Source organism: Clavelina lepadiformis, chromosome 9 (assembly GCF_947623445.1).
Source record: "Clavelina lepadiformis chromosome 9, kaClaLepa1.1, whole genome shotgun sequence".
Classification (NCBI taxonomy): Eukaryota; Metazoa; Chordata; class Ascidiacea; order Aplousobranchia; family Clavelinidae; genus Clavelina; species Clavelina lepadiformis.
Window position 1 is genome coordinate 9,940,091 of NC_135248.1, and position 63,182 is coordinate 10,003,272.

General features: G+C 36.1%; 7 protein-coding genes, 1 long non-coding RNA gene and 1 pseudogene across 12 annotated transcripts; 5 read left to right on the plus strand and 4 right to left on the minus strand.

Annotated features, from left to right (window-relative positions):
- Nucleotides 1-5,480: 5,480 nt before the first annotated feature.
- On the plus strand, nucleotides 5,481-8,770 carry LOC143470990 (reticulophagy regulator 3-like). The gene has a single exon (XM_076969299.1). The coding sequence runs from the start codon at nucleotides 6,740-6,742 to the stop codon at nucleotides 7,967-7,969; it is 1,230 nt and encodes a 409-aa protein (XP_076825414.1). The 5' UTR covers nucleotides 5,481-6,739; the 3' UTR covers nucleotides 7,970-8,770.
- An 8,544-nt stretch (nucleotides 8,771-17,314) lies between these two features.
- On the plus strand, nucleotides 17,315-21,080 carry LOC143470995 (E3 ubiquitin-protein ligase TRIM32-like). 2 transcript variants are annotated; one of them, XM_076969303.1, is made up of 4 exons: nucleotides 17,315-17,600; nucleotides 18,768-18,910; nucleotides 19,340-19,564; nucleotides 19,650-21,080. In XM_076969303.1, the coding sequence occupies exons 1-4, from the start codon at nucleotides 17,349-17,351 to the stop codon at nucleotides 20,098-20,100; spliced, it is 1,071 nt and encodes a 356-aa protein (XP_076825418.1). In that variant the 5' UTR covers nucleotides 17,315-17,348; the 3' UTR covers nucleotides 20,101-21,080. The 2 variants fall into 2 exon arrangements, with proteins under 2 accessions (XP_076825418.1, XP_076825419.1); XM_076969304.1 differs by having other exon boundaries at nucleotides 17,315-17,477.
- Nucleotides 20,764-25,268, minus strand: LOC143470996 (zinc finger matrin-type protein 4-like). Of its 2 annotated transcripts, XM_076969305.1 has the most exons (8): nucleotides 24,993-25,261; nucleotides 24,755-24,905; nucleotides 23,077-23,184; nucleotides 22,840-22,964; nucleotides 22,629-22,727; nucleotides 22,157-22,292; nucleotides 21,853-22,012; nucleotides 20,764-21,311 (listed from the first exon to the last, which is right to left on the minus strand). In XM_076969305.1, exons 2-8 carry the CDS (start codon nucleotides 24,879-24,881, stop codon nucleotides 21,200-21,202), a joined length of 867 nt encoding a protein of 288 aa, XP_076825420.1. In that variant the 5' UTR covers nucleotides 24,882-24,905; nucleotides 24,993-25,261; the 3' UTR covers nucleotides 20,764-21,199. The 2 variants fall into 2 exon arrangements, with proteins under 2 accessions (XP_076825420.1, XP_076825421.1); XM_076969306.1 differs by lacking the exon at nucleotides 23,077-23,184 and having other exon boundaries at nucleotides 24,993-25,268.
- Nucleotides 25,269-27,506: 2,238 nt separating this feature from the next.
- LOC143470301 (zinc finger TRAF-type-containing protein 1-A-like) lies at nucleotides 27,507-37,702 on the plus strand. Of its 2 annotated transcripts, XM_076968346.1 has the most exons (8): nucleotides 27,511-27,580; nucleotides 28,935-29,096; nucleotides 34,035-34,145; nucleotides 34,662-34,840; nucleotides 34,936-35,074; nucleotides 35,729-35,884; nucleotides 36,281-36,370; nucleotides 36,455-37,702. In XM_076968346.1, exons 2-8 carry the CDS (start codon nucleotides 28,959-28,961, stop codon nucleotides 36,656-36,658), a joined length of 1,017 nt encoding a protein of 338 aa, XP_076824461.1. In that variant the 5' UTR covers nucleotides 27,511-27,580; nucleotides 28,935-28,958; the 3' UTR covers nucleotides 36,659-37,702. The 2 variants fall into 2 exon arrangements, with proteins under 2 accessions (XP_076824462.1, XP_076824461.1); XM_076968347.1 differs by lacking the exon at nucleotides 35,729-35,884 and having other exon boundaries at nucleotides 27,507-27,580.
- Nucleotides 37,703-37,948: 246 nt separating this feature from the next.
- LOC143470788 (uncharacterized) lies at nucleotides 37,949-39,917 on the plus strand. The gene is made up of 3 exons (XM_076969059.1): nucleotides 37,949-38,327; nucleotides 39,024-39,194; nucleotides 39,372-39,917. Exons 1-3 carry the CDS (start codon nucleotides 38,162-38,164, stop codon nucleotides 39,587-39,589), a joined length of 555 nt encoding a protein of 184 aa, XP_076825174.1. The 5' UTR covers nucleotides 37,949-38,161; the 3' UTR covers nucleotides 39,590-39,917.
- A 345-nt stretch (nucleotides 39,918-40,262) lies between these two features.
- LOC143470840 (uncharacterized) lies at nucleotides 40,263-41,397 on the minus strand. The gene is made up of 2 exons (XR_013119410.1): nucleotides 40,779-41,397; nucleotides 40,263-40,626 (listed from the first exon to the last, which is right to left on the minus strand). It is a non-coding gene; the product is annotated as an uncharacterized LOC143470840 (long non-coding RNA).
- A 7-nt stretch (nucleotides 41,398-41,404) lies between these two features.
- Nucleotides 41,405-43,773, minus strand: LOC143471376 (uncharacterized). Its single transcript, XM_076969839.1, has 5 exons — nucleotides 43,585-43,773; nucleotides 42,844-43,221; nucleotides 42,215-42,361; nucleotides 41,976-42,173; nucleotides 41,405-41,446 (listed from the first exon to the last, which is right to left on the minus strand). Exons 1-5 carry the CDS (start codon nucleotides 43,636-43,638, stop codon nucleotides 41,405-41,407), a joined length of 819 nt encoding a protein of 272 aa, XP_076825954.1. The 5' UTR covers nucleotides 43,639-43,773.
- Nucleotides 41,610-41,719, plus strand: LOC143471462 (U5 spliceosomal RNA; annotated as a pseudogene).
- Nucleotides 43,774-45,662: 1,889 nt separating the features above from the next.
- On the minus strand, nucleotides 45,663-59,980 carry LOC143470932 (dynein regulatory complex protein 11-like). Of its 2 annotated transcripts, none has more exons than XM_076969230.1 (22): nucleotides 59,646-59,980; nucleotides 58,304-58,394; nucleotides 52,304-52,390; nucleotides 52,082-52,231; nucleotides 51,753-51,872; nucleotides 51,478-51,669; nucleotides 51,318-51,389; nucleotides 51,123-51,185; nucleotides 50,776-50,921; nucleotides 50,550-50,634; nucleotides 50,147-50,296; nucleotides 49,884-49,959; nucleotides 49,615-49,763; nucleotides 49,379-49,435; nucleotides 49,152-49,286; nucleotides 48,130-48,259; nucleotides 47,652-47,851; nucleotides 47,359-47,507; nucleotides 47,127-47,239; nucleotides 46,839-46,987; nucleotides 46,606-46,695; nucleotides 45,663-45,905 (listed from the first exon to the last, which is right to left on the minus strand). In XM_076969230.1, exons 1-22 carry the CDS (start codon nucleotides 59,654-59,656, stop codon nucleotides 45,795-45,797), a joined length of 2,526 nt encoding a protein of 841 aa, XP_076825345.1. In that variant the 5' UTR covers nucleotides 59,657-59,980; the 3' UTR covers nucleotides 45,663-45,794. The 2 variants fall into 2 exon arrangements, with proteins under 2 accessions (XP_076825345.1, XP_076825344.1); XM_076969229.1 differs by lacking the exon at nucleotides 45,663-45,905 and adding an exon at nucleotides 46,031-46,437 and having other exon boundaries at nucleotides 59,646-59,979.
- Between the last annotated feature and the right edge of the window lie 3,202 nt (nucleotides 59,981-63,182).

The window sequence follows — 63,182 nt, forward strand, 5'->3', positions numbered from 1 at the left end:
TCGTCAATCCTCTTTAGAATTTGGTATCTTCCGATGTTATCTGAGAGAATTTCAATGCACGTGTATGAAAGATCCTAAGAAAACATTACACAAACTCCTTAAATTGGAGTTAGTGCGTTAATTAGTTAGCCCATGCGCCCAAAAAATTTCGCCGTTCCATTCTTATAGTTTCCAGAACTTTTCATTGTCAATTGAGCTATGTGTTTCTTGTAATAATATGATGCTATACTTTTTGCATTTCAAAAAATGAAAAATAGAATTTCTTGTGAATTGACATTGCAGTCCGCAAACATTAAAAGAGGCAATTTCAGGGAAGCCATTTGTGATCTATATAGGCCTAATGATTAGAATATATCTATAACTTAATTTCAATTCAAATGCCTATGTTACACTCAAATTCCATTCCACAAGGAAATGAGTACTTGTCGCTTCTAGCAAAGAACTGGACACACATAGTTTCACAGTCGCAGCTAATGATTTTACTTTTACAATTAATGTTGCTGCAGCGTGTGCTCGTAGGAGCACCATCGATAATGTTAATAGTGTTACATTTACACTAAACTAAAATCTTTTTACAACTCACACAATGGAAGCAGTGGCGTAGGAGCATATGCTGCCGCCCCTGGCTTTCGATGAAAATGCCGTCCTATGTAGACTGCAGCAAATTTTGAAGTATTATTTCATGTTCAATAAAAATAATTACAGATAATGTGCCGCGTCTCAGAAGTTCTATATTGCTTGAGAAAGAAGCCTTACTGTCTCAGCGTTAAGGCCTAAATTAAAAGACAAAAAATGGAGAGCAAATGTATTAGGCAAATAAAAGATCAATAGCCGCCTCAAAATTGAACTTTTCGAGCTTTCACCGAAGCAAAATCAGCGATAATATCTTCAAAATCAAGTTTTTGAACGTACAATGTCTTTCCTGGTAGAACGTAAATAGGACTTTATCATTTTGAGCTTTGAGAAACTCCACTCGCCACTCGCAATTGAAACACCAATGGTAAGATAAAGTTTCAGACAAAAGCATAAAAATGGTAGGCCTACGTACGTGTCGAATCAAGTAAGTGTGATTTAGCTAACCACTGTAAAACATCAAACGCTGTTGCATTACGATCAAACGTGGTTTCACTGCTTCGCACCAGCCTCTTAAATCTGTCAATTTCCACAGCTAGCTCCAAAAAGTCCACCTCGTCGTCATAAGTGCTTCTAAAAGCGTTGGTGAATCCATTGTGACTTTCGCTTTGCAGTAGTGCGTGAGGATTAAAAAATCCAAACATATCATTCAAGTGGTGTATGCAGGTAAACCTAGTTTCAGCTTCAAGTTTAAATCTGTCCAATGCTTGAAACATGCATCGTCTTACTCCAACACCACTAAGGCCAGCATCTTCTGCGTGTTCGCCAGGCATTCTCTTTTTTCTGCAAACTCTCCGATCTTCAACTGGAATCTCTAGCTCTGTGCATTTTTTGATCGCTGCATCCACAGAACCTTTAACCAGATTATCTCGTTCTTCCACTAAAAAGTTGACAAACGCTTTCATCTTGTTAGAGCATTGCGCTAACAGCAATCCTTTTTGCTGCAAGTAAGTTTGAGTATCATGAGATTCTCGCAGGATTACTTTCCAAAAACATAAGAAGGAAAAGAAATAAAAATTCTGAATCGCTTCTAGAATACTATGAGCGTCGCCTCGTGTATTAAGATTTTCGTTTGGATTACATAGTTCCTCTAATTAGACTCTAGAGCAGGGGTTCCCAACCGGTGGTATACGCGTACCACTAGTGGTACGCGGGAGCTTTTCAGGTGGTACGCGAGCCGCTCTCCGTTGCATGCGATATACAGTATAGTAGTATAACAATTTAATTTTGAGTTGCTAAAATATGCGAACAACACTTTTATTTCTTTCCGTACTAAATTCTCTGCACTCAGTAAGCTACTTTTGTCGATCTTGCTCCCTGCTGTCATTGTTATTAATACAATGCTGCTGTGCGAATATTGGATCAAATTAGTTGTTTTGAAAATAGTGGTACGTGTTGACAATCCGTGGTGGCTAAGTGGTACGAGAACATAAAAAGGTTGGGAACCCCTGCTCTAGAGCATCCATAAACTAATCAAAATCTGCGTGAAGGGCCTTTACAGCAGCGTGATTTGCGCTCCATCGCGTATCAATCACTCGCTTCAGCGCGATTGGCGCATGCTTTAGATTTTAGAAGGACATCCCATCTGTGAGTAGAGGCAGCAAAAAAACATACTTTGTAAAACAGCGAAAATCTGTCGCTTAAATGCGACGATCCGACGGCATGAACAAGAGTGAACATGCATGAACATGCAAGATTCAGTGTGTGATTTCGACACGGTACGAGTAGTGCTTTTGGATTTATGTTTTTGATTTTTTGCTGAACTCCAGTATGAATTCCCGACCTAGTAGATGCGTTGTCGTAGCCTTTTCCCCTACAAATCATCACATCTAAGTTGTTTAGTTCAAGTTCATCTAGAATAGATTGAGAAATTTCAGCTGCCGTTTTTCCGCTCAACGGAAAGAAATTCAAAAACAATTCCTTCAGTTGAGCAATACTGTTTTTGATTGTTACATATCTGACTATAAGAGTCATTTGATCAGTATGTGATACGTCCGGAGTACTGTCGCACATAATCGCAAAATATTTAGCTTCGCGCACCTCTTCAAGAACGATGTTTTTGACTTTTTTACTGAGAAGCAAAATAAGCTCGTTTTGAATAGTGGGAGAAAGATAAGTAGTTATCATCTTCGTAGAAATACGAATATCAGAAAGGTATTTGATGATTACGGGACTATATTTTTCCAGAAGCTTCACGGTCTCAAAAAATTCCCTTGGTTGTTGGATTCAAAAGCTTCACAATGTCCTCGAAAAGGAAGGTTTTGCTTACTTAGAAATAATATGACATCAACAACGCTTTCTCAAAATTGCTTTCCACTTTTTTCGCTCTTCATCCATACAAATGGTGATCTATAGGCCTAGCTTCAGGCCAAAAGGCCACATCATTGGGCAAATTGTTGACTACTGCAACTGCTTCGTCGTTATTTTCACCTTCGTCTCCATATATAACTGCCAATGCATAATTGATTTCATTGGTATTACTTTTGATAGACCCTGTTTCTTGCATTTCTGCTGATAAGCTGATATTTTAAGTATCTCTCTGGAGCTCAGCGTTATTGTCTGGGTTTTCATTTGAATCGTTCTCTGGTAATGTTAAAGAAACATTTGAACCAGAAGAGGTTATAAATTTTAGCATAGCTCCCTTGTGCTTTTTTAATATTCTGCTTCTCTTGCTCTCTCTTCTTTTTAAAAAAAGCTCCACTCTCTTTGACACGTTTCATTTTCGAGTCTAAATTAACACTTGTATAAATTTAACCACAACCTGTCATTTAAACGTTTACAATCAATAACAACTTAAAAGTTTACAATTAAACGTTTAAATGCCCAGGACTGGTTCACCTTCCACAGTTTTCTTGGACAGCGGGACCAAATTGTAACAAATTAGCTTGTTTACCGCTCCATTCTTTAAAAATTCTCGTGCTGTGTGCACTGTGCAGCCTCATTTTGCCGCCCCCTTGCAGCCTGCCGTCCCTGGCGCAGAGCCAGAATCACCAGGTGGCTGCTACGCCACTGAATGGAAGAGACCTTCGGTAGTTCTGAATTCTGGTTGAAAATTCCTGCAACACGGAAGTTTTCTTATCAAATCTTAACAAAGAGGGTATAAGACGGTATTTTTTCCGAGCAGTACAAGAAGTCGCTGCTGATCGTCACAATAAGGGGTTATGATCTCATATAATTGATTTCGCACGCCCAACAATGAAATGAAAGACAGTCTTCATAAATCCAGCCAACAATTGGAAAACAGAAAATCTCCAGTCTTCCGTTGTTGTCCTCAACTTAAGGCTAGTAGATTACTCCGTATGTGGCACTGCGCTAGGTGTTTACTGTTTACCAAAATGTTTACCAAATGGTGACCCCCCTTTATGATAAATTCATTGTCTGACAAAGGATTTGACTAAGCAGAAAACGTGCGGCTATTCAGTGGCTGAATAGTATGGTACCATAACTTATGCGAATGCATATAGCCTATGCCATGGTGGGATTCAAACATTTTAACATCCGGTTTTCCCACTAGCAGCATGCCATATTGACCAGGGGTCGGATATGTATAGGCTTATACAAACGTTTGTTAACAACCGGTTTGCGTAGGTCATTAGAATTCCAAGGACCTGTTCGCACGAACCGGTGCGAACCGGCTGAATCCCACCACTTTATGTACGGCGTATACAGGTATAACAAATTGCAAATCAACAGTGAAGTAAAATTGTGTGACTTTGGTAACTATGTTTGTATTACTCACAAGATATAATTTTTCTCAGAACAAATCGTAATATCTCGTTTCTCTAAAACTAACTACAAACAATTTCCTGTCGAACGTTTTCTAACAGCTGTACGTACTTCGTGTCGCTTATACGTTTATTTTTTTGTGACGTGTTTTCCTGTACTAAATTGTACTAAAACTAACTAGAAAAGCTGTGTATGTTATTATGGGTTGACACCCAAAATAATCCATTATTATTATTATTAGTCTTCTACTATAACCCAGTCTGATTTGGACCTTCATCAATCCAGTATACTAGTTGCTGTTTCGTGATGTTGTTCTAGTCTTTAGTGGAATTGTAATATATTGCGATGTCAATAAAATGAACATTTATATGGATAAACTTTATCGAATTGAATGCAAGTTTAATAATATCACAATTCTGACTGCGGAACATTTCACGACCGATAGATACGAGACTCATTGAATATACACAGACCAACTCAAGCTATAATCATGTAACCATGAACTATAAGTGTCACTCAAGACCAACCGAAGTACTACAAAAGATTACAATATATAGTCACAATAAACAAAAACAATTGGTTATAAGTTATTGATTAATTAGTAATCTTTCTTAAATAGCTTTATCAACCTGTAAGCTTAAGCTACAATATATTAAATTATGACCGGTCATCTAACCGAAGTTTTTTTACACTGTTCTCCTTTGCTCATTATATTCCCCTACTATGTTTAAGAATAAAGGAATTGAAAAATTATTCCGTAATTACTCGTGTAAGGTGCTAAGGTACTCAAGTACTTATGCTGAATACTTGGTACTTGCCAAGTTACCTATACTGGTCATACTAGACTGGCCATACTGGTCTGGTACTCAAATGTTTTCTAAACTAAATACTTTTACTCGAGTAATAATATTAATACTGCTCTACTATATACCTTTGTAGGTCTTAGTTAAACGGAAGTATACAGGCCTATTATGAACATCAAATAAACTCGTGTATACTGTATTTTATATTTATCGCTTTAATGCAAGCAGAATACCATAGACATCTTAGATTGCAATAGTTCTCTTAATCTTAGTCTTTCTCTTAGTCCTATAGGCCTAGTGGTTTTTAGAGAGGTCCTGTGTATGGTATGTAAGTTTTTTTTCCTGCACCGGAAAGCTTAATTTTCAAAGACTTGTAGGCACCGGTATGCGCGATTATGCACCGACTGACTTTGTTTAGTAATTATTTAGCTTACAAAGTAGCTTTTTGACCCATTTTGTGCACCAGATAGCTGATTCTGTAAGCCTACAAAAGTGAATACAGCATTTCAAAAGTTCGGCATAAGGCCCACTATGAATTTACACATTGTTTGAGTATGATTATAATCTTATCAAATTGGTTCAAAATCACGTTTCAAACTGCTGTACTGGTTTCTTAAAATCAAAACTACAAGTTTGAGAACTTAGTCGTATAACTACTTTCATGTAAACTTTGTTTGCAACCAAGTAGTTTGATGCAATGCATCCCCATTTGGATGTTTTCCCTAAACTAAAGTGCTTTGCTTACCGTATGTGGTAATACATGGTCCAATAGGGTTTTGTGACTGGTAAACTTTTTTGTTTGAATTGGGTTTTTTTAATTTTAATTTTTGAATATGTCAAGTGTATTCATATTGTATGTATTATTATGTATTGTATGTACTAACTTGAATGTTCACCAAACCCAAATTGATTTTCCAAGTCCAAATGACCAATTATAATCAAGAGTTCATTTTCGTTCATAGAGAATCAATGTATTCAAAATTTGTAAATTATCTGGAATTAGGGAACTGCAGCTTAATCACACTGCAGTTATTAGACGAATTATGCCTTGACCTTTTTTGATTTTTCATGTTCTTTTATCACCATGTTACTTTCCTGTATAGTCGCAATAAACTCCAAGTTTGTCCACAAATTTGAAAAATGCCCATAACTGCGTAAGATAACTATGTGTCTTACCTTTTCATATATATAAGTACTCTTCTTCAGCATACAGTATTCATTTTCAACTTATCACTGTTTTTGCGAACTGTTTAGTGATGGCTTGGGAATTGATATTAAAAACACTTAAATGCATTTGCATCATGATGCCAAGGTTTGAAGTTGAGCAAACCATACTGTTGATGTTGTTGTAGAGGTAGGGTGCTGGATTTGGATAAAACCACAAAAAATGCATCCATTAGAATAAGCATACAGGCAAGCTCAATAACTGAACTCTAAGGGTGAGAAATTATCATTTATCACTGAGGTTTGGAAATCAATGAATTGTTTTATATAAGTATATTTAATTTCTATTACTTTTTTCCGAAAAACTAGAAATTACAGTGTAATGCAAAGTTAAAAAGTTGTACTCTGCAAGCATGGCATCCCCTTCTGGAGCTGGGGATGCTTCATTATCGTCATCCAGTTTTACGTTTTCTCAGGCACTGTTTAATCAACTGAAGCACTATGAATCCCTTATTCTTTCCCTACAAAGACTTTTGGTCTGGGAGAAACCTGCACAGTCTGCGTTTTTTGTGTTTGTGGTCCATGTAGTATTTTGGTACATTTTTATAAATAGTCATCATGCTTTTGGATTTGTATTTTCTCTGGTACTTTTTCTCTTGTTGATCGACCTATGGAAGCATAAGATTTGGCCAGAAATTCGAGCAGAATCTCCTGACGCTGAAGCAGAGTGGGGTGAGCTCAATCCCAATCTCCTTTGTTTACGTGAAATGTGTGAAGTAGCAGCCAAAGTCGTCATTAGTATTAGTAGCACAATAAACGATATACTTGCTGTTCGCTCAATGTATCCTGGAAAATTTTGTTTATGTTTCAACGGAGCATGTTTAGTGTTAATTGTGCTTGGGAACAAAATACCTGGTGTTATTTTGGCATACTTCACAATGTTATGCATGTTGTTGTGGCCGGTACTTTGGTATCATAGATTGCTAGAAAGGACTTATCTGCTCGTGGAACCTTTTCTCATGCAGTTGCAATACACTTTAAAACAGCGACCCAGCGAAGCTTACCTGTTGACTAAATACGTCGCTGACCAAAAAGATACCGAAATCCAAAATGGTGTTGATGATGACTTATCAGACTTTGTGCCAACGTTAGATGAAAAAACAACTGCTGTTCTTGCCAGAGCTATCACTGACGATTCTGAACTTTCAGAAACAGATGAGGAAATTTTGGCTAATGAGCTTCCGTCATTTTCTCGATCAAGCACACCGGATGGTTTGCTTTCGAAAGAGTTTTGCCCAGCCTCATTACAGCATCAACAATTGCAAAATATTGATAACCACAGTGACGATGATGATGACCATTTTGGCCTGCTTTCAACAGTCCTGAATCTGAAAAAACCAGAAGATACCAGTGAAAACATCATGGTTTCAACCAACCAACCTGAGGCCTCACAGTGTGTGGATAATCCTTTAAATAATTTGATAAAAGGTGCAATAGAAGGTGTTGTCCGTGATACATTTACTTCCCTTGCCCAATCTGTGAAGCCTCCTTTTAGAGATTTAGGCGAACAGAGTTCTTCATCCACCCCAACAAGTGATTATGAATTTGTGATACTTTCCAGTGAAGACGAAGATAACATTTGATAGAACTTTGAAATGGAAAAATATCAGAAATTGATTGATTGAGTGTTTTTCTGCTTTTGACTGTGATGTCCTGATATGTGGATAAATTGCTCAATGTGTCTGTCATTGTGTATGCACACCTGAGTTAATGTTTTTTCTCAATTTTGCAACAACATCCACTATTTGATTTAATAGTATAGTATTTCAAATCCTGGTGCACTTGATTACTGTGACAGATACATATATGTTATGTTTTATTTCAATGAATTATTTTAAAACTGTAATCACAACACTGCTATTGATTCATATGCCGAAGTATGTATACAGCTTGTCTATACGATTGAAATCAGAAATCAACCTGTGTTCAAAGTTAGGCGTTCAAGCTAGCATTCAAAGTACTGTTTTGGAATAACGTACCACTTCAAAATTTGCTTACATCCTTTTAGTCGAGTACTCCAATTGAATTGGTTATATGTTCTACTTTCAAGTAATATTTGATGCCATTCAATGATAATATAATTAATTAATGTCTTGTATACCAGAGAATGTCACCTTGTCAAACTGGTCACATTTCGTGAATGTGTTGACTTTAAAAGATTGCCTCTTTTCGTCATTTATCGTTTATGTGTATGATGCAAATGTACCATGATGTTTTCCTTGTATTAACTTTATCTATTTATGTAGTTCGTCATGTGAACAATGGTATGGTAGGTCGACTTTTTGTACAACTTGCAACAAACTTCGACGCTTAAAACTTTGTGCGTTTCAGCGTGCTAGCGTCAATGATTACACCGTACCTAAAAATAAATACATGATCAAATACGTAAGTTTTTCAAATATTGACGATCGGCAGTGAAAAGAAAAATATTTTTCCCCATGAGCTGACAAATTTACTGTTCGGATTATGGTCTGATCAACAGCGGTGGGCAGCCGGTACTTTGAAAGTACCGTCGGTACCGGTTCTTGGCAAAATATGTACTGGCGGCTCCGGTATTCGGTGTTATTTAAAAAAAAAGTAGTTCAGTTCTTGTTACCGGTACTTTTTGTGTAAAAGATGCTGCTACAAATGCAATGTTTCCCGCAGTTATGCCCCCGGTAAAGGTTACTCCAGGTCAAAACACATGTGATGTTGATCGCTTGCAATTTTACTTGACATTTCTAGATTAAAAAACATAACAGTTGCTAAAATTAGTATAAAAGATTAATTAACATGTATTTTTGAAAACATACTTGTTCAAATTTTGAAATTATCACATGAAAAGTAAGATTACCGGGACCGACAGAAATTTCGTGAAAAAAGTAATTCGGTATAAGATTCGGTACTTTTTTTCAAAAGTACCGACGGTATCGGTACTATAAGGTACCGTGGTATAGTAATTCGGTACTGCCCACCTATGTTAATAATAATGCAATTAGTACTGTAATAAGTACAAACGATGACTGTTTTTCTTCAGTGTTCATAATGAAAAGTATCGAGTTCGAATAAGATCACAAAACTTGCAAATCCATATAAAAAACATTGCTTGAAGAACGCACACCAACAAATTTTTTGTTGTGGATTTGAAAAGTATGAGCAATACGTCTATGTTTGACAAAACGTTTGAAAAACTTCTTTTGACTTATAAGGGTATCTTAACCTAATTTGCTTGTTGAATTTTCTGATTCCATTGTTGCGTGCTGTTATACTCTGATCTTTTGTCGGCAGAAAAGTTTTAATATTACAACAGAATTAGTTTAACAGAAAAGGTTTTTATTATAGGGGGAGTACACTTTCTCAATATTACAAATAACCAATAACATAAGTAACGCTACCGCTTATAAGAGGTCTATTGAGTTGTAATCACCACAACTAGCTCCGACAACTCATCTGTTGATTTCGATGATTCACTCAGTTAAGGCTCTCTATCTCCCTCTGCTAGCTAGTAGACGTGCGAGCTTATAAAGCGTGAAAGCGATGGAAGTTAAAATGTTCAACAAGAAAAACGCTGCAAGTCGTAGCAGGTGCAGCAGCGAAACTATATTTTGACAATGGGAGATACATATAGTTAAAGCTGACACATTGAGACATAGATAAATATAATCAGTGTTAAGAATAAGAAGCGGGCATTTCCAGTAAAGATTTGTTATCAGCATAAATGCTGGAAAACACTCTGGGAACGTACTAAAAGGAGTGTTTACACGAAGTTATTCAGAGCACGTTTCCAAATAACAAACGACAGTTGAAGTGTCAAAGTCAAGTGTCAAAAAACAATTACATAAACTTCAATCAATAACTAGAAAACACTTTTGCAACAAATGATGTAATGGTAAAAGAATACCACCCAGGTCGCTACACGTTAATGTCTGGAGTGACCATAAACCACTTTAAATAATATTTCGAAATCTTAAACGTGTCCTCCAAAAGATTGAAACGTAGCAACTTGTTGCGGCTGAAAAAGTAATCATTTAGTGTAAAATATAAGCAAGGTATATAAATGTATGTAGCCTATAGCCTTATTTTTGTCTCGATGTCCTCTCAATACTCCCGAAAAGCATTAGCAACCGAAGGAGTTGATGAGAAAAGCTTTTCAATATTTTCCCTAAAGAAAGAAAAAAGTAGTTTAAGAGTTTCGAAAGCATTATTTTGAAAGGTGTCGGAAAATCAACTGAAAGAAATCCAGTCCTTCACAGAAGGATGTATTCTTAAGGGTACTGAAACATATTGTTCTTGCGCGATGGCCTGGAGCCAGAGAGGAAACTCCAGTACACATTCGTGAATATTGGTCATCCCGTGAAGAAATATCTATTTCTAATGAAACTTTATTCAAAAGGCAGAAGGTAATAATTCGGAAACTAATGCGTCGGTCCATCTTTGGTCGAATTCATTTCATTATTTGAGATCGGGCGTGTGTTGAAGAAAAGCACGAGATATCTTGATTTGGCCGAGAAGGTCGGATGAAACAAAGGAGTTCATCTCCCAATGCAGCATAAACAACGAGTTCCTGTCCAAACAACAAAAGCAGCCCTTGCTGAGCTACGAAGTTCCTGACCTACCATGGAGTAGGCTAGACATCGATTTACTCACACTCAATGATAAACACTATTTGATTTTAGTAGATTTTCATTCGAATTTTTGGTAGCTGTTCACGCTCGATGAAACCATTGCCAATAGTAACATCCAAGTTTGCAAAGAAATGCTTAGTCGCCACAACATTCCAAACCTTGTACTGAATGAAAATGGACCACAATTCGCTTGTTGGAGCTTTAAGCAGATTTTTCTCGCAGCTGGGAACTTAAGCAAGTGACGTCTTCACCTCATCATCATTAATCCAATGGAAAGACCGAATCGGCAATGAAAATAGTCAGGAGTCTCATAAAAAAGTGTTCCAGAAGACAAAGAGACATTTGGATGACTATACTCGATTGGAGAAACACACCGACAGGAGTTGACAGCAGTTCTGCTCAAAGACTCATGTCATGAAGAAGTCGCACTACACTTCTGACTTCAAAACAACTGCTACAACCTCAGCTAGTCCATGGTGTTAAAGACGCTTTAATACAGAAACGGTTGCAAGTAAATCGCCATTACGACAACGGAAGCAAAGATTTGGCTGAATTGCATCGCGGAATGGCCGTACGAATGCAACCATTGAAGGAAAATAGTTTGTGGACATTAAGAACTTGTGCCAAGAAAGTCGGCCCAAAATCATATATCTATTTGATGTGAATGGACGCTTACACTGTCGCAACCAGAAACACAAACGAACGCCACAAGGTAACATATGAGGACACCATACCAAATAGTGACACACTACCGGTATGTTATAAAACGGATAATAAGGTTCTTCATATTCAGGTCATCCTTAAACAGTTAAAGTTAAGAAGTTTAATTCCATTCAATCAACCAAAACTAAATTTGTAAAAAACATTTTTAAACATTTTAACTTTCTGGCCCTGCTCATGAGCTCCAAAACTTTCACTTAAAAATCGTTAAATTTGGGAATTCTCCCAAACCAAAAATGTTGCAAAAACAGACTTATAGCGCTGTGAGAAATCTACAACATTTTTTATTTAAAATTTTTGTAAATGTAACATCAGTAAACATCTTTAAATGCATTTTTTGTCGTATTTAGATCAGTATACAAGTATTTGGATTTTGTTTATCACAAGTATTAAGTGTATAATTCTGAAACTCAATTTGCTGCTTTCATAATACAGAAAAGAATTCTTTATGCAGCACACAACGAACGCAAAAAAAACAGGGTGATAAGAAAATGATTACAGAGCTTTCGTTACAAACGCAACCTGACAACACAAAATACTATAACAACACATTTTTAGGGAATAGTGATTTCAATTCTACTTTCGAAAACTGTGCAACCTCTACCGCTCCTCTATTGTTTGAAGAAAATTCTCCTTTTGTCGAAGATTTTTAGTTAACTTGATAACACAACTAGTGCCTAGGAGGAAAATATGCAAGTTTTTTTAAATCTCTCAGTGACTTTTTTATTGATGGCAAGGAACTGTTGCGGCCTGGGTGGTATTTTTTAATACCATGACATCATTTCTTGCAAAAGTGTTTTCTAGTTTTTCATTGAAGTTTATGAAATTTTTTTTGGCAAACACTTCAACTTCAACTGTCGTTTGATATTTGGAAATGTGCTGTGAATAACTTCGTGTGAACACTCCTTTTAGAAACGTTCTCAGGTCGTATTCCAGCATCTGTGTTGATAAGAAGTTTTTATTAGAAATGCCCACTTCTCAACTTAACACTGATTAATTATTTATCTATGTTTCAATGTGTCAGCTTTAACTATATGTATCTCCCATTGTCAAAACATTGTTTTGCTCCCGTTGCAGCTGCAGCAACTCATAGCGTTTTTCATGTCGAACATTTTAACTCCCATCGCTTTCACGTTATTTTAGCTCGCACCTACCAGCAAGCGAAGATAGTCGAGTGAGTCACCGAGATAGAGAGGGTTAACTGCGTGAATCAAACAGACGAGCTGTCTGAGATAGTCATGACTCATGGTGATTGCAACTCATGTATTAGACATCTTATAAGCAGTAGCATTACTTATGTTCTTAGTTATTTGTAATATTGAGAAAGTGTACGGCACCTATAATAAAAACCTTTTCCTGTAAACTCTTTCTTTTGTAGAATAAAAACTTTTCCGCTGACAAAAGGTTAAAGTGTTATAACCGCACGCAACAACATAGTCAGAAAATTCAACAGGTAAATTAATTTAAGATAAGTCAAAGCTCTTTAGAACAAAAGATAGCTAAAGATCTTTTTATGCAAGCACTGAATGAGTTAAAAGGACGAATATCTATCACAACAAAAAGAATAAGGGATACCGCAACATGTGCAGAATTTATTGGGCCAGATTCACGGTTTATTTTTATTGCAGAATGGCTCGGCAAAGTAATAACAGAATGAGGCTCTTCCCTAACAGTCCGTCTAGCAGACCCTATCTTAGGTAATCAACTGTTTGCTTACTAAAAGTTGTGATTGATGCTGCGGAAAGAGAAGTGAAACTAATGACTGGCGAAACCACCCAAATATATTAACTTAAAATCCTCCATAAAGAGAGAATTTTCTACAAGCAATAGAGGAAGAGACGCGGAAGTTGCAAAGTGTTCCTAAACAGAGTTGAGGTCTCCATTCTTACTCTAAAATACTACAGGATTTGGTCAACATGAACCCAAACCCGAAAAGATTCACCGAGTATCGTCTTTGTGGAAAATTTGGGCGAACACAAATACTAACATGGCAAATTTAAATACAAAAAAACTTAAAAATTTCTTGATTTGTAAAAAAATAAAAGAGTCCACATTTGTTAATGAAGGTCATTTACTTAAAGATTTTTCTTTTCAAATCAGTTTCTGATCATTAATTTTTAAGAATTATGTCACGTTACAAGCAACTTTTTGATGAAGTTTTATCATTTGGTGCTGATACGAATAAATTCCGGATTTACTCGTGTCGAGATTAATGATATTTGGATTCGCATGAGCCCTAATGTTCGTCCATGCGGCACATTCCTATAAAATATGCTATACTGTGTTGTCAGGATGAGTTCGTGGTAAAGTTTTGTATCCATTTTCCGATCACTCTGTATTCTTGCGTTCATCGTGTGCTGCAGCCTATATATACAATTCTTCAGTATTATGAAATTAACAAATTTGGCTTCATAATCGAACATTTATGATGAACAAAATCCAAAAGCTGCAGATTATACCATGGTATACTGGCTGCAAAATGTGTAATTATTTGTGAAGCATAATCAGTGGTGAGATTCAAATATTTTAACATCCGGTTCTCTCACTAACACCTGCCATATTGACCCGGAGCCGATATAACATAAGCCTATACATACGCATGTTAACAACCGGTTCGCGTAGGTCTCTTAAATCCCAAGAACCAGTTCGCACGATCCGGTGCGAACCGGCTGAATCCCACCACTGAGTTTAATTCTTCTTTTATAACTAGGTACAACAGAAAAATGCTTTTAAAGATGTTTACTATATCATCTTTAGAATAGTATTCAACAAAAAATGTTTTAAATTTCTCACAGAGCTATAAATGAACGTTTTCCAATTGAGAGAATTCCCAATTTTGCGATTTTTAAATGAAAACTTTGGGGCTCATGACCGGGGTCAAAAAGTTAAAATTTCCGAAAATTCCAAAAATTCCGAACGACCCGAAGCAAAGTGCGAATCCAGACAAAAGACATAAGCAATTCGTACTCAAACGAGGGTAAGAATTGTTACCGGTCTTTTTCTAGTGCTGGTTCGAAGGGACCTGCAGTTAACTGTAGGATTATATTTCATAAATGGTAAAAAGTGGGCACGTCTACACAGCAGTACAGGCATCGGTAGAATGTCACTCGTTCGATAACGGGCAAGGCGTAATCACATTTATCAGTGCTTCTGGCCGAAGGCAGAAAATACAAAGGCACGTCAAACCAAGCAGAAAACAACGTGCATAACAGAAGCATGGTTTAACCCAGAGCTTCTCAAACGTTTTGGTTCTGCGACCCCATTTTAGAAAAGAAATTTCTATGCGACCTATAGCCTACAACGTTAATGATGTTAAAAAATAAACGTCCAATTACATTTCAAGTGGTATTTTTGTCTCTGGCAAAATGATATAAGTGCACAAAATCCACCGAAGTACAGTGAATGTAGCCTATATTAATAAAAAATCTCGTAATGGAAACAGTAAAGCGAACAAAAAATTAACAAAAACAATCCAAATTATAAAAATTAAATTTGTTTCACGACCCTAAACGGGGTCGCGACCCACAGTTTGAAAAGCCCTGGTTTAACCGACGGGGACTATAATAAAACAAGTTTATTCTTATTTCTAAAACTTGATCATTACTTGTTAGCTCTAAGATGAGCTATTGTTTCCTTAATATTTTTTGTGCAATCGCGGTCGGCGTTCAAATGTTGTCAAAACAAGGTCATAAAATCATTTAAGTCTGACGACATTTTAGGGTAGCTTAGGACAAAGCTATAAAACAAGTTAAAAGCTTGCGCAAGAAAATCATTCGTTTAAGTCTGACGTCACATTTATGGCAGGAAGAAACAGAGCTTATCAACCCAATCAATTGTGTTCCAGGCACTCCGTGGAATCCTAAGCAACCGTTTCCATATGTAGGCCTACATCTCAAAGGTGTCTCTATTTGCGGCAGTAGATGGCGCCACACCCTACCGTAGATGGACTAAACTTCGGCAAGCAATACAGCTTCTTATGAGGTTGTCGCAGCAGCTAATGCGTCTTCATAACCTGTCAGAAATGATTCTGCCTTCACCTGTTTGCAACAAAACGACCATGGTGTGAAACTCAATTGAAGCTTTTTACATAACGTCACTTGGTATAGAATCTATACTATAGATGAACAGATTTGGTAAAGATAGACCAAAGGCTAAGCTGTCTTTTTACTAGTGTGATCACAGATGCAAGTTCACATGATTAATGAAATATAGTCTGCCCAGAATATTTAATATCGCAGTATGAAAGTAGAAGTGGTAGTATAATAGCAGAAACGCTAGTAAAAAATGAACATACTTTCAAACCCTCGTGCACTTGCAATAGGCCTACATAGATCATGTAAACTTAGTTCTAGACTGAACTTACAAAAAGAACAATTGACGCAGATCTTAATATGAAAACATTCACGACGATTTATAAATTGGGGGCTGGTGGGGCCTACTGCTGATGAAAAGGGTTTTAAACGTTAGTTCACAGAAGGCACAAAGCGACGTTTTATCTATTCTACAACAATGGCATTTCATATGCTTTTGTATTAATCATAAATTTGTTTTTCGATGATAGTCGTAACATTACCTGGCATCATTCTACTACTTGTTGGTGTTGCTTTGAAAACAATAGCTTACTTTTTAACAGAAAATTGAGTGTCCGTTAGTGTCAAAGCTGTGTCAATGATAAATTGAAACAAATGATATTAACTACCAAAAGTCTTTACAGAGCGGCTGAAGACGGAGTACATAGACAGTTAATCACTAAATGCAGCTTGCATAGGCTATACCTATACGTTTCCTCATGTGAGTAATTATGATGAAATGATCATTGCTTCCTGCCTCTAACGCCGTGGCGCAACCCAGCTTAGTTAAAACAATACGGAAATAGAAATATGGCAACACCTGTACCAAGATGTTCAACACGCAATCTTAGAAATGTTTCAAAGACGAGGTGCCTTTGTTGACGCTGTGTCAGTTATCAAAGAGGTGTCTTAAGTAGCAGCATCAAATTACAATAATTCGGCCATGTCTGATGTAACTTACTTCAAAGTAATGAAGAATGGAAATAGAAATGCCACCAATATGCGTTGTATATCTGTAAAAGAAATGTCAACACAGAAGCAATCATTGTCAAGAAAATATTAAATTTGGCTTTGACAGTACAACTTACTCACTAACATTTCGAATTTTCGGAAGTTTTTTTAGTTTATCATTAACGTACAAGATTGGCGACATAGAAAGTCAGTTGATCCCCTTCCTCAAAATTTTTAACTAACCTCCTGTAGCTTGTGGTTTTGATTTGTTGGAGGTTACGTCAATTTTGTAACTAGAAAATACGTAGCAGCAACAGGCAGTATAGAGTTTCAATCAATTTTATTTGAATGCGCAGCAGGAAATAATTTTGAACTTGAACTATCGGAGTGCTAAAGTGGTAACACAGACATTTCGCCAGGCAAGTGACTATTCAGCTGTCGGTATTTTAGCTCTAATTTTTTGACCCTCACGGATGTTTCAGCTGGTTGTTGGTAGTGTAGCATTTCTGATCTAGCGTCAGCTCTGCCCTTAAAAAATATTTTTGCTGAAGACCGGCACAAAACCTTTATTTTACCTTTCAGATAAAGTGTAAACTGAATAATTATATTACATAACAATGGAAGACGAAGTAGCGTACTACTCTGCAGTTTCTAGCGATCATGAAGAAGACCCTTACAGCGAAATAGGCTTGAATTCTGTAGCATCCGGTATGCCTATTGACGGATACGTGGAGTACAACTACGAGGTGGCGTATTGCCTATATGTCAAATTTGCAACTAGAGCAGAAATATTAGGGAAGCTGACATTCTGCATGTATTTTTATCACTGCGGTAGACAAGTGTCCACGAGTCACTGCCTGCTTATTCACGTAAATATGGCTTAAGTTAAAGTAATGTCCTAAAATAAGTTAACCTTAAAGCAAAGAAAAGTTTTTACCGTAAGTATACCGGTCAAAAATATTTTTTAATTATATTTTATAGTTAAGCAATAGTGCAGAACGTAGATGATTAGGTGCAGGCAACGTTTATTTTAGACATAGAAAACTCATAAGCGACAGAACATGTAGCCTACTGGTGAAGTTTACGATTCCTTACCGCAAATATCGGTACCCAGATCTGGTTTTCACCAATAGCAAAGCTTAAGCGAGATATTCTTTTCATACTTGATCCAAACGTCAACCATCACTTCTGTTTATTTCATATCGTGACGTCATAACTAGCGCCTGGCAGCGTATTCGCGACACATTTTTGACAATAATTATATATTAACCACATAATATTTTTCATTTTTTTGTTCGAATTCTATCGAATAATACTTGTTTGATTTAAGGTTAACTTAAGTGTTTTACCATTCAGTGTTTTACCTTTCACTTGTGTCCTGCCGTAGGTTTCTTAAAAACGTTCTTGCTGGAAAACGCACCCCTGAAATAATGTCAACTACAGGAGAAATACTAGTAAACTCTCCAGGACCATGACACTGCAATAAAATCACTACCATATCTTTAACTATAATCTTATAATCTTATCTTACCATACCATAATCATGTATCTTAAACTCTTAGCTAAAATCGCGCAAGGGATGCGAAAATGCTTTTTCCTCCTGCAAGGTGTGTGGGCTACTAAATGAATTGAGAACCGCTGAACTAGGCAACAAAATCCGAAGCGGGCCTCTTGGATATTTTTGTAACATATTTGTTTTGAATTATTATCTGTTTCCTTTTAGACTAAAAACGTAATGGACATAGATAGAACTTAAAGAAGCGTTTTCAAAAGGCAAGACAATTCGTTTGTTACGCCATTAAACTTGCTATAATTAAGCGGCTTCCATCGTTAAATCGTGTTTAGCCTAGTAAAACTACGTTTTTCAGCAGAGGCTTTTACCTACATAAGGTGGGCAAACTTTGATCCAGTTCATTTTATATATTCAAACGACAAGGGGAGTAGCGCTCTATAGAAGAAAGTAATCGTAATTGCACTATATAAAATAACATTTCTTTATTCATGCTCTTTGTTAATAGAAAAATATTTGTTTGCAGGTTGGCCGAAAAGGCAGAGGACCTGGACAATTCGGGGGTTGGATCCAACACTTCACTGTAAGCCACGATGGAAAGACTTTATACGCTTGCGACGTGTTTAACAAACGGATTCAATTAATCGATTTGGCGAATAGAAAACCCATGTAAGTTATTCTTTACACATTTCCTTCCAACGATGTCAGTTAGACTAAAATATAAAAACTGAAATGGTGAAAGAAGTTTAAAGCTTTGCACTAAGATTAAGCTTGTTGAGAGAAGTCGGTCTTTGTGTGTTCTTGAGTCAAGTTGATTGACACATCCTGTACCAAGTGTTATTAGCTTGATCAGTGCGGCTAACCTCATCAGATTTTTAAAAAGTAGGCTTATTAATTTCACCTAAATAATTCAAATTAATAAAATACTCGAGTAAGTAACTTGTAGGCGTAAACTAGCCTATACCTTTATCAAGTATTTAATTTCACGGGAAAATAGAACAAAATTGGATAATAATTAATGCAAAAAGCATCCCCAGGTTCGAGTATAAAGAAGAAGTAGGCCAACTTGAAAGCACTAATGATTGTTTTAAAATGCAGACATGCATTTCCATCGAACATGGCAGGTTTCAAATTTCAAGCTCGTGGTATCAGCGTTCTACGCAACGGAAACCTTTGCATCAATTGCGTGGGTTTTGATGGTACGTCACGAATTGGCATATTTACCCCGGAAGGACGTGTTGTCAGCAATTTTGGTCAAGGAACTATCGGGTCGTCCTGTGCAATGACAGTTGATAGTATGGATAGGATCACAGTGATGGACAGGTATACTATTTTTAATTTGGTAGAAATCAATACAATACAAGTGGAAACAAAACTCCGAATCCTATTGTGACATTGCATTGCACAGACGAAGAATGCAAATTACCACCTGTTCCCGAGACGGCAAGATATTAGGAACGTTCCACCCGCAAATACAAGGTGACGTCTTGCGCTTAGGATCCGATAATCGTGGAAGAATCATCGTACCCAATCATCTTGACAATTCTGTGATCGTATTCGAGCCGAACGGCAGAGCTGTCTACAAAATAAAGCCAGCATATGGTTCGGGTCATAGTTTTAAATATCCCGGGGCAGTTGCGTGCGATGCTGACGACAATATTCTGGTTTGCGATGTCGGGAATCACAAGGTCACTCAATTTTCATCCGAAGGAGTTTTCCGCACCACTCTTCTATCGCAGAAGCAACATGGACTCTGGCGTCCTCATGACATAGTGGCCACGCCACAAGGAAACGTTCTTTTAAGCGAAGTGTCGCAAACTTATATTAAAATCTTCTGCTTCTCAGCCAGAAGATATTAAGGCTCAAACAAGCCTTTTTGAAACTTTTGAAGCTGCGTCAAACACACATTGTAAATATATGGCGAAGTGCGTTTCTACAATGGCACGCATATTTACCGTAACAGAAAAAATGTCTTTGTATAGCTATCAATATTCCAGAATTAGTTATATCATTGCAATGTTATGTCGGAAACACGCGTGACCACTGGCAATTGACAAATACCTGCCTTGACTCAATAATTTCGAATGTTGAAAACCTCGCTGAAAATGGCGTCGAAGTCGACTGACTGAGACGTTTTCATGCGCTGGAATTTTTGCAGGGCGTAAAAACATCCTGACAATCGCAACCAAAATAGCTCAGACTGTGCGGTATTTATCACGAGTTTTCATTGAATTTTCCCAATACACAGTTAACTGATGATGACAAAATTAGATCCAGGTTTCTATGGTAATGATATTTCACCGTCGGCTTTCTTACACCACTAAACAAAACACTGGAACTGTAATCAGCGATATATTCACAGCATTGCCAAACGATACAGCGACCATAGTTCTATACTATAGTAACAAAGCCTTTAACGGGACAGTATATATATTCGTATGGCAGCGTAAATACTGTGAGTTAGCTACGTTCCGCCACCTTGTGCTTATTGGCACGGGATGAAATTTTATTGACACCGTTCCTTGTCATTATCATCATCGTTTTTTATTTAAGATCTCGTCGTAGGGTTCAACTTTACGGCATTTAGAGTGATCAATGCATAGTTAAAATGACTTGTTAAGTAAAAGTAAATGACAGTTTGCAAAACGTATATATAATAAGCTTTAAGAATGAAGTACAGAATGTCCGTTATCGCGCAAGTTAAAACTCGAATAAACGAGACTTCCAGATTTTCAGAATAGGAAGCAAAACATACAAATATGGCATACTGTGTACAATATTTTTGAAAAAAACAAAAAACGTTTATTGGAAATCCTAAAAAATAAACTTCGAAAACTTCTGCGCCTACGCTGAAAATCGTCCAGTTTCATTGGAATAGACAGCAAGTGGTTCTAAACCGTAGTCACCTCCAAAGTGAAAATTTTTTTAAAGTTAGCTCACTTCATTCCCACAAAATTTTCAATATTTAACCTTTTGTGTTTTAAATTGACTGTCAATTTCCAGTAATTCGGTCTCGAGCAATCTTCGTTTGGCGACGTCTTCCGATATTTGAGTTTCGATTTCTTCACGTCTGAGATGAAACAGGAAGCGTGTACAAATGATGTTCGTAAAATGTTATATATACTACGTGCTTACTATTGATATAATAAATTAGAGCCCAAAGCCTTGAACAAATGGATAAACGAGAAATAAACGAAAAACATTCACGGACACGAAGAAACTAGTCACAACTGCAAATTTATTGCCTTTTCATCAAAGACAGCTGACTGATAGTTCCAGCAAAAACCAAATGTTTTGGGCCATGAGCGTTTTTACGGCATTAAAAAATCGTTTCATAATGCGTTTCAAAATTGTATATCAAGAATCGATAGGTATTTTACATATAAATGTGAGAATACATTTCTTATTGCGAGGTGTTTTAAAGTGGTTATTGAGGCAGAAACCAGGAATTTCTGCGATCTGCATGTTTTGGGTGGGGTAGACTATCGTGGAAATTTTAGACTAAGCTTTTAAAAACTTTTGGACTCCCGCTCAACGCAGTCCTCAATACACCACTGGTCACCTCGTTAAGTTGATGCAAATGAACACTATAAAACACACCAATTACTAACCTTCTAGCCAATGCCCGCATTCTATCACTAGCAGTCAATTCCTTTTCAACATTTGCCTTATGTTTAGCCGTTGATATATGAAGCAAATATTGCTGTTTTGAGTTTAGGTCTACAGAGCAAGTGTTGCATCTTTCCCAGTTAACTGAGGTGTCTGCTAGAGCTAAAATAATCCATTGCTGAATATTCAAGCAAGACTTGTTATTGACACAAAAACCAGATTAGTGCCATTGAAATGTGGATTTTACAAACTGAAACAAATATTTGTTCATATAAGCAAAACACATGCAACATTGTAAGCAAGTACCATCAAATGCCGCTTTTTCCTTCAATTTTTTTGCATGTTTTTTTCCAGCATAGTGAGTCCTTGCAACAATAGTTGAAGAAAGTTCACATCCACACAGTGAGCAATACTCCATTTTGCTGCAGTTCTGCAAGTCTTCCTGACAAAGTATCATATAAATAGCAGCTTTTAAAATTTATACGTACAGTAGTTGCAAAGCTTCAAATTTCATACAACTCAATCATGATTAAAAAAAACTAAGCAAACATCAAAAAATTAAATGGCATAATTTTGATTATAAAATAAAGTTGTCTCTTGACTGAATCCTCGTATAAGAAAGTATGTTAATTCTTAATTACACAATGCAATAACTTAAGGAGTTCATGAAATTCCTGGTAGGTAAAGCAAACATTATGCTATGAAACAACTACAATTGAGCATAAAAAATTCCAGATTTGGTCTCAAACACATGCACACACATTTCGTTTGTGTTTACCTTTCTCTCAACTCGATCTTGCTGATGCAGTGGGTGAACTTTTTTTGCACCCACTTTTATTAAGAAGTAATTGCGGACTTTTTTCTGGTGTTTTTCACTCTAAATAGAAGATGCATTTCATGATGTTAGCACTGATTGTCTGACTTTAAACCAAAATTAAAAGTGAGGTTACGTAGAACGACTTACAATATCATAGATTTATAGTTGTTACCTGGTAATGGGCATTTGTTTGTTCATTGCCAGCAAGCGTAGCATCACACACTTTGCAATAGCTTGGAAGAAAAAGATTATCTGGGTCATCAGCATCGCCAGTGGAAGACTCAATTACTAAACGATCTACAAGATATGAATGCATGATCACTGAAGTTTAGCTCCAGTTAACCAAAATTATTTTGATCTTTTTTCCGAAAACCTAACTTCAAAGTGTGTAATAAACTTACGCTCTTACTTTGCAAGCTTTTGTACTGACGTAGCTTTGTTGCATGTTTTTTGCCAGAGAAATGAGCAAAACTGAGTGATGGCGATTCCAACAAAACATCACACATATAGCAGTAAGCTGATGATAAAAATTTTTGCAATTAACTATTGACAGAGAAAAAAATGCTATGCAAGGGTCTAGGCCGGGGGCGTTCAAATGGCGGATCTCGATCCGTATCCGGATCTTTTCAACTTTTTGTGTGGATCTTCCAACGTTTGGTACATTTACATAAATAAAGCACCATGAAAATTGAAGCATGTCCAATATGTTTACTATTCGTGTTTAGTGGATCATCATGTTGTCAGGTTTGGCTGTGGTGGATCATGGCACAAATCATTTGAACACCCCTGGTCTAGGCTATCAAAACTGCACCATAACAAGTGATGCGCATAGTTTAATGGTTCATCAAATACTGTGATGCTTTCGATATATGTAAAACAACTAAATATTCCAGTCTGAGTAACTGCATATCTGATAGCATTATTAATAATTTACGTAAATTGTGGGTTTGATGTGAGCAGTGAGCTGTTAATGTCAAATCACTAAATCGGAAAACTCATTCTGGTTACTATATTATAAATATTCGATAAAAACATAAAACACAAATATGTTGAATGTCGTTTTTTTGCCTTCCCATTTTCAGCCTAGATGCAAAATTGATGCACATGCTTATACAGCACAGAGGTTTCAAAATCCTCATCACACAACATAAAACAATTCATAAAATTTCAAAAGATTGGACTAGCCTACATTTTAAAATCGAGTATGTGGACAAAACAATAGCAGTGTGTCACAGAATTCCGACGTGGTTGTCAGATATAAATGAACAGAACTACTACAATGGCAAACCTAAGTACAGTAAGCCTATGTTATTTCATATTCATGAAGTCAATACAAGCAAGCTTGATATGAATTTATTGTGTAATTTGCAAAAAGCAAGAGTAGAGTTCAATTGTTTTATATTTCATTGTAATGTTGTTTACCAAACAAAATTATGTTTTCAAGTGTAAATCTATTAGGCCTATGTTAAAACACATGGTAAACTTCACTAAAAGTGATATAGATGAAAGTATTGCTGAACCAAAATAATCACTAATTATGAACGATTAATTGCTATATAAGCAAGCCTGTGCAGTTAAAGTGGATGTTTCTGATAGATGGATATTATAAATTGCAGCCTGAAAAGAATTGATTTACAGACTATTAAATCTGCTAGCATAGATTAGTCTAATTTAAAAGTTTTGTGTAGAGACTCCACAACCAGGAGCACATCACTTTGATTACAAAAACCATAAACACAGTGAGGGTAGAATGATTGTCATTAGAATTGGGAGGAAGTAAGACGTTATGACAATGCCATCAGCTATGACTGTATCCATGTCCACTGATTGACATATAGGGATTCGACTTCACTTTTACTTCATTAATTTAAAGATAACTGACTAGTTGCATAGAAAAGATACTGAGATATATATTAAGTGTATTTCGGATATTATTGATAAAAAACTTTAAACAATTGGTTTTAAAAGTAGCTCAGAAGCCAACATCATTCAAGTGTCCCTAAACTAAACAGTACCAGTAACTGACTATGCATTTATAGAATAACATTAAATATCTCTGCAAGTAAATAAAAAACAATTGTCCATACTTCCAACTTCTTTTCCATCACAATTAAAACCAGATATTCCAAGAGGTCCATACTCCGTCGAAAATATGTCTTTTGTAAAATCATCACCATGAGTATCCGATTCATACAATGATTTCAGGTAAGCCATTTTACCAATTAAAAGATATTATATCTAAAAAATAATTTAAATAATTTTAAAATAATCTTAAAGAATTGCACTCTCCTCATACAGGCTTTGGCCTCAGCTCAAGATGCTTACCGAATGCCGACCGTGCTTGCGCCAGGGCCTTGATGCACACAACCTGGTTTGGTGCACAGGTACTTTTTTGTATTGTTTATTTTTTGCCATAACTATGAGGAGCGAAAGTTACGATGCCATACATTGTAATTATAGCACAATAAAACACATGGTTGTGAACAATTAACGATCAGCATTCAAAAATAACAGGCATTGCTTTTTCTCTTATTGCATATCGTAATATGTTATTGTAAGTTGTAACATAGTTCACCGTAATGGATAGTGTATCTACTATCCTCACATAATAGTTTAGTTTAAGGGAATTTAGCATGATTTCCTTATGGTTGTTAGGGTGCCTCCAAAATATACAGGTTTACTTGGACCGCTTGGATCGCTTAGACTGCGACATTGGATTGAAAGTTTTTTGAAACCGTGCATTTAGTTAGGTGATCATATGGTATTTTAAACATATTTTTTGAAACTTGCTGCAAATAAAGCACAAATTTTCACATTAATGTTTAATAGGCCTACGTGTTGTTCCATCTTGGTTTAGCATGATTGTGCAAGATGACACTCTTTGTATTCTAAAACAGCGGTCCCTAACCGGTCCATGGACTGTTTTCAGCCGGGTCGCAAAGGTTTCACACATAAAAGATTAAATACGATACTCTTACCGGATAGAAGAAATATAAAATATGATAATATAAATAAAATATAAAATCACCAAACGAAAATAAAACATAAACGGTGACACGCAATGATTTATGTTCGTTTCTTGAATACAAACGTTCAGGCAAAAAGCATTTTGTTGCAGTAATAGCATGTTGATGTTTTCACTCTGAGTTACTATACGGAAGCGTTATGGTGAAAACGCATTTAATACTTGCTATTTTACTCTTGCTGCCCCCCAAAAATGGCAGCGGTAATTCGGAAAGAGTCTATATCAAAGGTGGGCAAACTGCGGCTCGCTGACATGTGTTTTGTGGCTCTTCAAGCTGAATAGCAATATCCATTATTGATCATTATCCATGCATTGTTTACCGTATTTGTATTGACACTACTGATTTTGCGGCTCGCTGGTGTTTGTAGTTTTCCGTAAAGTGACTCTTTCATTGAACAAGTTTGCCCACCCCTGGTCTATATCATGACTTACTATAGTTACTGCAATTATAGTAAGCCATGGTCTATATAAAATAACAACTGAACAATGGATAGGGGTCGGACCTTTTCATGACCTCGGATTCGATTCCCAGTTGCGCTATCGCTGTAATAGAGAGTTTACTATTTCACTGTAAAAGTAGATCTTAGATAATGATATGCTATAACATTTAAGTTAGGTTAATAAGAAACTGTGAAAAAGAACTTTAAAAGCACGATTTTTCGAATATTGGTAGCCGTTGTAATAATACCCTTGGCCTTGAGCAAAGCATGGATACGAAGTGGTAACTCAAAATGCTAGTGTCAGCGAGTAGCTGGCATACAAACTATTAGTAGTTGGTAAACCAGTTATTTTAGTAGCTGGCGCACCAGCTAGCAGTACAGCTGGCATTTGGTGGTTACCTCTATTATTCAAAGTATGAACAACGCTTGCTCCTGTTTAGTGATACTTTTGAAAACTGAACAGTTCTAAATTCGGGCATCATAACAAAAATTAAAAAAAAAAGAAAATGATAATGCGTATTCATTCATTTATTTCATTCGGTAAGCTCGTTAGGCGGGCGTGCAGAAATACTTTCCTCTGTCCCAGGATAAAGAATTTGATGCCACATCGATCTAACGGGTTAAACCAAATCAGCTGATTGAAAAAAAAAACAAAGAACAATTTCTGACCAATCATCTATTGAGATGCATCTGCCCATAGCTGAAAAGTGGCAATTGTCTTTTTGTCTCAGAGGCAACGGCAAGCGAAAGGTTGTTTAAAAGAGTCTTGTGAAATGTTGCTTTAACACAATTCTTGAGTAGCCTAGTTGCAGTGATATTTGAGACAGATCTCCCTAAACCTGGTACAAGGTGGTACTCGACACTGGCCGGTATTTCGGGTCAAAGAAAGAACGTGTATTTTCCGTTTAAATGTGTTTGACTAGGCCTAACGGTTGCCTATGCACTCGCCCCAGAGTGGAAAGTTTGCTGTTTTTGTGTGAGAATTCACTCGCGCTTTGAGAAAACTTTCCAATCTGGGACTACTGACCTACGGTATACCGCCGACGGTAACTTACGATCTAGGACCTATAGACAGTTTTATACAGATATAGGCCTTACTGACCTAGGCAAGCCTATAAGCTAGGCTAGGCTAGCTAGCGAGAAGTGCGAAAACTTTGCATTTTGTTTTTTCCATAGCCATTGACAGATTGACTCATTGGTCAAATGACGTCTTGCAAAAGAACCAGTCTGATTCTTGATGTGATTTTTATTGTAGACCTTCGCTCATAGACTATAGACTACAGAAGCAAGAACAGCGTTATAATATATGTAGCAATGCGAGTAGCGACTACTACGGCACTCCAGCTTTTTGATTTTTAAAAAGAAACCTTAGCCTAGTTAAATATACTTTTGCTTCACAGAACAACAAAACACAGAAGAAAAAACTGATGTGCAGAATTTATTTAAAGGTCAGTATTGATACACTAAGAATTCGCAATCCAAAAATACAAGATGAATATGTAACGTCGGACATTTTGCTTGAAAATTGCGTCAATAACAATAACCCTAGCCAATGATATACTGATATGAAAATACACTATAGAGGACAAGGTGCGAAACCTTTTCCATTCAGGAGCCACAATCATTTTTCAACTCCGCAGGTTAGCCGGTTTATCGAAAAAAAATAGGCTATAAATGTTTTACTTGCACTCAATGTCACAACTTTTTGGAGCATTTGTTCCGGCAGATAGTAATAATAAGCAAGGATTTAAAACTTACCAGGGATCAACTGTAACAATATCTTACTGATACTTAGAAGCTACTGTAAACATTTCACAAACAGCAGGTAATATAGCCAATTTTTACAGGGATTATAGCTTGAAAAAAAATTAAACTCGTATGGAAAGCTGATTTAGATACAGGAAAAAATTACCTTTGAATGTACATTTTTTTTTGAATCATTACCATGTTACTGACTGCATCACCTTTTGTGATATCCTTCTGACAACACTTACCAACAAAATAAGAACTAAAACTATAATCAGCTTGACAAGCTTGCTGTATAGGTCGAGATCAGCTTACAAATATCGAAGACAGCTTTAAAGAAATGATCCAAACATTTTTATAGACCTTGCAATGTTTGCTTAGCTAGCTAGAGAGATTGTATCAGCATGTGCTTGAACATTCACCCATAAAATTTTTCAAAAACGAGCTTATTTATAACTAAACAATAAATCACAATCGCAACAAATGCCCGATAAATTGATTATACAGTAATTAATGGACTTGAGTTTGAAGTTAGTGCTGAGAACTAAAAGACAAAATAAATGCAGACTACGCATTAACATTCACACTAAGTTGTAGTTTCTACCATCACCAGGTTTAATAACAGTTGAACTGACTGTAGGTGTACATGTCTGCTACAGAAGATTACTATTAAGTAAGAACATCTCACTTCACTGCTAAGTATTGGAAATTTCACCCAGTTGTTTAGACAAACGAGCTAAATGACTGCAAAAGGCTATAAATCAAGGTTGCAAATTACTGTAGTTAATGCAGCCTCCACTTTTTATACATACGTAGTTGTTTGAAAATGTACAGTTCTCGTAAATAGCCACGAACTAATCTTTGAAGTTATTGTAGTGTTGTCATACTACACCTTATGTTTTTAAGTGATGATTAGGTACGTTTAATAATATTGTATACAGTGTAATATTTTAGCTAAAAGTTGTTACTGAAAGGTATGTCAATTTGAGCAGAAACTTAAATATGTTTTCTTTTTATGAAAGTTTACAACATTGTAACTTAAAATTTTTTTTACAGACAATAGGTTAATGCAAAAGAAATATGGCTGAGCATGATTGTCCCAGTACTTCGAATGAGAAAACTGAAGACGAAGTACCACCAGCTAAGAAAATTAAAGTAATAGCAGACCATAAGAAGGAAAAACTTGAAGAACGTTTGAACTATATTTTAAGTTGCACCGTAAGATTTTTTTGCAGTTTATAATTGTTATATTCCTCTATATTTTGCTTTAGCTCATCATCTAATGATTCTGCAGATTGTGATTTTAAAATGTGTTTGGGGGTCATTATTTAATGTATGAATAGTTGCTAGATTTTCTCCACAGCCTCATTTCAAAATTTCGGTCTTAAGAAAAGATGTCTCGATTAAATTTTAGTATACAATGTTTGAGTTTGACAGTCTCATTAAATGGAATTATCTAAATTTTATTTGACAGTAATAAAGCAATTATGAAGAATTAAGATATCACAATTTTGACAGTATTTAACTTTAGATAATATCACTAAAACGTTTTATCGACAGCAAAAACATTGGAACCACATTTGCCTGTTGGAGGTCTTAACTTTGTTTTTCTTGACATGCCAAGCCTTTAATCTGGCGAAGGCTAGATAGCATTCATAGACTGAAAAAGAAAGGTTTATTTAGAAATCTATACAAGTGTGAGACTTAATAATTAATTTACAAGTTGTTATCGTAAACTGCAAACTTCTGGCGCAACATGCTGTGTTTGCTCATTGTAAATTGGTTGTAAATTTGTAGGTTAGCATGTAAAATGAATTTTGATGGTTTGGATTTATGTTGTAGAGCCTTAGAAAATTTGGTATTCTGAAAAATAATTTTGAAACTATTTCAAGCCTTTTTGAGTTATTGCAATTTGAAATTTTCACCACTTATAGGAGATTAGGTTGGTGAGCACTGGTTACGCTTAGTGATTTTCTTCAATATTTATATTTCTGAAGATAGAATAATGAAACAAATGTCATTTTTACCATTTCAAGGAATTCATTTCAGCAGTTAAAAAGTTTTTTTAAACATCTCCTTTACATAGTAAATTAAGATTTTTGAATGAAGATCAGAGGTCTAGTTTATGACGCAACTATAAAAATAGCAATGATCTCCAAAACAAAATTTTTGAATCTTTGTGTAGTATGGTTCAAGTATTTTCCTGTACCCAAAAATTGTGAACTTTTTTTTGAGCTTAAATAGTGAAATGAATTTGAACAACTGCACTACGTTATACAACATCAAGTTTGGATTAACAGACACTATCATTCAACAATAACAATTAGCGGCATATGCAATTGATATTTTTTGAAATATCTATCAAAATATCTGATGGCACTAAAGCTGCTGTTTTATCTTTGTATGAAAATGATAAATTCACTTGTTTAATGTCTGGAATAAAAAATTGTATGAGTGTTTTTAAGAATGTTCATCAACAAAAGCGGTTAATTCTCTGCAATTTAAGCTACATTTTGTGAATAGATTGTATGCTGCATTACTTTTCATACTGCAGCAGGGATGACATACAATGATTTAATTATACAGCTTGCTAGTATGATGGAAAGTGGTGGGTGGGATTGATAGCTAGTAGAAGTATACAGTGCTCAGCTGGATACACAAGTGCAATTCATGCAACCACCAGGCCTATCACATGTCATTTTTTGGCTCTCAATGGATGAGATGTACTGGGTTCCATTCCAGCAAATTCTCTGCAAAGTTACTGTACCAAATACTCTTACTGGAAGGTCTTACAGCATTTCTGCAGAAGATTTCAATGCAATCACGAATGCCTATGCTAATGGACAATGACAGTTAATATTGACTAGCTCATTTAAGAAATGTTAACCTGTGCCTCTTAATTTTTTAGGACTGCAAATTTGTCCGACTCAACTTTTCAAAAATCTGCACATTCTCCATTATAAACATCCTGTGCTTTAACTTAGCTTTTTTCTTAAAGGAAATTGACAAAACCTACTTTTTGTAACAGTTAAGGAATAATTTTTTTGCCTTCTACCATTTTTAATCAAAGTTTTTGTTGGCATCTCAGTCAAAATTGTCAAAACATTGACATTATTTTTTTTTATGATTACCTGAAATCTGTTAATGTTCTGTCACGTTTGAGTATAACTAACAATTAAATCACCTAGGAGTAACAGCGATACCAGAATTTTCATTCAAAGCATTGCTTGTGGGCAGGTAGCTGAGATTATGTAGTTTATGTCTTGGACCAATTTCTACTTTTGACTCGCATACAAATTCAATTTTCCAGTTTTATGAAGTTCCTTTGTCTTTAGCCCCACTAGGTCCAAGTGTGTATCACGAACAGTGCAGTTGTTCAAGCTTATTTTTCTCTTAAAGCTCAAAAAATAAGTTTCAGATTTCAAAAATAAGTTTCAGTTGTCCAATTTCTGGACATAGGAAAATACTGGAACAATACTATAAAAATTTTGTTTCGGAGATCATTGCTATTTTCATAACTGCGTCAGGAACTTGGCCTTCGATCTTCATTCAAAAATCCTAATTTATTATGTGAAGGAGGTGTTTAAGAAACTTTTTATCTGCTGAAATGAATTCCTTGACCCCCAAAATGATCAAAGTGACATTTTTTTCGTTATTCTATCTTCAGAAATAGAGATATTAAAGAAAATCACTAAGCGTGACCAGTGATCACCAACCTAATCTTCATCAAATGGTGGAAATTTCAAATCGCAATAACGTGAAAAGGACTTGAGATATTTTCAATTTTTTTTTAATTTCAAATTTTTTGAAGCTGTTCAATATATATCCAAACCATCAAAATCTATGATTAAAAAATTTAAAAAATGGGTTGATTAATTATACATGAAATGACTCTTTATAAAATAAAATAAAAAAACAGGATATAGTGTGGCACTGTTAAGGAACTTTATTTATATATATATATATATTTTTTTTTATAAACGTCGTTGCACCATTCATATTTCCACTATCTAAAGATAACAGACAAACATAGGTTACAGATATAGATGCTACTTTTTTTGTCGATAAATGTGACATGTAAATGCATTTCATTAGTTATTTAGCATTGCGTAAACTACCTAGTACCAAACAAAGCATCAATGTTTTAATATATAGAGTTACTTATTTTGAATTTGTGGAATGGAATCATGTATATACAGTAGTGCAATACTGACTGTATAAATTAACTACAGTTATATAATTATTAAACTATAAACTATATAATTCATATCATAATTAGAGTTGTAGCATATAGTTGCAGTATAGACAGCAAGATAAGAACGTTATGAATATTCCTGATTTGGTTTAATTCTATACATAGTCGACTCTTCCAGATCGAGTTTTCCAATTTAATGGTGCACTGTCTTACTTATTGGTTGAATTTGGCCAGGCCAGTGATGGAACACGGTTCTTTCAGCATAGGGCACGTCAAACGGTGTTTGCTTGTATTTGCTCTGTGGTGTTGCATTTGCAAAGAATGGTAGAGTCAGTGTGGGCAAACCCCAGTTCCTCGTTGAACACTTGGTTCGGGCAACACTGGATTGTAAGCGTTTTATGTATCTCCCAGTCTGCCAATTTACTTTGCCTCCTGGAGGGAGGCATTCTTCTTTTGTTTCTTTGATTGCAACAGTTTGGTGAACTAAATCAGTTTTGATCCTACCTAAGTTGTATCTTAATTATCAAATCACAAAATATAATATGCCAATAATTTAGGGCTGGAAATTTAGTCACAAGCCGGATGGCATTAGCCGTTAACAAGCGATTAGCTGCCATAGTCGCTAACTTTCATGTCACATTGTTAATTGCAGGCAAAACTGCCATTTATTGTTATGAAAAAGGTTGTATTAGCAATTTATGTCATGCTAAATCATAAGGTTTTTCAAGATATCAAAGTATTTAGCATTAAAACGATTAAGAGTGCAACAAATTTCCGGGAGTCAATGGATTATCAAAAATTTGGCTCCAAATTCTCTCCAACATGTCTAATAATTCTCAAATTGAAATTCTCTCCAACGGCTAATGGCTATAGTCGCTTAGAGCTTTCTGCTTCTAGCGGCTATTAGCCGGCCAAATTTTCCCAAAACCAATTTTCCCAGTAATTGCTATTTAATTGAACATACTTTGTGCAAAAGTTCTTCAATACTAACTTTGCTTTCAAAGTGCAAAGCCCAAACGCGTTAAAATTGATTTATTCCATTACGTACTTCTATAGATGGTTAAGCACATTCTTTACATTTAACATGTCATCTTTAATCTTTACGGTGTTTGCCACTGGGCAAAGGATGCTTTTCTGGTTTATAACTGTATTTAAAGGCCTGTAGAGTCATTTCTAGTCAGTATTAATATTGATCTTTTGCTATGTGAAAACTTTGAGGTTGACTGTTACAGGGTCACTTGGTTATACACAGGGCTTTGGAGCAGGCGTAAATGTTAATCTGCTCCAGCTCCGGAGCTCTCTTTTATCATAAATTAGCTCCAGCTCCGGAGCTCATTGATACCACTGCTCCGGCTCCATTACGTCAAAAACTGAGGTTTAAGGATGAACGCTCAATTTTTGAATATCTAGCTCAATGGGTCAGTCAGTAGTCAGTACCATCGGTTGCAGCTATGAACATGTGACTGCTCTGCTGTCAACTCCCCAGCAATTCTTAATTTTGTGAAGGGTTACTGTTAAATTATGTGAATTCAGCCAATAGTAGTAGGCTAGTAGCATAGCATCTTATGAAATACATCGGAGCCGGAGCTATTTTTCAAACAACTGGTTCCAGCTCCATTTAAATTTCACATAGAGCTCCGGCTCCCTCTCCAGCTCCGTTGAAAATACACGGCTCCGGCTCCAAAGCCCTGGTTATACATCTCCTGATGTGCCAGATTTGTGAGTTTCAGTTTTGCCATTAATTTTCTGAATCCTTAACATACAGTATGCTAAAAGTTCTAAACTTGTTCCTGGTTGCCATCAGTTATTTTTTGCTTGTTTCAAATGGTCATTTGCAAGAAAAGTTTTCATAAAACTGCAGTTTCTGCAATGACCAGAATATATACCAAAGCATAATATATGTGTATTGTGCATTTTAACCTAACATGAGCTGCTTGTAAACTTCTAACTGCATACCATAGGTGTGCCTAGACCTCCCAAGTTCTGTGTGTATGCAGTGCTGCCATGGTCACCTAATGTGTGTTGGCTGCTACCATCATCTTCTGGCTGATGGTCGCCTAAAAGATGAGCAGGTACAGTATGCAGCCGGTTTCAGCTCTCATACACTAGCTTTTACATTGGTCTTTTTTCACAGCTTGTCAACATTAGAATGTTATGTTCTTCCAATGTATTTGTACAGTGTATATTATTAACTATTAAGTTAACTAGAGTTCTAGTGCGAGTTAATGTAATGTAAGGGATATGGCAACTAATAGTTTGAAATATAAGAGCAATTACCATTATATGCTTGTACCGTATTTACTTGATTATAAGTCATAGTCACATTAGGTACAGTTAGCCTTCACAGATTACTCACTAATTTTTATGGCAATATGACAAACAGGTCTCATAAGGTACAGTAAGCCTCTACCTCCTACTTTACGCAACAATATGACAAACAGATAAAATTTCAGTTTGATGAAAAAAAATGCTAGCAACAAAAATGATGACAAAAAACTTTATAAGCCGTGTGTTTACAATCGAAAAAATATGTTAATCTGATTTACATTAGCCTAAGTTCTGATCTTGGTACTTAATCTAATTTACAGGCAACTTGCCCATCTTGCAGAGTTGACATCACTCGTGGGTCTTGCATTCGAAATTTGGCCGTAGAAAAAGCTATTTCTGAACTACCAGTGCAGTGTTCTTTCTGCTCTGGAGTATTTTCCAGAAGCAATATAACACTGCATGAACGTTGTGAATGTAATGAAAGAGTAGTAAAGTGCAGGTGTTTTTTCTAACAATTTAAAATTTATTGTTGTGAGTAAAATTTTTTACCAATAACATTTCTTGTAACCACATGTATACTATATTGTTTTTCAGGTTTAAACAGCTGGGCTGCCACTGGTCAGGACCAGCACATGAACTTGATAGACACGTGGACAGCTGTAGTCACTCAATGAAATCCCCAACTGAACTTTTGCAGTGTTTGAATTCAATTAACAGTCAACAGCAGGATCAAGTATTGGTTCACTTTGACCATATGTAACAGTATCAATGTACAAACAGATTCTTAATAATTTAGTCACACCAAGAAATTTCTTATTAATTTTTTTAACTCATCACATTTCAATGTTTGTCTTTTAATTTGTGGTCCAACATCTTTTGTGGCAAGTTTATTTGATAAAAGCACTTTTTCTTCTAACCCTAATTGTTAAGGCCTTTTTGCCTATTGCTGCAGATACAGCAGTTAGAAGTAGTCTGTTGTGTCCTTTCACTGGTCGGACTGCTTTTTTGTCGTCTGACTTTGAAGCAGCTAACTATTTCATGTGCTTTTGCCTTAACATTGCACTTTGACTTAACCTTTTATCAGTATTCGGCCATAAAATGAAGGGTGTCAGTTATAGGGCCGTGAAAATAGTGAATAGGTAGGCATTTTTGCCTGAAACTTTTCACTTCGGTTCTTTTCTGTAAGTGCATTGTTGCTTTCTCTACTTGCAATATAAAGGGGTTTTAGGACTTGACAGTATCATCTTTTGGTGGTGATATTTGTTTAGTTGGAATGCGTTGCTCTGAAACCATACACTATATAAGCTTTTATTCTTTCTTTCTGTGCTGTATATATCCCAAATATCTGTTTAGTGTGTTCAGCAACTTTCTACAAATTCTTGTTTAGATATCTGCTTTTAACAATATAATGAACCTGCTCAGCTGCGAACACATATCATACACAGAAGTACAGCTAAGACCATATCGGACAGACGATTTTGTCACTAAGCTTTTTTATGAGTCAAACAGATTCCATTTGTTGGGACAGACATGGGCAGTAAAGGTGATATCTGAGAACCTAATAATGCTTTTATGACAATATGCTTGAAACTGTAAGATTGTATGCATCATGCGTCACATGTTAGTAAACCCGTTTTTGTTTTCAAAAAGTTTCGGTTAGTAAACGAAAATTGGATCCTCTTTCTTAACGTATGCTCTGTGATATTACAGTCACCGCCGAGCAAGTCACAATGAATGTTAAGATTTTGATATATTCCTTGCATATATTATCTAACGACCAAAAATATTGTCACAATTCTTTGATTGGAGTGGATTCAAGTAGTAGTTTTCGGGAAATTAAAAAAATGTTTGCCAAGTCTGAATGCATATATCAGTTATACCTATTTAATAGGATATGACCTTGTCCTTGTGGTAACTTTGGGTTTCTTATATTTATCAGGCCTTTGTTACGGCGGTGGAACAGCACCCATCTAATCCCACACTATCAGCAGAAAGAGGACTAACATATCAGCTACTTCTAAAATCAAAGGTTTTTTAGACTAAAGAAATTGCACTACTATATTTTAAAGTAAACAGGGTGGATTTAACGTGTAGAAATGTTGCTTACCTCCAGATATCAGAGCCGTTGGAAATAGATATCTTGTTGCTACGGGCCCCATATGATGATGTCATTATTGAAGCCAAGCCTTGCTACACACGTTTTACTTCAGATATTACCGAATCAACTCTTGAACCACTTAAAACTCGAGATGTGAATCGACTTTTGGGCTCAAAAGTTATTAATATTAGGCTCTTCATGTTTCAACATAAGCGATAATGATTTTTTTAATTTAGATGTGTTATTTGCATCTACATTTGATGTAGCAGTTTTCGTCTTATTAATTTCTATAAATTCTTGTTTGCCCGGCTGGGACATTTGATTCAGGGATGTTATCTATTTTACCTCTGTGTTGTTTTCTCTGCTTTGCCTTGTCGAACATCAAAGTTGTTTCATGTGTTTCCATGAACGTGGTGTTAAGGTAAATAAGCTTTGAATAGAAGAGTAGTGAAAGTAGTTTTGCTTTATACACATTGTTAACTTGCTTTCCATATATAACTTTTTATTTGCGCTTCATTTAAATCTTTTATGCTGTTTTTGGTGGTGCATGCTTCACCAGTGTTTTTACTGTGCATGGAATTATTCTTAGGTTACCTCTTGCCACTTATTTCTAGGATCCACTTTATCGAATTCGCTAAACTATTTATTTTAATACAGCATACTATGAAACGACTACACATTTCGGTTAAGAAGTTTTAGAGTCGCATAGAACGAATGCACAACATATCTGTCATTTAAACATATTTATAACTTATATTATTTATTCTGAATTTATATACATTGGTAACTATATGTTTCCAAGAAAATTTTTGTTTTTAATCGTCAAGGCATTTCCTTCACATCAATTTTATAGTTTTGTTATTTGCACTGAAGAAAAGAACCTAATAATAAACTTTATGTATCTGGAAAAAAACGGGGCTTGTACCCAACTGACTTGGAAAGCCAGCGACATTTTTTATCAACATTAGACTTCAATTCAAGCAGGTTGACCATTTGTTATGGCAATCTGTCTTGGTGCACGATTTGTTGAATTTTTGCTACTCAAATTTCTATGATAGGATCGCTCCCACTCTTATTTTTTGTCATTTTCTATGTAAATTAAATGGTTGATGTTTTATTTTTGGATTTACTGTACTTCGAATGGCTTTATCTGCTTGCAGAGACGTTGAATTCTACAAATACTATATAAGTTTGCATTAGATTTCTTGAGGTGTTTCATGATTTAAGGCAGCAGAATAAAAATAAATACCGTTGTTACATGCACAGGTGGGCACGGTTTGTTTCGTAGAAGTAAAGGAGTAGTCAACTGACAACAAATTAAAACATGCACAATTGCAACCGTGTGATAGGGTTGGAGACAATTACCAGTCGCCTGGTAAAACAACAAACTTGTAAAACGGGTTAATATTTAACTAATTATCTGGCATACAAAGCTGGAACGGTAACAATTTGTTTTACCATAAATCATTTTTTGTAGTAGCGTAACTCATGGCTCCAAGGTAATTTGGAAAGAATCTGATAGACCAAGTGGTGCAAAACTAGCAGTCAGGACTCAGGAGTGCAAAGATAACAATCTAAAGGCTTCTCTTCTACAGCTTCAAAATTAGTTATGCGGTTGATAAGAGTGACCTGTGTTCTGACGAGAAGTTAGAAAAGACTTTGAAAGTAGTGGTCAGCTGTTTCCCCGAGTTTGCTTCTGCAGACAAACCAAACTTGTCTACAATGACTCAATTGCTGGCTCATATCTTCACATTCTTTACCCTTGGCGCATTTGCTTGCGTAGTAACGTCATTAGCAACACCTCATTGGGCCAGTAATCCTGATACTGGGTTCTCAACTGGACTTCACACATACTGCAACATGTCTAGATGTTACCCGTATACCAAAGGTATGTTTAAAATTGAGTGTAAAGCAAAACATATGTTAAAAATTCAAAAGTGTCTTGTAGCACCCGCGAAATTCTAAGCAGTTGTAGCGATTGGGCTCGCCTATCATTTCCCTAATATCATTTAAAGAAATCTGGCCAAATTTGACCTCAAGTGATAAGAGCTATGGTTGTAAATATGCTGATGAGCTCCGTTCCCTCTGCAGTACTCATCGCATACTTTACCTTTGTGGCACTCTTCAGAGTCGAAACTGCATGCGAGTAGCTACACAGTCATCATGCATAAGCCTAGTGTGAGTTGAAATTTAATATAAGTACAGTACCAAGATGTGTGAGTTCACGATAAGCATTAAAAAATTAAGCTGTCGTTGGAATACTTGAAGAAATAAGTTAACAAACCAAGAGACAGGGGGAATTAGGTGGTGTTTTATGTCCCATCCTGAGTTGTAAATTATCGCAATGATTAATTTAAAATAAACATCATAAAAATAGTTATTAGCTTAATAAAATTCTGTAATAAAAACGGATCAATGTGTGACCTCTAATTAAAATACAATTGATTCCTGTAAAATTGAAACCTCAACAAACCACTACATAAACCTCTTACATTTATAGGAGAAATACTAAAAAGTTATAAAAGTAGCTTATTTGTAATATCTTGCCCTTTTTCAAACATTTATTTGACTACTGTATATGCAGAAGATAAAACTGGTGCATTTTTTGCTGGAGCCTTCTTCGTGTGGTGCGGTGTATTTGCTGCTTTTTTCGCTTTATCTGTTAACGTAGCGTGGTCTTACCATGCTGTGAAACAACACGATACAAACAACAAGGTCATGGTCGTCTTAAACGCTTTCACCAGTGGCGTTTCAGGTAGCACAGTATGTAATTTAAACTACATTACCTTTTCTAAAATGTTACCTTTCGTTTGTAAAGATATTCGCATCATAATAAAGTTACAATATTAAGATATTAAAAGAAATTGATTTATCACAGAAATCAGAATACGAAACACATTTCAAGGTAAAATCGTAAATTTTCTGTTTTTAGGTTTGCTCATCCTCGTCGCGATGATTGTTTTGACAATCTTGTACAGCACACACTATGTATATGGTTATTCTTATTATTGCGGCTGGGCTGCATTTGGTATATGTTCGTTTGTTTGTTTACTTGGAGTTTGCATTAGGGCAGGTTTCAAGTTAAATTGTGTGAGCAGATTTCGTCCAAAACGTGAAGATAGCCCTTGGTCCGATTTTGACAACTGGTAAACAGTACTAGCGTAGTATCCTAAAAGACAGGCCTGCAGCGGCCTTCGTGGTATTTTCTAATACCATGACATCAATTCTTGTAAAAGTGTTTTCTAGTTATTCATTGAAGTTTATGAATTTGTTTTTTGATAAAGACGTAAAATGTCGACTGATGATTGGAAATTTGCTCTGAATAACGTTGTGTGAGCACTCTTTTTAGTATGTTTCCAGGTTGTTTTCGAGCATCTATTGTGATAAGAAGTCGTTATTGGAAATGCCCGCCTCTTAACCTTAATACTGTTTATTTATCTATGTGTCAATGTGTCAGCTTTAACTATATGTATCTCCCAGAGTCCCAGTGTCTAAACATTGTTTTCTCGCTGCACCTGCTATGATTTGCTGCGTTTTTCATGTCGAACATTTTAACTCATAATCGCTTTCACATTAAATAAGCTTGCACTTCTACCAGCGAGCAAAGTTAGTCGAATGAATCACCAAGATCAACAGACGAGTTATCTAAGTTAGACATGGTGATTGTAATTCAATATACATCTTATTGGCGTCTTCATTTGGAAAGTGTACAGCACCTATAACAAAAACCTTCTCTTGTCAACTATTTCTGTTGTAATATTAAGACATTTCGACCGACATAAGGTTATACTGTAGTATTCTAATTATAACATTCACTCGCTAACACGCTCCAAAATGACTTTAATTTGCCAATGTCAACTCGCAACATGATCGCAGTGTTTCCAACATAACACATCAATAAACACATGGTTGCGTTAATACGAACATCGAACAGACACTACATTTCCTCTCATGTCAAATGTATAATTCCCTACTAAATTTTGTAACATTAAAGAATACAGTTCACTGTGCATAAAACAGGATCATTAAAGATTTTCATACCCAAGTCGTATTCAAAAAACACATTGTACAAAATCATCAAAACGCCCCGGTTTCTTGAGGTCGTTACGAGGCCGTAGATTAATAGAGGGTATAGTAACTTCACGACTTGTATTTGCAACACTGGTTTGAGTTTCCGGTGTTTCCACCTAATCACAATCAATTGCATCATTATCAGCATTAAATTTTTTACATGCGACACATTACGTTTATACTGCACTCCAGCATTATCAACTACAACACTGTTTCCATGTTTTTCTACCACAACAAAAAGTTCTTTATGGAATGTAGTTAGGCATACCATATTTTTGTGATTGAAAACCGGGACGCTTCAGAACAACGAGTCTTGTCAGATAATGATTTTTGCAGAATGAAATGCAAACAAGTACCGGTACGAAATAAGTTCTTTCAATAACTTAACCGCAAAAAGAACACCTTCTCCTACAAGCCTACTATTACTGAACTAGCGAATGCGCTAACATTCAACCCACTACTGGACCAATTACCGGCGAGAATTACGTAACAATTACTGTTACATCGAACACAACGCAACAAGAACACGCATCAGGCATCACTCTTCAGCAAGTTGGCTAAACAAACCAATCACAGCATGCTAATATTCGTGTAGTGCAGGGTAATGCTGGCTAACTAAATGCCAAAGCGGGACGTTTTGGTTGACTGACCGGGACGCCGGGACAAAGCCTTAAAAACCGCGACTGTCCCGACTAAAACGGGACGTATGGTTAGCCTACCTATACAGAACAAACCAAGAAATAAGAATTAACACAACCAACAATGCTGGTCACCCCTGTCTGAGTGAGTATAAGCCGCTGTAGTCACGCTTCAATAATTATCGGAAACGCGCTTTTTCTTCAAACGTCCCCAAGCAATTACGGTTAAGCGGGGAAGCGTGTGTTTGACAAACGTTTATGCCTGAACTACAGCAAGGTAATTATCTTTAAGAGTGTTCTAAAGAAAGAAATTTTGTTAGTAAAACTGTATTAAACACAATTAAAACGTAAATATATGCCATGAAACTATCAATAATTGCCTTTGATGTTATATATTACAAAAGTACCACAAACGCAAAGTTATTCTTGTTTTTTAGTACAATTTCAGCATATTTAAATCATCACTCTGGCTTCCCTTCACAGTATAAATCTTTCGCCTTTTACTAAAGATTTCCGTGTTTGGGAGCAATACAATGAGTCTAGTTTATTTTTCTACCTCGCCAGGGCGAGGCAATATTCTTCATTAATTAAGAGTTAAGCACAGCAGTTTGCCACGTTACTTACAATCTTAAACAAACGTTTATGCCGGCTGCGTTCGATGGTCAGCGTCACTACACGGCGGTTATGACATACTCAATATTCCCGTGTATGCGAATTTGTTTTATTTAAAACCTTTGACTCTATTTTGCAAGGACAAAATTGAAAACAAGGTTCTGTCTTTGGAAAACCGCACGATAGAACACCAAATTGGTCACCAACTGTCCAACCTGCTCGGCATCCAGATTGATAATCGTACACCGCATGCCACCTCCCCATCGATTTATTATGATTCCAATGCCCATCCAGAGAAGAACCAGAAAGAGCCGACAAACGAGAACGAAGTGAAGACTCAACATCATTGTCGACCGTAATACCACCCGGTCAGTGCCCGAAAAAAGAGTCGCTCGACAGTCAAATTTTAGAAGCTAACGAAACGGGCGTTTTTAAGGTAAATGACTTATCAAACATTAAATGCAGCTGTGGTGACATTGTGCCCAAACCATTGTGGTATAAAAATGCTTACACGCCAAAATCTACTGTATAGTAAAAAATTCTTGATTACGCTAATCCACAAAAAAGACGTAAAAGAAGATTTAAAGATTTCTCGATCTCTCTTTCAAACAGCGATGTTAACATTTACATTTACAAAAGTCTTGACACAACGGCTGGAACGATATCAGGCAAAATACCCATGAGCAACATTCTGCCCAGCCTGACAAGTTAATTCACGACGCCACCATATTGTTACGAGACCTTCATGAAAACGCGTGTCCTCGCGACTAGAAGTGTCTGTTTATCTCGATAGACTTTTAAATGGCGGTCGATCCAATAAATACCTTGGCCATTACTGTACTATTAATTGCATTTTTAAATCAAGACTGTTAGAAAGTTGAAATTAATGAGCATTAATGAGTTGGCTAAACAGACTAATCACAGCATGCTAATATTTGTGTAGCGTAGGCCAATGCTGGCTGGCTAAATACCAAAGCGGGACTTTTGGTTGACTGACCGGGACAAAGCCTTAAAAACCGGGACTGTCCCGGCTAAAACGGGACGTATGGTAAGCCTAAATGTAGTAGATAATTTATCATGCACATTTTGTTTAAGTGACACCGTGTCCCCAGGTTTAACATCACTATGCCCAGCAGACTGTCTTAAATCTGCATAGACCTTCCCCTTTTGTTTAAATTTTGCATCATGGTCACGAGCAAATTGTAAGTCATGAAAACACGATAAATAAAACTCAGGTAACTTGGTACGAATTTTACGCTTAAACAACAATTCAGCTGGACTAACTCCAGTAGTACTATGAGCAGTAGAACGATACATCAATAAATAAGTATTAATCTCCTTTCTCCAGTCCTTACCCTCGGCCTGGGCAATCTTTAGGCGTTTAAGTAATGATCTATTCTGGCGTTCAACTTCCCCATTTGCTTGGGGCCATATTGATGTGACTTCACGATGTTGAATGCCCTGCTCATTAAGATAACTTTTAAATTGACCACCTATAAATTGAGGGCCATTGTCAGACGTAATAGAGTGGGGTAAACCAATTACTTATTACTACCAATAGACTAGCAATTACTTTTGCCGACGTAATCGATTTCATAGCATCCATTTCAAAATACCGACTATAATAATCAACAACTACAAAAATACAATCTCCTGAAGGTAATGGTCCCATTAAATTAGCTGCTAAGTGTTGCCAGGGGCCTGATGGTAATTCAGTACTAACTTACTTATTGGTTCATGACTAGCTGGTTTTAAAACAAGTTGGCAACTGTAACATGATTTACAGAACCGTTAACTTTCTTTATCAATACCAGGCCACCATACCTTCTCTCGTAGTCGACGTTTCATAACCAAGGTTACATCAAATGGCCAACTCATTATGATTAACCCTGCTCCGTACTCCACTTGTAATGCTGTCCATTATAAGTTCGTCTGGCCCACTTCAGATTCTAGGAAAGTAACCAACGACTTTCTGTTTCACACTACCATTTACTATAATTGCGTTACAGACACAATGACGTCTTATCTTGGATGTCTTGCATCGTGCTCAATCAAGCGTGGATATTGCTTAGCGGGCAATCGTATGCTTATATGGCAAATACCTTCGCATATCAACTGCTCTCCAACTAAGCCTCTTGGGTCGCATAAGATTCTACTCCACTGTACGTCTTTATATAAAGTTTCCTTACCTGACTTCGGAATCTCGGTGCATCATTGAAGAAAATGCTCCACTCGTGCGAAAAACTGCTATGGCAATAATATTCACTGCGACAACAACAACTTTATCTTTCGCTGCCACCAATTTTCAGAGCTCGACAAACTCGCTCTTTTTCGTCCCAACCTGCCAAAGCGTGTCTCTTCTCAAACGCCACACTCTCATTTCTCGCGACCTCTTACAACCTTTGACACGCAACAGGACGAACTTATTTCCAAAGTTATCACTACTTTCAACGAAGAGAACATCGTTCTTACATTGCCAGCTCACTCGATCGGCACACTTTACAAAGCAATTGGGAAGATCTTCCCTATTGAGATACTCACTAAGTCACTACAGCTCTGGACATCAGCGGTACCGTCGTACTGTCACTTGCATACAAAAGCGCATTTGACCAATGTCCTATCATCAAGTACCGCGATCAAAACGGCCACAGTGAACACGGTCAACTCGTTTCAGACAACATTGTCTTACCGGGAGTATACTATCTACTGGAATCGTATCGACCAGCAAGAAGTTTTGTCTTCCGAGTTCTGGGACACACCGTCCTTTATCACAACTATACTTTATCGCACGAGCATGTGCAAGTGCACCAACTCAACTTACCTTTGTTGCCAATGCATATCAACTAGCTTACCATGCACCTGACTACGAGAAAATCCTCAACGAGCTCCCTGATTTTGACTCTTTCACTGATTTTTAATCGATGCTCAGTTCTATGTCTGAAGCCAACCTTTTTAAGGAGCAAATGCAACATGTCTTAACAAGCCTTACTGCGATCGATGAAACTATGGTTAGGCTACTCCTTGCACTGTCGCAGATTACGAATCCATTCCTCTCAGCCCTCGAATTCATCCTGCAACGTCTTGCAATGATGTGGGCTCTTTTCTACACGACTAGGTTTATCCGATCATCTCGCCACCATTAGCAGTAGGCCTATACCAGATCCCTTGTCTCCTATTTTCGCACTTGGCGATACCAACATGGAGCACCAGTTGCACAGCATCCACAGGAAAATCAACCATCGCCTTTCCCTCGTTGTTCTCGTGATCAACCGACTTTTTTTGGACCTTCCGAAGACGCGCCACCTGCTTCACCTTCTGGTGATGATTTCGCGAACACCCACAAAATTTAAGTTTCAATATTTGTACCATTAATTCATGTGCATGCCATGTACCATCTTCTTGTTTTCCTCTGTACTTAGTCGCCTTTGGTAAATTTCCTTTCTTCTCTCCTGCTTGTATAGTTGCATGATTATTTCCTTTCCCTTTGCTGCATAGGTTCGTTTTTGTGCTTGTATCGGTTTTACTCCTCCCGCTTTTTTGCTTGCTCATTTTTAACGTTTATGATTTTCTCTCTTTCAACTCTATCTCATCGCACTTAACAATAAAGTCAGATAATTTAATAGGTAAATTAAGTAAAGATACCTTCATAAGTTAAAAGGGTTTGTTCAGGCCTAGTGCAAAATTGCAAAAAAGACAAGCTCGGTAACCGGAGTTCAAGCGATAAGAAATCATCCCCGAATCTAAGTCCTGCAAAAATTTTCATTAGTCCGAGGATAAAGATTATCATACCATGTCTTTTGGTATACTTTGAGCCTAGACACTCGACTTAGTTATCATCAAACGTCACGTCTCGATTTGTGTAGGCTACTTACATTGCTGCGTTTCTCGAAAGTTGGTGCAAATTTTTACGATGCAGTGTTGTATTTCCAATAAACGAATAGGACTATTTTAGTTATGAAAACCAGTAGCAATCTTTGAACAATTTTGCTACGGTGTTTATTATCATACATAGTTTCCATTTCACAATATCTAGGTTATTTCTTTTTTTTTCCTTTTCCTTTTTTCTTTCCCTTGCCATTGTCCTCTTCAGGCGGCTTGCTTGCTTCGATACGTTTCTTTCCTAAAGGCGTCTTTAAATACCAGACCTGCATACACATTACCTCGAGTAATACTTAATTTCCCAGCTGTAAAAACTAAGTTAAACCTTTAGAAATGTATCTCGCTAATTTGGATCGCATAGCCTATAACAGCGTATAATATTCCCAAATTATGCAAAATATTTAAACAAACAGTCTACTGTATTTATTACAGCAATATTGTACAAGGTCACTCTATAAACGTTGTCATAGAAATAAAGCAGGTTAACATAGCGTAAATGTTTATATATAAAATAAAACAAAAAAAACAACAGAGAAATCAGGCAAACTTTTCGATTCAAAACAGTTGCCAGGAAAAACGATTCGAAACAAAAAATTAAAACATCCCAAAGCAAAAAACGAAAACATTTGCTAGCTGCGGCGTGCACGTTGTCTTCAATTACTTCTTCTTCTTCTTTTTTCCTTTCTTGCCTTTTTTCCCTTTCTTTCCCTTTTTACCACCTCCGCCATCTTCACCTTCGTCTCCTCCCTTAGCCAACTTTTCTCGTTTTTTACCGAGAGGGGTTTTGCCAAACCAAGACTTTGTAAAATAATGAAGTGCATGCAATAACGTAACAAAGCAGAAAGTAATATAACCAAACGACCTTTAAAAAAGCAAATAAAATCAAGAATAACAAAAATTACATTTAAAAAAATAAGAGAAAAAAAAAGCAAAACGTGTAAAAGTATGATGAATGCATGACGGTACCTTGAATGCTTCTTCTTCCTCTCTGTAAATGGGATCGATACGAGCAAGAGGAGACACGAATTCAACCGCTGTGAGAGGCTTCTTCGGCAACTAGAAAGCAAATTTTATTTTTTCCAACTTAAGTTGTTGCTTAAGCAATATCTTACCACCTTAAAAATGTGGGTTTATTCCAGTAACGAATTTCGTTTCATTACGTTAATAAAATAGAGCCTTTAAAATTAGGAAGTTATTACCTGGGTAATCCGCCGTTCATTTAAAATATATTTCACCGCTTCCACGATATGGCCCTGGGTGTAACCATCCGTTATCTTTGTCAGACTGCTTACATCCAAATGGTTGGTAATGATGCCACCTTTTTGAGTTATCACGTGTCGCCATAAAACTAAACAGTGATAGTAAAACGTTAATGAATAATTCACACAATCAAACATAGTAGGCTATCTTTGACTTTATTGGTTAGAATTGTTCATACCAGTTTCCACGAGAAAATTTGTTAGGAACACAAGAGCTTTTAAACTTACTAAATCTCGATGCATAGTCGGGCCTGGGGATCAGAATGATTCTTTCGTAAGTTTTTACGTAAGGTTTTAATTCAGCGTCAAACGGTGCCCTCGAGGTTCCAACCAACAACACTCTACAAATATCAATTTAAAACCATAGAATTACAGCAGATTTGATTGGATAAAATAGTTAAAATTGTTAAAATTCTTGTTTCGCGCTCTGACAGTTTTATTTTCGTCTATGAAAACACACCTGTCTTCCGGTTTAAACCCTTTAAGGACTTTTGGTAAATCTTTTTTAAGTCTCTTCGGATCAGTTTTATCACCCTTTGGCGCTTTTTTAACGAAAGTTTTCTCGGAATCACCTATATATACTATGGACGGTTGCAATTGCTTTGCAACCTGCGAAACAAGACAACGTTTTCCATAAAGTCATTGTATAAGTTGAACAAAAATTCTTCTGAAGTTGGCATTAGCTTACAATTTAGTTATGCAAATTGAAATTATCGCAAATGCTATCTGTTCTTGCCACGATATAACACATACCTTGGTGACCATGTGAATGAGCATTGTTAGACCTGATTTTCCAGGGTATTTTCCGGCGATGTTCTCAGCGGTAAGATCAAAAAGGTTTGCTCCCGTTTCAGTGCATATTGCGCGAAGGAGCATCTTTTTACCAACGCCACGGGGTCCGGCTAGGAGCAGAGATTTAATTTGAGGCATATTTTCATGGACAACTTGCGAACCTTCAAAGAAATGGGAACAAAAGAAATCGTTTTTTGCGATCTTGCGCTTTTTTCGGTGGCGTATAATATAACATTTATATCATAACGTCACGGATAGAAAGAAGTAATAACTTAGAGTTTGATAATAATTTATGAAAAACATAACAAGCCATTGGAAAGAGTTAACCCCAGTAAAAATATCTTTGTTTCGTATGAATCCAACATAACATAATACTGTAGCTTTTACTTGTTTTTTACAGTAGTTACACCAGAAAATAAATTCGTTAAATGTCCCTTACCAAGAGGTAAAATTCCATACAGTGCAACCAGCTGTCTAACATCAGAAAGAGAAGGCATGGGCTCAAGATCAACTTGCCTCAAGGTTGTACCCAGGTAGCTATAATCACCAATATATTGACTGAGCCACACCTGTGAAGCAGTTTGGAAGCATTGTAATACTGGACATAATAGCAATAATAGTGTTGTGATGTGATTCTAGCGCGAATGTCGACGAAATGTCAATGGGAGGGTGCAGAATTTGAAGTGAAGCTATGTACACTTGTACAGCTGGATGGCAGACAGAGGTTGTCGAAAGATTACTGTCAAGATTTACTGAACAGAGAGAATCCGTGAAAGAACACATTACAAATGAGATATAGTGAAGGACCTGTTCAAAAAGTAACAGCTGAGGAGCTGGCGAAGGTAATGTTGGAGATAAACTTGTGGTAAGTAGCTAGACCCACCGATGCGCCAATTGGAGCAATACGATCATGGGAGCTGAAAAGTGCGGTAACAAATATAAGCAAAAGCATGATGAAGGGCGTTAGGGACGAGGAAAGGCACTGTGATGTCACTTGACAAGGAAAAACGAGACATAAAAAGAATGTTCCAGCTTTGAAGCATGTTCGATCATGCAACGAAAGTTTTAGAAAGATCTTTGAAGAGAAAATTAAAAACTTGAGATCACTAAAATCTAAATGAGATATATGCCTAACATAAGCTTGATTGATGCTATCTTTGCAGTGAGGCAGGTGACAGGATATAAAAATATGGGAAGGTCAGAAGGTCTTGTGTATGGTATTCATTGATCTAGAGAAAGCTTTCGATTGAATACCGATAGAGGAGATTAGCTGGTCATTGAGGGAAAAAAGAGTGATGGAGCCTAAAGTAAACGATATAACAGAGATCTACAGGGAATTCAATACAGCAGTGCGAATTGAAAGTAAAATGTTGAAGAATGTGATTTAAGTGCTGTTTTTTTTTTGGAAAAGGTTACTCTAATTTCATTAATTTTAATTACTATTTTACAAAGTATACCAACCTCCGGACATGGAGCTAAAACACCTTGTTGAACTAATTCCTCATACAATGACTCAATAGTACGATCAGCCGTCAAATCTTTATCCTTTTTTCCCTTCTTTCCTTTTTTACCACTTTTCTTTCCCTTCTTCTTTTTCTGCAAACAGAACAACGAGTCTACAACCTCATATGCATACCAGTTAGCATAACTATAACTATAAATAACATAAATAAATATATTTATTTCACCTTTTTGCCACTCTTTTTTCCTTTCTTTCCCTTTTTACCTTTATCACGATCTAAAGCCTAAATCCAATAACAATAAATTTGATACATAAGTTGCTTCCATGATGAAATCATAATTTTGAAAGTTTATCCCAAAATTGCCATAACATAACAGTTAAGCAAAAAACTGAATTGAGCCCCAAGAAATGATAATTAACATTTGCTAAACTTGTAAAATGAAAATGTATAACAACAATCACCATTTTAAGGTTACTCAGCTCTTCCCGCATCAGTTCATCAACTTGTAATCTTATTTCAGATTCTACTTCAATTCTTTTATCTTCCTTTATTAAAACAGCATCATGCTTTTGTTGAAAGTTCACAGACTCATCTCTGCTTCTCCATACACCTACAAAACAACTTTTAAGTAAATTTTTATTAATCAACTACAAGTTTATTGGTATCTTTTAAAAGATAAATGCTATTACAACAAAGAAAATAAAAATATAATTCAAACAAAAATACTTACTTTCATAAGAGTTGTGAGATTCTGAGATCGCTGGCAAGAACTTTGACTCTGCCATTTTCCAACCAGGTTCCTCTTCCTGAAAAAGAACACCACAAATCAATGGTTACATACACTGAAAACCTCCTTGATCATCAGAAACAAATACATGGACACAAACAAACCACAGAAATGTGCATGACTACGTAGGAAAATTGAAAGAATTATAAACCAATAGAACGAAAGTTTATTGTAATTAAATAATGCAAATGAATTATGCGACTTACTGCCTCATCATCACCCTTTTTGCCTTTCTTTCCCTTTTTTCCTGATTTTTTTCCTTTTTTCTTCTTTCCAGATTTCTTACCAGATTTTTTACCTTTTTTTCCCTTTTTGCCCTTCCCTTTTTCTTCCTTTTCCTTCATTTCAGCTTCAATCTATAATCAAAAACGCTTTTAAGGTTAATGATAAAATGTTGAAATCTTACACAAGTTAAAATGCAACTATGCTTTTACGACGCATTTCAAATTAAACAGCACATTGGCTGTTAAATATAGATTAACGTTGTACTAACATAACAATGGGGCATGAATGAATTAATCCTATAAATAAAATAAAATACGAAAATGCTGTAATATTTGCTTGTTATCAACTTAAAACAATAAAACTCAATCGAAAATGAAGATCAACCTCTTCTGGTGTTTTTTCCTTGAAAAGAATTGCGGAACCACCATCCTCTTCATCGGGATAATCTGGAAATTTCCCAGTTGCATCACTATCAGAAAAAAAAGTACCTGTAAGGTTTACAAAAATATCTACAAAATTTATTCTACTGTAATCATCAAAGTATTAAAACAAGCTTCAGTTTTGCGAGCATTCATCTAGTACTGTTTTGTTGAATTGTCATCACACCTACCGGCATTCAATAAACCACTGCCGTATTTGATCTTGCATGGTTTCCTTAATATCTGGGCCTTCAACTTGTCTTATTTTCTCTTTAATTGTGACAAGAGCTTGTTGGTATTCAACTTCATTCTCTTCTTGGGTTACACGTCTATCAGTCTTAACAAAAACAGTCACCATTGAAAAACTGATTAACTACTGGATATAGCATGGCTTAATAACAATTTTCAGCACTTTGCAACAAAGTATTGGCACAACAGCTATTTCATATCTTATCATCATCATAGTCAACATCAGCATAAACTAAAATGAGTCCAACGACACAAAATAACTTTCCTAAAAACTATAACAAATACATACCTCTGTTTTTTCAGCAAAGACTTTTGGATGAGCTTTTTTAGATTTTACTTCTTTTGCTGGAACCTGTCAATATAGAGTCATGCAAATGATAATCACATAATTTGCATCAAAAAAATGCTTTTTTGTCTTTTTATTATATTAATAGTAATTTCCATAAATACACAAACTGAGTTTTTGAAGGTTTTAAAAACCAACCATGCCAATGAAAACCATTTCTTCTTCCCTTTCTCTGCGTGTGATTCTGCGCTGGACAAATCCTTTCCATATCTAGAGACCAAAAAATTTAAATGCTCGTAGTAATCGTTTTAAGTCATTGTAGCAATTGAAATCCAACACTAGTTTTTAAATAACCAACCTTCTGGATCCTGACTGCTGCAAGGTCTGGATCAACAGTAGGAGCTCCTCTTTGCGCGGCCAATTTTTCTCTTTCTTCCTCCAAACGAATTTCTCTCATAAATTTAGCACGCAAACGTCCCTGTCTCGCTCGCTCATGGATTTGAACAAGACGAATAGCTTCATCAAGAGACATTTTCTTTGCCTCTTTATCCTAAAATGATGAGTAACGATGCAAGTTCAAGGTATGATGCCGTAAATCTATGTTACCGCTAATATTGACACATATCTCGTTACCATTGCCTTGGAACTTGGTCCCATCTTTGCCAAAATCTTCCCGAGTAACTGCTCACGATCTTTTAACACTTTCTTTCGCTCATGCAAAAAATATTTTGGAATGGGTATTTCAATGTCATTCTGAAAATACAAAGAGGGGGAGCATTATGGCTTTTCACTACAAAACGTTTAACTCTTTTCATTTGCATTGTACATTGCAATCAATAAATGTTGTGTCCTCATAAAATAATCTGTGTTTTTGATTTAAATTATGTATTCCAAAGAATACAGAAAATAACAGCAACAGGAACGTATACAATTTAAAAACAACAATCCATAGTGAGCCTTACTGGTGTCAATTTGAGGTCAGACAAAATGTCATCAAAGTAATGAAACTCAGAAAATTCCAACGTAACCATTTCATTTTTGACCTCCAGCAATCTACCCATGGTTCCATCAAGCACCTGACGAAGAACTCTTCTCTTTTGAGGATGAACAATCTTCAAAACATTTTTATGTAAGAATAAGTCAATTCTAAATAAGAATTTCCAGCTCTAAACTTGGCTTCAAACCTGATCATAGCATGATTCCAATTTGCGAAGTATTTGAATGTATTTGATATAGAGAGTTGCCAAATTCTGGAACACAGTTAATCTATCCTGCAAAACATATTTTAGCATGTCAGTACAACGCCCAAATTTTCATTATTTAATTCAGGTTGTTGCATTCATGCATTAGTGGAATGCACCAGCTCATGTTCACACAAACTCAACATATCACGAACTTATCATATATATTAACATTATTGATTTAATCATATATTTTTTAAATGAATAAATTTATTTTGCTAATAATCTACCAATGGTGAAATAAAAGAAATATAAAGATAAATTGACAGTTTCAGTTTCTGATAAATGTTAAACTTCTCTATGGACTATTGCCTAGCTATTGGAGAGAAGTTTGAGTGCATCAATGAACTTTTGAAATGAATTTGAAGCTAGTTTGCAGAAGGGGGCACCCAATGATTCCACACTTCTATTGGGAGATTTTAATGCACATATTGGAAGTGATTGGGAAGCATGGTGATGCAGATCTTAGCAATAATGGGAAATGTCTCATACAGCGATGTTGCAGCAGCGGTCTTAGTATTATGAATACCTATTTCCAACACAGAGATGTGCACAAGAGTGGTCACTGATTGATTTTAGTATTGTTTTAGCTGATCTTTTTTCTTCTGTGGTGAACGTTTGGATTAAAATGGGAGCTGAGCTTTCTACTGATCTGTGGTGAGTGATCACCACGTGGTTGTCAGCAATGGGCATCTCTTAACACTAGAACGGCCAAAGTTGTGATAAGCCGTCAACGGCCGCTAGCGGTCATTTTGACCGCTTTTCCGAAAATTCGTTTTTCTAGGAATTGCTTCGCGTGTTTGCAGCCTAATTATTGAATTAATATTTAAGTCACATAACTCCATTAATCTATCCACCAAAAAGATTTTTATTTCAAGGAATGGGCTAAAATCTGGACACAAAACTGGAAAATTTTTCACATTTGCGTTGTCGCACATCTAATACATTCAAAAAGCTCCATAGCGGTACACTTGCCACATACGGTTTTGTTACATTTCAAACAACGCTTCTTGGTTTTGTTTTGTTTGCAGCTATTTCACACTGTTTACTCTTCTTGGCAATTCTTTTTTCACGAGCACTCGGCAGTGTGTGGGGTCTTGCAATCGTAACGTTGATGCTTGATCTTTCAACGATGTAGTCTTCACGTAGTTCTGTAGCAAGCTTAAAGATGAAATCTTGTCTTGAAACCTTGTCAGCTGTTCGTTTTTTATACAGCACATAAGCATTGATGCCTGCTAAATCCAACATGTTATAGAAAACAGCAGCGGGCCAACGATGTGTACCTGCTTTGACTGAATACTGCCTGGCAATTTGATCAGCCACGTCAACACCACATTTGGTCTTGTTATAAAATTCAACTGTCTCCGGTTTCTTTTTGTCACTGTGCCAAGTTCAACAAACTGATGCAGAGAACTAAGAATACAAACGCTTTTCTTGGGCTTACACTGATACACAGTCTGAGTTGCCACATCGCCTGCCTTCATGAGCTTACTAGAATAGTGTTGCTGCAAGCATTTTGCAGATGCAGGCAGTTCACATCTAACCTTGTTCATAGTTCCAACAAGACTGGTTTTCTTCTTTTTCAGCTCTTTGGCAAGTAAAAACGATGTGAAAAAGTTGTGGGTTGTAACATTTCTGCCTTTACCCATAAATGGTTGCATGAAATTCATGACAACGTTATCACTAAGCCTTTGGGTGGGTGGACGTGACTCATCTTTGCCCAGATATGGAATGGCATTTAGGATGTACTTCGATTCCACATCAACCGCCAGCCAGAACTTTATGCCAAACTTGTCTGGTTTGTTTGGTATATACTGGGTGAATCTACAACGAGCTTTAGTTGGAAAAAGTTGTTCATCAATCGTAATATTTTCTGCAGGTTTGTAACAACTGATACTATTGTTTACAAACCTATTCCAAATATCCGAGATAAGAGCAAATTTGTTAGTTTGCAAGCGTGCTGACCTTGTGCTGCGCAAGTCGAAGCGTAGAAAACGCATAATCTCACGACAACGATTTCTCGACATGGTTTGTTGAAAAAATGATACGTCCCATTCTTTATTCCAAAAATTATAAAGGGGAAAGTTTTTGCCACCATACGCTCCTCGTACATATAGCAATGCTATAAATGCATTCAGCTCACAAAGTGATACCTCCCAGTCTTCATTTTCTAAGACCCTTCGATGTTCCACATTGGTACACTGTTGAATGTGTTTGAGCATATGGTTATCAAATAGAGCTTGAAAAGCACCAACGGGGGAGTCTGCCATTCTAACGGCAAAGCGTGATAGACCTGATTGCTCCGTTAGAACATTCTGAGCTGCACGCTTTCCTCGTGCTTCTACGCCGAATTCCATAAATTCCCATTGTGTGCCATCTCTTGCTGTCTCGTTTTTGATCAAACTTTCAGCAGCACCCAAACAAGAATCACCATCACAGAATGTAGTAGAATGAGATTCAACGTTAGTATCAACAGATTGTGAATCACCTTCATGAACAATGGTTTGTTGTGTATCACTATGTTGCTCAGTTTCTTCATCGTGGTCCATCTCATCTGAGGAGCAGAGTTCCTAATCTAACACGTCGCCTTCATCAAATCCACTTTCCCCTCCAGAATCATCCTCAGCTATGGATCTGAGCATAGCAGAAGCTTGTTGGGCAGTGAAGCGCTTTCGTCTTTTAGACATGATGTAATAAATTTGACTATGCTTTTTTTTTACTCAAGCTTATTTCAACTGTGGAACCAAAATAGGTCAGCACTAACTGGGTAAGTTCTCAAATCTTTTATTACAAAAAGTAATGATCGACTAACTTAGGATAAAGGCAAATTGCCTGTGTGCTACGCTGCGTTTTCTGCCTGAGAAAGCGGGCTGTATGCCCACTAAAACTCGCAGTTGTCAAAAATATACCTGAATAAGTCTGCAAAGGTACACTAATTTTTTAGATTCTGGCTAACTTATGCTAAGGTGTTGTAAAAATATACCTCCGAGACTTTGTAAAATAACTGCATTTGTGTTTCACAAAGCCTTTCATAATCGGAAGTCAATCTCTTTCCAGTGCTAACTGATAGCTGGGAAAATTTATTATAAATTTTTTCTGAATTTTGAATTTCTTTTTCATAAGTGAGACTAAGACGTCATAAATAAAATTAATTCATTGGTAAATATAAAGACAAAGTTTGAATACATCAAAAGGCCTAGAAACGATATTTTTGTTTAGCGGTCAAAATGACCACTAACGGCCGTTGGAGGTAAATCACCCTCTAAAATTTTTCTGAAAGTAGTTTTCCGCTTGAAACTTGGCATGAGCATTTCTGCTTATTATTTAGGAAAACTTAAAAAATTGCACAGTCATGCGATTTCCGTAAAAAAATATATCGCACTTTCAAATTCCAAAACGGTCAAATTGATCGCATCGGCCGTTCTAGTGTTAAATCTCTGGTGCCTCCAAGATCTCATACAACCAATTGGTCTTATAGAAATCAAGTTGAAAGCCTTAGCAGACAAAAGTGTAAGAAGGACGTTTGTGGGCAACAAGTTAACCAAGTTCAAGGTTGACCAAAGAACTTTCAGACTGCATGTAGGACATTGAGGTGGACATTGTTTAAACCTGTGATCCTAGGATCTGCTACAGTGCATATGAACGGAAACAGATTGATGTGGCATGGGATATTGAAAGAGACTTTAGGATTGCTAATAAAATGTTCTGGCAAACCATTTGCGGACTTAGTGGCAAGGATCATCTACTCCAAAGTCTATAAAAGGCCAACAGCATGGCTTCCTAACCAAGAAGGAAGATATCCTTAGCAGATGAAGAGAATACTTTAAAGATGTATTGAACTTCACCACAAAAAAATCAGCTGACACAGAGCCAATACGTTTTGGGGAAGAAAATCATTTCACTGAAGCCAAACTTGTAGTTACAACTCAAGTTTCAATATCTCTGAAAGCTGGTAAGATGGCTGGTTGTGATAAAAATCGAACATAAATGTTGAAAGCAAAGGACTGAGAAGAAATGCTCTAGCTGACCCATGTGTGTTAACTGTCAAGTAGCATGGAGTTCAGGTAAAACATCAAGAGATTAGCAAATGGATATTATCTACCAGGTAAGATGTATGTCAGATGCATTGAAAAGCGATGCCATGAAATACGTAATTGAGTTAAAGCTAGAGAGCTAAGGACACACAATGTGGCTTTCGCCTTGGCCGAAAGGCAACAGATTAAATTTTCACTCTCAAGCAAATTTTCGAAAAGCCTTTGAAATACATTAAATATGTCTACACTTGTTTCACTAACCTTTAAAAAGCATACAAACAATTCCTCCGAAAAGAAACTTATTTCAGCAATACCGTATTGATTGTAGCTTACTAGTAGCCATTACATTATAGTACAACTGCTTGAAAGTTTGGGTTCGTTTAAACAGTGTTTAAAAGTCAACACTGTTCACTGTAAATGTTGGTCTCTATCAGGGGTGTGTGTTGTCACCTCTGCTGTTCATAGTTTACATAAACTAGATAAACATTCACAGCCTTGATGAAGTGTGTATCATGGTTGAAAGCAGTAAAATCAGTCACTTGCTGTTTGCAGAAGACATGGCTTTCCTGGCTACATCGTAATCTGATCTTCAACATGCACTCGATAGTATTGCAATGAATCCGGGATGAAAATAAGCATAAAGAAAACTGAGATACTTTTGCCTCAAGAAACCCTGCCTAAGGCTCACCCCAATTGTGCAGAGAAACACTGAAGTAAGTGGAGAGATTTGAGTACAGTACCTGAGAATGCAAATCACATGTGATCTTGCAATGCAGAACATTGAACCGGACATCCGGATTGTAAAAGCAAGCAAAATCATGAATGACCTTCAACGTTTGGTGGTCATGAAACAAGAATTTTCTAAAACCATGGGGCTATCAATTTTTAAATCTGTATTCGTTTCAGTTCTCACCTATGGTCTGAAAACTTAAAGACTGTGCTGACTGATGCAAGCTTCAAAAACCATATTTTAAGAAGAGGTTTAGGGTGTAGCATTAACAGATCAAAAGCTGAAATACGTAGAGATCTAAGCTACGATGATTTGGTCACATCACAAGAATGCCTCAGGAAAGACTTGCAGATCAAGTCATTCTTGCCTCAACAAATGATAATAAAGCAATGGATCAACTGAGGACAAGGTAGTATAATTACATCAATGAACTAGCCTGGTCAAGGCAAAGTATCCCTTTAGCCAAACTGGCAGACGTGGCAAAAATTTACCGACTGTGTAGATAACTCCTAGAGCTGCCGTTCTCACGATGTTCTTGAGTGGATAAAGTGGGTTCAGGAAAGAGAGAGAGGCATAGATCGATATTAAACATTTTTTTAAATTTATATCACCAAGGTCCTGGGATAACAGTTAATAGATATTTGGTTTATCGCACATTGTGATACACAGTTTCCCGCCCTTAATTGGTTGAGCTGTAAAACTTTGTGTCATCTGACTTCTCCAAAGGTGTTGTTCCCCAGCATCACAGGCGGGTTAACATATAAAGATTTATCTTGCACCAATCGCCTTTAAAAGGAAAGGTGTGATAACTCAAGTTTAACTGAGGCAAAAACCAACGTAAAACTAAGTCTGAAAGCAGCACGTGCGCTTATCATGAGGAGCTGTGACCAAATGAAAGACCGCCGTAAGAAAACGTAGTCACAACACAAAACACTGAAACCACTGTAGTGACAAATAATAAACATCACACAAGAAAAATATTAAAAACCATGTAAAGTGTAGCCAACAGATACTATATACATTCCAACACAGTTGGAAAGCATTAACAACATTTGTTCCTCTTCAGTGGTTCTGCTGATGTGTGCCAAGTTTGATCAAATCCAAATAAAAAGTTGTAGAAATACTTTCTACAGTCAAAATATAAATATTTAAATGTCATATCATTATCATACCACATACTTTTTCTGGCTTTGGTGCTTCCAATGGTATTTCTTGAACAAAGAGGTCATTTATTGTACTTTGAGCATCCTTCCATAATTGGTTGTAAGTACTTAATACAAATAAAGAAGGACAAGTTAATATTACACAATGCACAACCAGAAGTAAGAAAAATAGCTACGGAAAAATAAAAATTACCGTACTGAAACTTGCAAGTTCACTAAATGATTTTTCAAACTAACTCAATGTGGTTACTGCTAAATTACAAATTTTATTTCAGTGTACATAAAATTTATTCATAATTCATAACTTTTAAAAAAAATTATTCCAATCGCTAAAAGCCATTCTAAATTTAATGCCACCAGCATACGCCACCGAAATACACAGTAAGAAGTTGAAAAAATAACAAAATAAAAATATGATACATTACCAACGTTTAATGCATTTTTTAAAATTGACTCTACTTGCTACACCATGTTTTTGTCTACTACTGTTTTTGGCTATTTTGCTGGCAGCGTTTTGCATGAACAAGGAACATTGTGTATTTGTGTCATGCATAAAGGGTTAATTTTTTATTATTTAAACAGTTCAAATTACAGTACATTGAGGGCTGCACAAAATATTCTTGCAGGTCGAATGTGGTAGAATGAAGTAGAGCAAATGGGTGTGTTTGAGAATATTTTGTGAAGAAAGGGCATGTCTGGAACCCCTGCCCTTGCCAGTATTAATTCTGAACCAACACGTTTGCGAGTTCTTCAGATGTAAGATTATATACAGATATCGTTACATAGAAATAAGATATAGTAGAAAAAAGGACTTTAATCTAAAATATTTAAGGTAACAAACCATAACAGGGACAATGAAATAAATATTTTTTTCAAAAACAAAGTTTAATTAACAAAACAAAATGTATTTGTAAATCTTAACAAATGTCTAATAAACCTCACTGTAGAATGTCTAAGTTTTTTATAAAAACAAGCAAAAACTGGACAACAAAAATTACTTTTAAATGAGATTAGAGATAGGATAAAAGAGAACAGAAGGGATGGGATTAAGAAATTAAACATGAACAAAAAGTTCTCTGAATGTCATTTATTGCTAGCTAGCATGTTAGGTTAACAATATTTTTATCACAAAAAGTATATTGTATGCAGTCTTTTATTGGTTGCATACAATTTTGGTGACATTAAAAAATCAACAACAATTATCTCCATCAAATAAAAATCAAAGTGCGAGTTTTACCAAATCTAGTGATAGCAAGTCAAATTATACCAATATGATGCATGCAGTCTGATGCAGGGACTGTAATATAATATGTAGAGGATATGCACATTTCAGAATTTTTATAACATATAAAAGCAACCTGTGAGACATGTTTAGATGTAGTTCTTGATTTCTTCAATGTCTTCAAGAAATTCTACTGATTGACAATCTTAAAGCTCAGCATTTGAACTGTTTGTATAAACCTGGTTATTTCTAAAACTGGTAAAATAATTTACAGCAGAGCATGAAAAATAAGTAGTGAAAACGTTGGTCTTTGTTAAGTGACCTCCAGTTTTTATTTATTATTTGACTGAAAATTTCCTATCAGCAGTTAACGTATAGAAAAAAATCACTACAAAAACATAAATCTAGTTACATTTTAAACCAGTGGTTCTCAATAAGAGTCGAGAGTACACCAACATAAGAATTTAAATCTTTGGGCAAATAAATTTGGAGAAAAAAGGAAATGGGTAGCAATTGATAAAACTGGTCATCCTACTAGTACATTGCTTCTGCAAAGTTAGACTTTCATTCTTGAATTATTAAAAATAAATCTAACATTTAAAAATACACTGTTGATAAAATACGTGGAGATAAATACGGTCTGGTCTGCAATAAGTCATTGTCATTTTTCTAGTAATATGTGCAGCAGGAGTGTCTAATCTTTTTGAGTGATAGACCACAACTGTTTGATAGGTTACTTTGCGGGCCAAACTTGACATTCAATGGCGCTTTCCACACACGATTGTGGTCATGTCTTAGGACGTACAACAAGCATTTTGGGCGCATATCCATGAGTTTTTCTGGTCCATAAATATTTGTTTGACATTTTCAATGCCCGTGGAGCAAAGATGGTCCTTGCCTGCCGCTGGCAAGTTACAACCAAGTTTATGTGGCCAACTCACATTTCAAAGGTAGTTATTAGGCATGCATTTATGAATTGATCTTTGGAAGTAACTTCTTGTTTGTAGTACCAATTATAGTCGTAGTAACATTCAGGGCGCTACACAATTAAATCACTGATTGAACATAACTTTTTGACTAGAGAGAACCACCCAACAAGATGTGGCCAATAAAACAATGAAACTGAGTCATCTGGAGTTGCATGTAAACAAAACCTACTTTGGTCGCGCATCTCAAAAAAGTGAAAACGTACAAAAGTGGTTGTACAGTGTGAAGCTGCCCTTAAATATATAAAGTGAGCTTTAACTATTAAATTATACACAAAAACTACGTATGTTTCAACAGAGAATATGTACAAAAATTTATAAAAATACAAAGCTAGTTCTTTTGCAATACCGCAAATGTTCGGTCAATGGCTGATAAATTGTGATGGTTGGTGACGTGCTCATTGACAGTCATTCCTATTTTGATTATGACTGACAACACTCTGATTACAATATCAATTTGTCTCCATTATTATTTCAGTATGAGAATATAGAATAACTATATATACTGCAGGTAACTTTTGAAAAAAATTATCACGCAGGCCAATCGAAAGTGGGCCGCAGGTTATACACCACTGATAGCGTGTATAGTGACATTTTTACTTTATTAGAGCATTATCAGTTGTTTTAAATTATTAATATTCCATGGAAACCCTAGAAATATTTTGTTTCGTACGATATCCTAGCAATTACATACCTTATCACAATTTTTACTATCCAAATTTGCCCTGATGAAGCTAACAATTTCTTAACAGTACATCTTGTGACCAAAAATAATTTGAAACACATTTGAAAGCAACGAATGCAACCAAATTCAAGTAAATTCAATGATTTCAATCGCTATGGATAGTTTTAAGTTAAATAAATGTTTCAAACATTAATGTAGACCAGCTAACACATTTATGTGTTCCCCCAGGGTTTGAAAATGGTCTAGCTAGAAGATTGAGACCTAGTGACTTATTGGCATAAATTTTATCAACAATTAACTTTGCTCTCAGAATGTAAAGTAGTAAAATATAAAGTGAAATCAAAGTAAATTTAGAAGATATTAATAACCAAAATATATTTCGCCCACAATTGGGCATGATCAGTGTAGCCTATGTATTGACTGGTAGATCCAGTGTTTGTTTAACAGTTCATCTAATGCTCTAGAACAGTACAACGTTGAAAGAGTTTTCCTTGTACCTAAAGACGTTTTTTGCATCAATTAAACCTGACAATACCGTATAAATTCAATGCAAAATACAATACAATTAAAAATAAAATACAAAACTCAATTTATGAAGCTCATCTGAGTGCATTTTTCCTAAAAAAAAATTTTCATATTATTAAAGTATCAAAGCCCGACCATAGGCTAGTTCAATAACAATTCAACAAAGCTTGCTCAAGCAATGGGAAATCATCTCCGAGTTTTGCAACAAAAAACTTTCTTCAGTGCAAAACTAAAGATTAAGATAACATAGGCCTACGTGTTTATGCTAGTCAATACCAACATTCAGAGCTCAAGCCTTACGCAGTCTGCTGTCTTCCACTATGCCACTGCAAATTGGTATGGTATGGTAATGTGTATCTTCGGACTGACGAAAATCTTTGTACAACTTAAATCCGGTGATGATTCCTCATCGCTTGAGCCCCAGGCACTGACCTGGCCTTTGTGCAAGTTCCAATTGCAACATTTTTTGTTTTTGCTTTTTTGATTTCTTTATAGTTTTGCGAATTTAGAAATGTTCATGCACCAGTTGGACTGAGCAAGACCAAGTGTTTTGTTAATGTCTTGCCCAAGGGCATTACGAGGGCATGGCGCCACTGGGTAATCTTACCTTGGCTGTGTGCTTTTATATTCTTATAGATAGCATCTTGTCGAACATGACAAAATATTTTAGGCTACCACTATTTTACCAGAAAAAATCATGCGTTTGAATTTTTTTCTCACAGTTTTTGTTAACGAAACATAAAATATTAAAACATAGGCCTGGTAACCTAAACCTCACCTAAATCTACCTCCTAATCTAAATTTAAATCCAGTAGGCTAAAACCTTAAATAGTTAAAATCAATTTTTTGCATTCTCATCCTCCTAACCTAATCGACTATCTTTAACAACAGGCTACGTGACCTACATACGGTAGAATAGTCACTTCAAATATTTTAATGCAGGCCTTGCCATTTCAACATAGGCTTATCTAGCCCAAAAACTGTAGCATAGCTCGACGGTGACCATAGTGACGGCGGTGACCATACACAATAGAAATCGAAACAAATTTTAGACATAGATACCTTAATTATGAACATTTCCGTCGTATCGTTATCGTTAATTGTTTGTCGCCATTAACTGTGCTAGGCGAAACTTACTATGTTTACTTTTATAGTTACAGCACAATAAAAACCAGGCTTAAAGGTTAGTCATGCGAACATATGTCCTTTTTCTCACCGAAAGGCTCATAATAACGCGTTGGTAAAGAACACAAACGTTCCTTGCATGTACGCAGTGGTGGCTTTAGGCCTGTAGCGGCCTTGGTGATATTTTTTGATACCATGACATCATTTCTTGTAAAAGTGTTTTCAAGTTATTGATTGAAGTTTATGAATTTGTGTTTTGATAAACACTTCAACTGTCGATTGATATTTGGAAACTTGCTATGCAAAATTTCGTGTGAACACTCCTTTTAGTACGTTCCCATGTTGTTTTCCA

What these genes read in the sequence shown, in the direction of transcription:
- LOC143470932 (XM_076969229.1), bottom strand. An exon ending in GAAAAAAGAGTGGCAAAAAG is followed by an intron (nt 49,287 to 49,378) that starts GTGAAATAAATA and finishes TTCTGTTTGCAG; the next exon opens with AAAAAGAAGAAGGGAAAGAA. An exon ending in ATGAACGGCGGATTACCCAG is followed by an intron (nt 46,696 to 46,838) that starts GTAATAACTTCC and finishes TTTGCTTTCTAG; the next exon opens with TTGCCGAAGAAGCCTCTCAC.
- LOC143470996 (XM_076969305.1), bottom strand. Translation starts at nt 24,881, where the DNA reads ATGGCTTACCTGAAATCATTGTATGAATCGGATACTCATGGTGATGAT. An exon ending in TGATGGAAAAGAAGTTGGAA is followed by an intron (nt 23,185 to 24,754) that starts GTATGGACAATT and finishes TTTTATCATCAG; the next exon opens with CTTACTGCTATATGTGTGAT. An exon ending in AAACAAATGCCCATTACCAG is followed by an intron (nt 22,728 to 22,839) that starts GTAACAACTATA and finishes TCTTCTATTTAG; the next exon opens with AGTGAAAAACACCAGAAAAA.
- LOC143470301 (XM_076968346.1), top strand. Translation starts at nt 28,959, where the DNA reads ATGGCTGAGCATGATTGTCCCAGTACTTCGAATGAGAAAACTGAAGAC. An exon ending in GTCGCCTAAAAGATGAGCAG is followed by an intron (nt 34,146 to 34,661) that starts GTACAGTATGCA and finishes TCTAATTTACAG; the next exon opens with GCAACTTGCCCATCTTGCAG. An exon ending in ACAGTCAACAGCAGGATCAA is followed by an intron (nt 35,075 to 35,728) that starts GTATTGGTTCAC and finishes ATTCTTGTTTAG; the next exon opens with ATATCTGCTTTTAACAATAT.
- LOC143471376 (XM_076969839.1), bottom strand. Translation starts at nt 43,638, where the DNA reads ATGAGTTGGCCATTTGATGTAACCTTGGTTATGAAACGTCGACTACGA. An exon ending in CGGTGTCACTTAAACAAAAT is followed by an intron (nt 42,362 to 42,843) that starts GTGCATGATAAA and finishes GCTGTTTGAAAG; the next exon opens with AGAGATCGAGAAATCTTTAA. An exon ending in TCACCACAGCTGCATTTAAT is followed by an intron (nt 42,174 to 42,214) that starts GTTTGATAAGTC and finishes CCGTTTCGTTAG; the next exon opens with CTTCTAAAATTTGACTGTCG.
- LOC143470788 (XM_076969059.1), top strand. Translation starts at nt 38,162, where the DNA reads ATGACTCAATTGCTGGCTCATATCTTCACATTCTTTACCCTTGGCGCA. An exon ending in ATGTTACCCGTATACCAAAG is followed by an intron (nt 38,328 to 39,023) that starts GTATGTTTAAAA and finishes CTGTATATGCAG; the next exon opens with AAGATAAAACTGGTGCATTT. An exon ending in TTTCACCAGTGGCGTTTCAG is followed by an intron (nt 39,195 to 39,371) that starts GTAGCACAGTAT and finishes TTCTGTTTTTAG; the next exon opens with GTTTGCTCATCCTCGTCGCG.
- LOC143470990 (XM_076969299.1), top strand. Translation starts at nt 6,740, where the DNA reads ATGGCATCCCCTTCTGGAGCTGGGGATGCTTCATTATCGTCATCCAGT.
- LOC143470995 (XM_076969303.1), top strand. Translation starts at nt 17,349, where the DNA reads ATGGAAGACGAAGTAGCGTACTACTCTGCAGTTTCTAGCGATCATGAA. An exon ending in TTGGCGAATAGAAAACCCAT is followed by an intron (nt 18,911 to 19,339) that starts GTAAGTTATTCT and finishes TTTAAAATGCAG; the next exon opens with ACATGCATTTCCATCGAACA. An exon ending in AGGATCACAGTGATGGACAG is followed by an intron (nt 19,565 to 19,649) that starts GTATACTATTTT and finishes TGCATTGCACAG; the next exon opens with ACGAAGAATGCAAATTACCA.